The sequence below is a fragment of the Corylus avellana genome, chromosome ca5 (genome assembly GCF_901000735.1).
Source record: "Corylus avellana chromosome ca5, CavTom2PMs-1.0".
Classification (NCBI taxonomy): Eukaryota; Viridiplantae; Streptophyta; class Magnoliopsida; order Fagales; family Betulaceae; genus Corylus; species Corylus avellana.
In genome coordinates, this window is record NC_081545.1 from 12,170,271 (window position 1) to 12,242,359 (window position 72,089).

Sequence of the window (72,089 nt, forward strand, 5' to 3'; positions counted from 1 at the left end):
TGTTTTTTTTTAACTACCGTGGGTTTTATCCAAAAGATTTAAACTTCATTTATTTTATTTTTCTTAAAAAAAAAAAAAAAAAAACCGTGTCCTTCAACATGTCCTTTATTTTGGCACATGTAATCCATGCAATTTTCCTGTAAACCAATGAAAGCCACGTACTTTTTTCCTATAAAACAACGTGTCCTTCATTTTGGTACATGTAATCCATGCAATGTTCCTGTAAACCAATGAAAGCCACATACCCTTTTTCCTTTAAACCAACATGTCCTTGAAGCCACATACTAGTACCAAGTATCAGTATAAATAAACTCCAACCTCTCCTCATTTTCTCACATCCTCTTCTAAGCCAATAAGAACTGCCTCAAGCCTTCTCTCCCCTCAACTACGGTAATCCTTTCTCTCTTTTTAAATTCTGTAAGTAACTTTCGATTCGTTGCTGAGTTTCTGGTTCTGGTTTGGTTGACGAGATAGTTAGGAAACTATGGAAAGTTGACCCATTGTTTGGATGCTCTCATAGGACAGGAAATGGAACACTACCTTGAATACATTCGTTATGTTTGTTTCAGTATGACCGTGTACTTTCCATTTTCATGTCGAATTTCTGTTACCTGTTTGGTTGATGATAGTCTAGGAAATGATGGGAAATCAATCAATTGTTTAGCAGCTTGGGTAAAAGAAAGGAAATGGAAAACTTGACTTTGAATATTCTGTTGTTTAGTCTGACCATTTGTTTGCCTGCATATTATTATAGGAAGGTTTTATGAATCAAACTGTTGCTTTTACGACTCTTGAAAACTTAGCATGGCTGTTTGTTATGGCATGATTCCGTGCAAGTATTCATTATTTTCTTTGCTTTTAGTTGGTAGTTGTATATACTACCTTGAGAAACTCCCATTGCAGTATTGTTCTGTGCGTGTTTGTAAATGCGTTTGTTTCATTTGTGATTTTGTGTATATATATATAGTCATGTTGTTTTGTGTATATATATATATATATATATATATATATATATATATACACACGTGTACAACATAATTGGGAGGAAAAATTGGATATCATGAGAATTATATGTATATATATATACATACCTGTGCGTGCAAGTGCAATTACACATGGGGGACCGTACACACACACACACATATATATATATATATGAATTTTTTAATTAAAACTTTGATTAAAATTTTAAATACTCTTCTAAGTTCATCTTTACAATTTATTTAGGTGAAAGGACGTCTCGACCCAACCCAGCGTCAAATCCAAGTAAGGGGACACAACATCAAAAACCCCAACAAATTTTATTATAAATCCTTGAAATAAAATGTTGGGGATTTTATAAAGGATTCACTTACATGATTTTCAATTGCACTTCCTTTCATTTTTTTTTAATGCCAAGTTTTACTCAATCATATGTCATTGTTTAGAAACTTTACATGTTACAGTTACCATATTTCATGATTTATGCATGACTGCAATTATGAATGAAAAGAGCTCTCGAAGTTCATGGTATAGCATACAGTTACAAATGAGCTTATAGATCACATGAAATGTTATATGTGCATTCATGGTTTTAAATGTTTAACCCGAGACACGATTATAGTGATGATCGGTACCGCATAGGGTAGCAAGGCAAGCACACCGAAGGACGGTTATGAGAAGGTGTGTGCTACAGGCCAAGTGGCCTTCACCTAGGGAAGTTCCCAATCTGGTAGCTCTCCCCTGTGACGACAAGATGAGCATATAGGCCCTTCGGGACAATCCAACGTGCGCTGCTCACGGTAAAAATTGTGGCGTCGGGTCAAAAAGGTAAAACAGCAGTTTTGAAAGAAAGAAAAAGGAAGTGCTTGTACATCTCATAGTATTCTTGTATTAATTGTCATTTATTTTATTGTGCATAATTGATATTATAGCATAACATCTGCATTGCATATTTTGTAGCATTTGGTGTTGTGGCTACTTACTGAGTTGTCGAACTCACCCCTTCTCCTTTTAAATTTTTCAGATGCTGCTGTACATTATAATTTTGAGAATGGGTATTCCCGTGGGCGTCCTTGCTCTTGAGGACCCTATTATATGGCCCTATGCTTGGGATATCTGGACCTACTACTTTGCGGAGCCGTAGGAGTGTTAGAGCTTGGAAGTCCAATGGGTTGCAAAGATCAAGCCATTGTTGTGCAGGCTTTTGTTTTTTTTGTAGACTGCACAATTTTTGTTATGTATATATAGGAGAACACTTGACACATAGGGAGGCTATAACCCCCCTATAGTGGTCACTTTTGTTTATGCCTCCTGACATAGCTTGAAATGTTTGTTTTGGATTCCCAGCTCATGCAAACGAGATTTTGCAAATGTTCATAGTAAAACACTAATTCTATATAACTTTTTGACTTCCTATCTTTACTTGCTACTTAGTATTAATGTAATGATCTCTGATAATTGTTCCTTATTTGTTGTGATTTTCTTTTAAGTTCGCGTTTCCCCTATTCACCTTATTCGGGGGCGTGACAGTTGTATACTTTATAAAAATTAGAGTTCATTACAAAAACTGGCATGGGCATTATATGCATTAACATTCACTAAGTCTTTAGACTTACCAATTTATTTTATGTTTTCCCCCTTCTATTACGAATAATTGTGCGGTTTAGCTAGCTTAGATGAAGATACCTTCAGAGCAGACATGTGTTATTGCACAGGACCTGATTTGAGTCATCTTTGAGGATATGGATTATGTCTGGTTGAAGTCCATGTGGGATGATGGAGGAACCACTCGAGTAGATATGATGGAGATTCTTATCTCATTAGCCTTACTTAAACTTAGAATTTGATATGTTGATCTTTTGTTAAGACAATTATGTTATGGGTTGTAACCTTATTTGATGATGGCCTGATGACCGGAACATTTAATGATTATCTTTATATTATGAGATATTTTGTTTACTCTGATGTATGAATGTGTGGTTGTATATGTAATGCTCTTTATTCCTATAGTTTATAAAGTCTTTTGCTGAGGTCTTTCGTCTATGAGAAGTTAAAATTCCTGAGTCTTGTCTCGTGAGGAATATGGCTGGGAGACAAATCATAGGATCAATTACTAGTTAATTGACTTGCCCGGGTTGTTACATTATACAAAGCAATTGTAGATGCCAAACCCACCACTTGCATGTTGAATGTTTGAATTATTTGTCTCCGAATGGTTTGAGTATCTTTAGATTGTTTTGTTTATTCTTCAGATTTTTCTTTCCCTTTGTCCATAATTCCTGATGCTCTGATACCATTGTTGAAAAATAGTTATAAGGATCTAATGTAGAAGGATTTTGTCCCATTAGGATAGAAATCCAATGAAGGACCAAAGAGAAAGAAAAACAGAAAAGTCTATTATGTCAGAATGATTCTTAGGTTCTGCTTTTCCACACACACACACATATATATATAAACAAAAAAAAAACAAAACAAAAAGGGAAAACTCTAAAATTTTGGGGGCCTGACTTAGGTCCACCCCTGTTAGCAGCTAAGCTAAAATTCTCCCACTACTAAGAATAGTGTTTTGTATGTTACTGAGAAGAGGGAGACCTAACATATATATAGAAAATCATATGGAGTCCAGCTATCACATATTCCTAACTCACTTTAGGCTAAAGGACTGATGAAAAATGTATAGGACTATCAATGCCATAGTTGCTCTAATGAAAATCCATATGTACCCTTATAGGATTTCATCCCTGAGCTCTCTTTCCCTACCCCTTTTTTTTATTTTTTTTTATTTTTGGAAGACAATAGAAAAGGATTATTCTTGTTAAAATAATAAATAAAAGGAATAAATGCAAAATTGGTCCCTATGGTTGGCCTAATTTACAAATCAATTCATGTGGTTTAAAAAATAATTTTTAGGTCCCTAAAGTCAGCCAAAATAACATTTTACTCCCTGAACTTGTTTTTCGTTAAATGCCTTAACAGGAACTGTTACATTGCCACATCACACCCAATAAAAATAAGATATATGTTCTTTTTTATTTATGCTTTTAAAAAATGATAAATAAGTTTTTTCACGTCATTTTGATGCTCCAACACACACTCCACATCAAATTAAATAAACCTAATCCCTCTGTATCCCTTATGCCGCCGTCGTCTTCATCTTCCCCTACGATTCTTGCTGTCATCTTCATCTTCTCCAACAATTCTTGCCGTTGTCTTTATCTTCCCCACTGATTCTTGCCGTCGTCGTCCTCATCTTCCAAAAAAAAAAAAAAAAATGACACAGAGAGAGAGAGGAATAGATTGTTTTCGATGAGATAATTTTTGAAGATGCTTCGATGCCCAAAAACAAATAAGAATTTCCATAGAAAGATTGCCCAAAAATGCACTAATCAAAAAATGCAGTTGCCCAAAAATCTCAGAGTAACTCACAGATCGAAGATCACACCCATCAGAAGATGAAGACGACGGTGGCATAAGGGATATAGAGGGATTAGGTTTATTTAATTTGGTGTGGAGTGTGTGTTGGGGTTTCAAAATGACGTGGAAAAGCTTATTTGTCATTTTTTTAAAACTTAAATAAAAAAGAATATTTGTCTTATTTTTATTGGGTGTGATGTGACAATGTAGTAGTTTTTGTTAAGTCATTTAACAGAAAATGAGTTCATGGAGTAAAATGTTATTTTGGCCTACCTTAGGGACTTATAAATTATTTTTTTAAATCACAGGGAGTGATTTGTAAATTAGGTCAACCACAAGGACCAATTTTGCATTTATCCCTAAATAAAATATAGGGGTAATTACTTTTTTTCCTCCATCAACTATAATACATTGTTACTTTGCCCATATGAACTGACAACCCTACTGCCCGACCTTATTAAACTACCATTTTGTGCCCAAAACCCCTATTTCGTCAATCAAATGCGTTAAATCAGACGGTCAACCCATCACGTACATCCCACATGCCATCTTGAAATTTTCTTTCCCATTTTTGCCCATAGTAGGGTTGTCAGTTCATAGGAGCAAAGTGACAATGCATTGTAGTTGATGGGGCAAAGTGACAATGCGTTGTAGTTGCTAGGGGAAAAATGTAGGATAGAAAATTTCAAGATGGCATGTGGGGTGCACGTGATGGGTTGACTGTCTGAATTAACGCCTTTGATTGATGGAATGGGGGTTTTGGGCACAAAATGGTAGTTTGATAGGGTCTGACAGTATGGTTGTCAGTTCATGGAGATAAAGTGATAATGCGTTGTAGTTAATGGGGGAAAAATGGTAATTACCCCTAAAATATAGGAGAAAAAGAAAAAAAAACAAAAGTGGAGAAAGAAAATAGAGAATACATAAGTTTGTAATGGTTTTGTCTTAGAGGCCTGTTCATCACTAAAAAGGACCCGATAATACTACATTTTTTTTATTTTTTATTGAATGATACAATGGTCTATATAAGAAAAATATAGTAAATGAAATAGAGTAGAAAAGATAATCAAATCTTACACATATGACTATTAATATGGATATAAGCTATCATGGGTCCCATTCAAATAGCTCACTACATGGCAAATAATTAGATAACTCTTGCATAGGGGTGCAAAGGCGGTTACGGTTAGCGGTTAGTGGCAATAACCGCTAACCGTAACCGCCCTAGCGGTTAGTAAATTTCACTAACCGCAACCGCTAACTGCCTAACGGTTAGCGGTTAGCGGTTAACCGCCGGTTAGCGATTAGCGAAATAGATAACCGCCCGCTAACCGCTTTTTTAAAATTGGGCTTTTTTTTTTTGGCTTTCTTTAGGGTTTTTTGAGCTTTTTTTTACCCTCATTTTTTTTTTCTTGTATTTTTAATATCTTATTGGGCCCAATATAATCCAAAACCCATTCCGATCATACCCCAATAATCAACAAATACACAATAAATGACCCAAAATCATTGGAAATAATTGTAAAATAGTAGGAAATCAAAAATCAAAGTAGCTCGGAAAAAATTCCAAGAAAATGAACCCAAAATCACTGATCTTGGCTGTCTAATTTGAGAAAAAAACTACCCAGTATTTTCGTTGAGCCGATCATGAGCAGCGGGTGAGTTTGAGAGAGTTGAGACTTGAGAGAGGCTGCTCAGCAACTTTGAGTGATTTTGAGATTTCGTGAGATTTAGGGTTGGAAGAAAGAGATGAATATATACAGGTGCAAAACGATGTAGTTTTGCCTTCTATATAATTTTTTCTTTTTTAAAAAAAAAAGGTTGAAGGATAAAACTATTAACTATCAATGATTCAATTTTAAAAAAATTGTTACTAATGGTTCAAAAAATTCAAAATTGTTCAAAAAATGGTTAATTTTTTTTTTTTTTAAAAAAAAGGTTAAATTTCTTTTTCTAAAAAATGTTCAAAAAATACATTAATACTTCAATTGTAATTATAAGTGACACATTGTTGAATCTAATGTCAATTACTTAATTTGATATTATATAATCATATAGTCTCATTAAATTATATCATATGATTCACATGATTAATTATTTAAATTCTTATCATATTTACTTATAATCTTTTTTCTTTGAATTGAACTTAATATCTAATGGTAAATGGTAATGTTCAAACTCCTAAATTCTAAATTCCTAAAGTATCTAATAATGCTTTAATTAAATTGTAGACTTGTAGTTATAAATAATATATTGTTTAATTCAATTGAATCAATTGTGATTATCATTGTACATGAATCATATGATTAACTTGTAAACTTATGACTTATGAGTTATGTCATATTATATATGTATTATTTATTATTATATAATCATATGATTTAATGATCAAGTCATCATGTGATATAATCATATCAATTACAGTGATAATATATAAATTACTAAAATTGTAATGATAATACATTAATACTTAAATTGTGTTTATAAGTAACACATTGGTCATTGTTTAATCCAATGTCAATTACTTAATTTGATATTATACGAATCATATCATCATTGTACATTAATAATATAATTCATTTGAAGTCTTGAATAAAGTATTTGAATTGTCATCGAATCATATGATTAAGTATTGATATTATACATTTATATTATTCATATGCATATGTAGACTTATATAGACTTATAACATATATAGACTTATAAGTTTATAACATACATTGAAAATAAGTCTCTAGATATTTAATTGTTGTATTAGTATGAATTGGTATACGTATGAGTTATGTCATATTATATATGTACAATTTGTTATTATATAATCAAATGATTTAATGATCAATCTCATGTGATATAATCATATAAATGATAATATAATATATTAATACTCAAATTGTGATTTAATTATTTTTTAAAAAAAATTGTGATTTAATGATCAAGTGATTATGTTATATGTATAAATATTTTTATAATTATAATTATAAAAATATATTATATAAAAAGGCGGTTAGCGGTTACGGTTAGTAAACCTAATAACCGCTAACCGCTAGGCGGTTATAGCGGTTAGGCGGTTAGCGGTTAATACGGTTAAGCGGTTAGAGCGGTTAGCGGTTAGCAGTTAGAGCGGTTAACGGTTAGCGGGCGGTTTTTAACCGCCCGCCTTTGCACCCCTACTCTTGCATAGCTACAACCCCCGCCACATGGCATACAACGAGACATTCGAGGGTCACAATCATTATTTTTCAGGGTAATTACATTTTCTCCCATCAACTACAATGTATTGTCAATTTCTCGTCAGCCTTATTGCTCGATCCTATCAGACTACTATTTTCTTCCCAAAACCCCTTTCCCTCAGTCAAACTCGTTAAATTGGATGGAATATTATCTTTTAAATGTTAAATTTCATAAAAGATAGAAATACCCCCCAAATAAAAAATTTAAACAAAAATATAAAAATATAAAATATTTTATTTTTTATTCTTTTAAAAAATGACCATCGTAGTGACCCAACGGAGGGGTGGGTCACCAAGTGACCCAATGGAGGGTCACCAAATGTACCAAGTGACCCAACGGAGGGTCACTTGTGACCTGTCGTGGGTCACCATGGGTTATTTATTTATTTATTTTTTTAAATATAATAATGATAATGATAATTTTTTATTTATAAAGTTAGGGTATTAGGTTATTTCAAAGTTTTTAACAAGTTTGACTGACGGAATTGAGGTTTTTGGAAGAAAATGATAGTATGATAGGGTCGGGCAGTAAGGTTGACGATTCATATAGAGAAATTGACAATGCATTGTAGTTGATGGAAGAAAAGGTAATTACCCCTTATTTCTATTAACTTAAGCATTGCAGGCTGTCTAGTTTCTTGGGAGTTGACATTTTTCCATTGAGTTTCTTCTAATTTTGCAAGACCCCTTGTCTTGTCCGACCAAACAAAAATCTACTTCACCAACTATGATAAATATCTATTTGACAAAATATATCAATAAAACTAATATGAAAAATGTTACATGAGTTGTAAAATCAAAGAAAATAACAAGACAAGATAAAGAGATTACAATATGTGAAACTAGTTCTTCTGCAACTATGTATGATTCTTGTCTATTATTGTGTATTTTACATACTACTCAATATTCCCTTTTATAGATATAGAATCATAATGAGAAGTTAAGGAATATGAAATGGTAGTACATAAATTAAAATGTTACATCAATATATTACATGAATGTTATAGGAATTCTAAAAGATGATATGAATATGTAGATTTTCAAGATATGAAACTAAATGATCATCTATCAAATGCATGAATGCATATCAATGTATTATATGAATGTTATAAGAATTCTAAAAAATGACATGAATGTGTAGATTTTCAAGAGATGAAACTAAATGTTCATCCACCAAATGCATAAATGCATTCATAACAATATGTATTTTAACACTTTTTTTTTTTAACACATCTTTATTCATTAATCGCCCAGAAAAAAACAAGAAAGTTATGATGTTGATATGGTATTAAAAAAAAAATGTGAAAGCATGTTATTACAAACAAAATATTTACTTCTCGCATATCCCACTTTTAAAAATTGAATTTAAGAAAAAAAAATTAATTCAATTTGTAATTTGTAATTTGTAATTTTTGTCATTTCTAAACAAGGACAAGACCGTAAAATCAGAAGAGAAAATTGCTGAGTTTGCCCTTCAGCCATGACGCGCAGGGTTTCCTAAATAACCTGCTCCTCTGTATTGATTCCACGATAAGCAAAACGCGAGACGTCTTCACCTTCTTCTTCGAAGTTCTCTCTCACATCCAATTAGAAGGTAACTATTCCTTTTTTCCTCATCGTCTTCTAGGTTGTTCACCGGCTTTCCCATTATTTATTTATTTTTGTTTTTTGAATTTATTTTTGTAGTGGACTTGTTGTAGATCTGTTGTCAGCTTTTTGTTTTGGTATTTAGGTTTTTACTTTTTGATCTAAATGTCGACGATTGATTATTGTTCTCTGCTTGTTACGGATCTAAACTCTCGATTAATTGATTGATAAATAATATTGTAATAGTTATTAATTGTGATTAAATCTCCGTCTTGTTTGATTCCGCTGATTTGAACTTTTGGATTCACGGTTCGAGTTGGCTTTTTTAAAGGAAACTCCTCCTCCGATCTATGAAATTCGTTTTAGTGCTTGATGTTTATTATTTATGCATTTATATTTTGTCAAAGTTTTATTATTCTATGTTTGATTTTTTTTTTTTTTTTTTCAAACACTGGGTTCCAAGGTGATACCTGCTTTGATTCTTTGGTTATTTTTCAAACAGTGTGTGTAATGAAAAACGTTTGTATTACATGAGAAGTGTTTGACATGAAGTCATTAGAAAGATATTGCTTGATTATTGTAATTGGTTCATCATAAAATGTTGTGTGCGTTGATGTAATTATCAATCCATTTGTCTATATGGCATAAATCCTCATATTTTCTCCTTTCACCTAACCCGCGACCCCACTGTCTTCAATTCCAACGCCCTCCAATTCCCTATTTCCTCCTTTAAGTACTCCAAATCGGTTTCAAGTCGCACCAAGTTCTAGGTGATTTTTTGCCTGGGACTGAAGTCTGAGTTAGTGTGTATCGGTGTGGCTGTGCGCGTGGGTTCGGTTAGTTCTAGTGCTTTGATACCACTTGTAACAATTCTATAGATTGTATACGAATTGAAGTGTAGATGATGATGAATGAGAATGGAAAAGAAATGAAATTGATGAAGAAATTGTGATTGCTAAATTGAAAGGTGGACAATTCGAGGAGTCTTTTCCCTCCAAGAACAATTACATCAATAAGCCTATCTCTCCTCTCAGCCCTCGGGCTTCTTATACATGCCTACCCTCAATAGTGCATGTGCAATCCAACGATAAAGCTTCTACAACAAGCCACTAACCCTTTACAAAAGCCTACCGACTTATACATAAAACATAACATCCATCTACCCAAAATGACATGTGCCAATTATTAGCATCTAAAATCTTCACTTGCCTGTAGCTGTTCTCCTCGCTTACTAGTTGACTACCACGTAACTGGAGTTTCCTCCTCTTTGAAACAGCCTTGCTACTTTCCTCTTTCAGCTATAGCATTTGCCACACCAAGAACGTCATTTCTTCCTTTATAACATCCTACCGTTGCAGTGCTTGTGACATTACTCCCCCCCTTTTAGAACACCTTGCCCACAAGGTGTGGGTAAGATTGTTTCAAGCTATGGAACTCCTCCCATGTAGCATCGTCTGCTGATTGACCCGCCCATTGAACAAGCAATTCGCTGACTGAACGGTGGTTCTTTGGTCAGCATCTTCGAGCTAGCACCGCCACGGGTTCGGGCTGAATAACTCCATTGAAATCCACTGGAGGAAGCTTTAGAATGGCAGAACTATTCGATCCCAACTAGGGTTTATGTTGCGACACATGGAACACTGGATGGATTTGAGTTGCCACTAGTAAATCCAGCTCATATGCTACTTCACCCACCTTACGTATGATTGTGAAAGGCCCATAGAATCTTGGAGAGAGTTTTAATGCTTTGCGGGTGCCACTGCCCACTGATGTCTGCCTATAGGGTTGAAGACGAAGGTAAACTTGCTGATCAACCTCAAATTTCCTTTCACTTCTATGTAAATCAGCATACTTCATTATTTGCTGTGCTTGCTGCTAGGCCAAGATTTGTTCACGGTTGCGATCTACCACCACTAGAATCACTGAATGACCTTGAGAGAGGGGTAATCCTTCTACAAAATCAATGGTAGTGTCTGTCTAAACTCGTGTAGGAATTGGAAGAGTTTGAAGTAACCCAGCAGGAGAAATATTCTTGTGTTTATTCTGCTGACATACTTCAAATTCCCTTATAAACTTTTTGATGTCTTTCCGCATACCTTTCCAATAAAAATCTTTCTTAGCCCTATGTAAGGTTCTTTCATACCCTGAATGACCAGCCATATTGTCAATGTGCACAAGGTGCAATATCTGATTCTCAAGGAGTGGAGACCTATATTGATTTTATTCTTATAGAGGAGAAGACCATCCTTGAGGGAGAATTTATGAGTATCTAACTCATTATTGTACCACTTTTCAAGTATCTGTTTTAATTTTCTATCTTCCTTATAATGGTTTTTAAGTCTTCCACCCAACTTGAAGTAGGGACTAATAACAATGATAATTAAAGATATTTCAGAGTCCCAACCTTCTCTTCTAGACAAGGCATCCGCAACTCTATTGTCCACCCCTTTCTTGTATTCAATTGTAAAATCATAGTCGAGAGTGATCCATTTCTATTGGAAAGGAGTTCCAACCTATTGTTCCAACAAGAATTTCAGGCTTTGTTGGTTTGTCTTGACAATAAACGATTGATCCAAAAGATAAGGCCTCCATTTTTGGATAGCCGTGACTAGAGCAAACATTTCTTTCTCATGTGTGGACATGTGAATAGCTTTCCCTTTTAGTGTTTTACTCATGTAAGCAATAGGCCTCTTGGCCTGCATCAACACTGCAACAATTCCCAACCCATTGGCATCACACTCAATAAGAAAGGGTTGAGAGAAATTTGGCAAGGCTAGGACAGGGGCTCGAGTCATAGCAGTCTTGAGGTCATGAAATGCTTGCCTTGCTGAATCATCCCAACAAAAAGAATTTTTCTTTAACATTGCTATCAAGGGTGCAACAATAGAACCATACCCCTTTATAAATTTGCTGTAGTACCCTCTCGAACCCAAAATACCTCTTAAGGACTTTAAGGTTTTAGGGAATGGCCAATCCACCATAGCTTGAATCTTGTCTGGATTAGCACACACTCCTTGTTCAGAAACTGTGTCCAAATAATCCACTTCAGCACACCCAAAAGGACACTTTAGCAAACAACTGGTTTTGTCTTTAAATGTTCAAAGTTATCTGCAAATGTTAGAAAGGTGGTTAGAAAGAGATTTTGAAAGAGATCTTGAGGAGCTTTTGAGGAAAAGGAGGTATGGGAGGTGGTAAAAGGCATGGATGGTGATAAGGCACCAGGTTCAGATGGCTTCTCCATGGCTTTTTTTCAAGCTTGTTGGGGTGTAGTTAAACATGATGTTATGGCGGTTTTTGTTGAGTTCCATCGTAGACGTCAATTGGTGAAGAGCTTGAATGCAACTTTTATTTCCTTAGTACAGAAAAGGCGGATGCGGTGGAAATGAAGGACTTTCGGCCCATTAGCTTGGTGGGAGGGGTGTACAAAATTGTTTATAAGGCTCTTGCCAATAGGATGAGAACTGTTTTGGGTAAGATCATATCCTACTCTCAAAATGCTTTCATCGGGGGTTGTCAAATCCTAGATTCGGTTCTCATTGCAAATGAATGTGTGGATAGTCGCATGAAATCAGGGGTGCTAGGTGTTCTTTGTAAATTGGACTTGGAAAAGGCTTATGACCATGTAAATTGGGACTTTGTTTTGTATTTGCTGCATAGCTGCAGATTTGGTGAGAGGTGGAGGGCTTGGATAGAGTGGTGTATTACGTCGGTAAGATTTTTCATTCTTGTGAATGGTTCTCCAGAAGATTTCTTTAACAGTTCGAGGAGAATTCGGCAAGGCTCTCTCTCCGTTACTTTTTGTGCTTGTTATGGAGGCCTTGAGTAAGATGGTGAATGCGATGGTTGACCAAGGTCTTTTGACTAGTTTCTTGGTGGGAGATAGGGTCTTCTCGGAGTTGGTGGTTTCTCACTCTTTATTTGCTGATGATACTTTAATTTTTTGTAAAGCTTCTCTCGAGCAAATCCGGTATGTGCGTCTCATTCTCTTATGTTTTAAAGCTGTTTCGGGTTTGAGAGTTAATCTTGGAAAGTAAAAAATTGTGGCTATTGGTGAGGTGGAGAACGTTGGGGTTTTAGCTAATATCCTTGGGTGTAGTGTTGCCGATTTGCCTACAAAGTATTTGGGTCTCCCTCTTGGGGTGCCGTATAATGATACGGTTATGTGGAATGATGTGATCGAAAAGATGGAGCGTTAGATGGCAGGTTGGAAGAGAATGTATCTCTCTAAAGGAGGTCGTTTAACTCTCATTAAGAGTACGTTGACTAATTTTTCGACTTACTTTTTGTCTGTACTTCCGATTCCTATAAGTGTAGCTAAAAAGCTTGAGAAAGTCCAAAGAGATTTCTTGTGGGGTGGGATGGGAGATGAGCCTAAGTTGTATCTTGTAAATTGGAACCAAGTCTATCGTCCCCTGCGCTATGGTGGTCTTGCCATTCGAAAGTTGCATCAGTTTAATCAAGCTCTCTTGGGGAAATGGCTTTGGAGATATGCGAATGAGAGTGAGGCTCTTTGGTGCAAGGTTATCAAAGCTAAGTATGAAGACTAGGAAGGTGGGTGGTGCTTGAAGGAGGCTTCGGGTTCTCATGGTGTGGGCTTATGGAAGCATATTCGACAAGGTTGGAACTTCTTTGCCAAAGGTATTCGGTTTGAGGTGGGGGTGGGTTCGAAAGTTCGTTTCTGGCATGATATTTGGTGTGGGGAAATTCTTTGAAGCATGCCTTCCCGTCCTTGTTCAGTATCGCTAGAAACAAAGAGGCTTGGGTGAAGGATAACTTTACTTGGAGGAATGGGGTTGTTGAGTGGAATGTCATTTTTGTGGTCCGTCCAGGATTGGGAGATGGATTTGGTTTTTCCTTTCTTTGACCGGTTGTACTCTTGCAAGATTTCCATAGGTACTGTGGATCGTATTCGCTGGTCTTCATCCAAGAAAGGCAAGTTCGAGGTAAAGTCGCTCTTCAAGGCCTTGTCCAATTTTGACCTAGAGGTGTTTCCTTGGAAGAGCATTTGGCGTACTAAGGTACCTCTGCGTGTGGCTTTTTTCGGGTAGACCGCGGCCCTTGGCAAAATTTTGACTCACGATAATTTGCGTAAGAGGAACCTTGTGGTAGTGGAGTGGTGTTGTATGTGCAAGAAGACCGGAGAGTCAGTCGATCATCTTCTTCTCCATTGTGAGATCGCAAGTGCGCTTTGGCATACTATGTTTAGTCAGTTTGGGTTGCGTTGGGTCATGCCTTGCAGGGTGAGGGACTTGTTCGATTGCTGGTGGTTGGGAGGACGTTCTCGAAGCGAGGTAGTGTGGAAGATGATTCCTTTGTGTCTTATGTGGTGTATATGGAACGAAAGAAATGCTAGATGTTTTGAGAACTCCACTAGGACTATAGAGGAGCTGACTCATCTTTTCTTCTTTACTCTTTACTCTTGGACGGCCGCTTGGCTAGCTCCTTTGGTGATTAGTTTTTCTGACTTCCTATTTCATTTTTCTCCCTTTTAGGCGCTCTCTTTTTATACTTCCCGTGTATGTGGGTTGCGCCCCTCTGCGCTTTTGATATATATCATTATTACTTATAAAAAAAAAAGTTATCTGCAAATGTTTCTTGTGGGTTTCCAAATCCCTACTATACACTAGTATATCATCAAAAAGCACTAGTATAAACTTCCCGAGATAGGGATTAAAAATGTGGTTCATAATAAGGCTTTGAAAAGTGGAGAGGGTAGTAGTAAGCCCGAAAGGAATTACTCATAGTGGCCCTCATGAGTGCGAAATGCAGTGTTAGGAATATCCTCCTTTACTATAATTTGATGATAACATATCTTAAATCCCAAAGTTCATCTAGAAGCTCATCTACAACAGGTATAGGAAATTTGTCCTTAATTGTTACTTGATTCAGCGATTTGTAGTCCATACACATCCTCTAGGTACCATCTCCCTTCCTTACTAACAAGACTGGAGGTGAGAAAGGACTATGGGTATGTTTGATTAGTCCAGAATCCAGCAGCTCTTTCACAATCTTTTCTATCTCTTCCTTTTGATAGAAAGGACAATGGTAAGGCCTCATAGAAATATGCTGCACTCCTTTGAGAGGGATGGAGTGGTCATGAGACCGAGTTGGTGGTAGCCCCTTTGGCTCATAGAACACATCCTCATAAGTTTTCAAGATTTGTGCCGAAGGACCCTGCAATGAGGTATTCTCTTTGCTACCAATTAATTGTAAAAACACTCCTTTCCTCTCCTTCTTTGAGAGTTTAAAGGATTCTCCATCTTCTAAGCTAACACTAGGCCCTTTTTCTAAGCCTTGTAGTAAACAACTCTTTCCGTTTTGGGTTTGGTTAGTTCAAATCTCATTGTTGTAAACAATGCCAACCCAAATAGCAGTTGCAAAAGTATTTCACGCAAAGCCATTGCTTTAATTTCTGGCTCTACTCTTTGTACGTGCCCTAACAACGATGAGTGACCTCTTTATGGAAGAGGAGAGCTTTAGCTGGACCATTGTTGATTGAGAAACTTTTAGATAGAAGTTTTAGAGAAAGACAGATTGGGAGATTTGAACGCACCGAACCCACGAGGACAGGAACCGCGCCACCCCGACACACTGACTTAGAACCGAACGAACCGAACCCCGATACACGGTCATATCTAGTGATTACAATATCGGATGAAAGCAATCTTTGTGGCATTGGAAAGTTTATTCAAAGGGCTACAAAGTCATTTTTTGAAGATTTTCCAATGTCAACATTTACCAGGTCAAAACCGGTCACCAATAGAAGTTTATCAATCTGGTTTGGGAAGCTCGATGGATGTCTTGGTCGAACCTAGATCACTTGAGGTGATGCAAGCAGCTCCATGCAAAAACCCGAGAATGGTTTATTAGATTTTATTCGCATTTAAAAATTAGAGTTTTGTCGTACTAACCCACGATTCGATCGACTGAGTTGCAGCAGAGTAATTTTGTTGTCTTCTATTTTTAGGGCCTAAGATCCAATTTTCTAGTTAAGCTTGATAAGGATGACCTGACCGTCCGGCATGTTGTTTTATCAGTTTTCTATCAATGAGAATACTCCAAGGAGGGTTTTTCTTTAGTTTTCCTACAAATCCTTGATTCTCGGTTTGTGAAAGAGTTGTACGTTGTGTGATATTTTTAAATCTGCGAACCAATATGCCTTGCTATATGTGTTTGTTTCAGCAATGCTAAAAGTGAGATCCGTGAAAGTAAGCTCAGTTTGGATCCATTATCTAATTTAGTTTGGATCAAATTCCCTCATTGTGCTTACTTTCATGGATCTCATTTTTAGCATTACTGAAACAAACACAATTGATGTAGTGCGACATAGTGGTTCGCAGATTTAACAATATCACACAACATAGCCAAGAAGAATCAATGATTTGTAGGAAAACTAAAGAAAAACTCTCCTTGGAGTATTGTTATTGATAGAAAACTGATAAAACAACATACTGGACAGTAAGGCCATCCTTATCAAGCTTAATTAGAAAATAGGATCTCAGGCCCTGAAAATGGAAGTCAACACAATTACTCTGCTGCAACTCGGTCGATCGAATTTGGGTTAATATGACAAAACTCTAATTTTTAAATGCGAAAAAATCCTAAAACCCTAATGAACCGAGCTTCCCAAGCCAAATTGATGAACTTCTATTGATGACCGGTTTTGACCTAGTAAAGGTTGAAATTGAAAAATCTTCATAAAAAATGACTTTGTAGTAGCCCCTTGAATAAACTTTCCAATGCTACCAAGATTGTTTTCATCCAATATTGTAGTCACAAGATATGACGTTTGAGTAGAACTGGTCTGCATCAATAGTGAATTAGCTCATGAATAAGAATCTCTATAATTCTGCAATCCCTAGAAACTTATCATAGTTGAAAGCAGAGTATGTATGCCTGTTTATGTGTAACTGTGTTGTGTGCGCGGTTTCAATTAGCATATTAATCTCTTGTTTCTAAAATTTTGACCTTTGTTTTCCTATGAACTTTATTTATTTTGTTGTCAGTGCTTGACTCCATTTTTGTTCCTTTAAATATATGGAGAATTTAGTTGACAGGACTGATAATCTGTTTCTGTATAATTAATCATGTCAATCCTTATGTTGATAACCTTTTAGCAGTTTATGGGGAGCTTAGTTTAATTTTTTAGCAGATTAAATGTAAAATCTTGGGAAAGACGGGATTGTTTGTTGTTTTGGGAGATTGTTAAATGTATTTATTTAAGACTTAAGAGGCACCTATATGAATGAAGCTGTTGGTTGAGCAGGCAATTAAGAAGCAAGAGCTTAATCATTTCCTACAACCATGTCCCTCAACACTGGAATGAGGTCGTGTGCCAAGTTATTGAGGTCTTCAGGAGCAATTCTGCCAAACTCAGGTTCGTTTGATGCCATTTATTGGTTCTTAATGCATCTGCAATGTCAATTTTTGTAATGGAAAATACTGTACATGAACCTGTAGTTTTCTATTTCTTTTGTGTCTTATGTTATAATTAAGCACATAGACAGTATTATATCATTTGATATTTGAAAAAGAAAAAGAAACTTGAATTCATGCAGATTTTTATTTGCCTTGAGGCTCATGTATGTATGTATTAGCCAATGAATTAATCATATTCTGAAATAACTTCCCTTAAAATCCTGTATGCTAAGACTCTTTGGACAAATGTTGTGTGCAAACCTAGCTAATCATATTGCAAAAACTGTTTGAATGATATATCACTCACTAATTTTTATGGTTTCTTGTTGTGAAGCAAAATATTTGATTTTGGATTCCATCAAACTAAGATTTAAAAGAAGCATGCTTTGCAGTTCTCAGTTGAATTTTGACACAACCATAAAATTGGGTAGCATAGAGTGCCTACAGTTTACAGATACTAGCGAATACTCCAGAAATATATGTTTTTATTCCTACCTATTCAGGATGCATTCAAATCTTTGAACCAAGACTGTTGTAGATTAGCTGACTACTTTATAATTCTTTAGAGGCTAGTATTTGTAGGTTTCTTGAAAGGATGTGAGACCATGACGTTAACTTGTAATCTGTTGTGGTTTGTTATGGGTGTCTAGTTTGTCAAAATCCCAGATCTTTGGACATAGAGGGCTCATTTGGCATTGCCTTTAGGGGCTAAAAAGCAAAAGCATTAACAAACAACTCAAAAACACAAAATATTCAAAACTACTACTTTCACTTTTATGTCACATCACAGCCAAAAAGCAAAAAACACATTTTAAAAAGCATCGTCAAACGAACTAAGATGTGGAAAATTGTCAAAATGCCAAATTCTTTAATGCTTGTCCATGTTACTAAACTAGAACAATGACCTTTTTTCTTTTTAAAATTTTTTTTTATAAATTTCTGCCAGCAAATAGGGGTTTCCACTCGACCGGGGTGAAGAGAATGGGAGGAGGACATGGTCATGATGAACCATACTACCTGCATGCCAAACACATGTATAACTTGGACAGGATGAAATACCAGGCTTTGAAAATGAGCCTTGGAGTGTTTACTGCGTTCAGCATTGGTGTGGGTGTTCCAGTCTTTGCTGTCGTATTCCAGCAAAAGAAAACGGCTTCTGGCTGAGAATCCTGCCTTCTGATAGCAATAAGAGATGCAGCATCCCCCACAATTGTTTGGGTTTTTATCTGAAATTTGTCACATTGCCTCCTGTAAGGACGTATTTCGAATGTCAAATACATGGGACAGCCTCCTTTTCATAAATGTGTGGTGAGACTATTCATCGCTTGGTGTGGATGTGATGTGTTGCATCACCAATCACTTCTCTTTTGCTTTATAGTTCAGTTGTACCTCTCTTTATGCTTAGTGCAACATTAATTTGCTTTTTGATTCAAAAGAAGAAAAAGTATTTTATATTTTAATTAGCTTCGGACTATGATCATATTGATATATTCCAACTTACTATGATCACGAGGCACTTGGGAGGAAAATCATATTCCAACTTACTATAATCATGAGGCACTTGGGGGGAGTTTTCTAATGAATTAATTTACCTAAGTTTCTTGGTAGAGTTGGGCCAGAAGCAGCTGGCTCCAGTGGCGCAATTTCTCCCACATACCTTTCTTAGGGGAGGCAACAAATATTAAACATGAAGTTCATCATCAATCTTGTCCCCATTACCATCCTCAGGATTTCATATGCTCGGTTCAGAGATAAACTTCACCAAGTAAAATTGTTGTGTTTGTAAAGGATTAACCAGAGAGAGATGGCATTGAAAAAAAACAAAACAGAGAGAGATGGGTGGTAGGTTGGAGGAACAGTTGCTTTGAAAAGTTCCGAATTTCGACATTGAAAATCTATCTGATAATTTATTGCTTCGCTTCAAGTGTGGTGACTGTAATACGATGTCGTTTACCTTTTATTGAATTTGGACCACAAGTTATTTTAACTGCAGCTGTGCATGTAAGCCGGATCCTTTCCCTAAAGTTACATTGTCCCTCCAACCATGAAAATATCCTTAATAAAAGAAAAAAATTCAAAAATCAAAAATCAAGGTATGAAATTTAAAAATCGAATTTATTTGAGTATTTTTGTTTTATTAAAAAAAAAAATTAAGATAATTTTTCTCTTTTTGATGGCCTTGGGGATATTGTCATTTTTTTGGTAGTTTAGAAGAAATTATCGTAATTGAAAGTTTGGGGGAGAGAGACATTGTCAATTGAATAGTAATTTGAGGGAAGTGGGGTATGTGGACTTTTTCCTTTTTATTATATTTATTATATTAATGAGAAAAACTGATGATACATGTACAAATAAATAGAAGCTGCTCGTGATTGTACAATAAATGTGCAGCAAATCAATTCCAAATAAAATGGAATTGATTTATTACAGAATCACTCAATAATAATGGGCTATCCTTAAGTAATACATTTGTGAATCAGTGTGTATCCTTGAGGAAATGCATTTCATTTTCTGTTTTGGTAGTAGTGGGAGAGGAGAGTGCAATTATGTTATATGTGTTCTGGTACTGTAGCTGTTGGATTTGGATTGCCATTCTTATTCGTAATTGACAAATGAGCTGGTGATTGACCATGACTTGTGCATGACAGAGTAGCTGCTATATTGGCATTGTCTTCAAGTATGGCAACTGCTGGGTTGGTTTGAGTAGATAGCTTAACAAGCCGGACGGCAAGGCCGAAATTAGGGGCTGGACGGGTCATGTCAAAGTTAGGATTTGACCCTTTATTCATGTTTTGGCCCTTCCAATAACAAATTGTTTTTAGTTCAAATGGTACTTTCTTCTCTTGCATTTGTAATAAGATGGATTGTAACACCTCAACTTTAAGCTCATAATAGATTTACATGTTAGATTTGAGGATGGGTTAGAGGTGCAGGCTTGACTTGTCGGGTCCAAGACAGCTTAGTAAAAATGGATTAAAAGCCCAAGAATGAGTCAATAAAATTTAATTGTATTTATAAGTTTCAAATATTTTATTTGAATATTTAAATATTAGATAATTACAAAATTTAAAAGATTTCACAATATCATGTAAATATATGGTAATGCAATTTGTTGACAATTTCTGTTTTAAAATTTGAGTTTAAAATCTAAAGCAATAAGATAAAGACTGGGAATTCAAATTTTATTAAATCTACACGTTAGTTTATGAAAGCATATGTAATTTTTGAAAATATCTTATCCTCATTATCTTGTAACTACAAACTTTTAAATTTAAATTCCTAGAAGCTATCTAAATGGATTAAACCACCTGCTACAACTCACCCACGTTCTCTCATTAACTCACAAATACGTTTCTCCATTTCTTCTGTTCTCTTTTGTTATTTAGATCAATATATCTTCATCTACTAATGAAATATGGATTAAACCACCTGCTACAACTCACCTACTAATGAAATATCTTCATCAATATATTTTTTTAGATATTTTTGTGGTTTGTAAACTTACATAATTAGATTTATAGAAATTGTTATTCGGATTTTAGAAATAAAAGATATAAATATATATAGATATATGGAATATGAAGCATTCGGTTGTGTACAGATTATTAACATTTCTTGTAAGAAAAAAACATGTGAGGACCGAATTGGGTATAGAGGAAATACGTGCTGTTTTGTCATTAAGGAACCACATATATATATATATATATATATATATATATATATAGCATGTAAATTTCAATAAGGGTATAGATATGCTGAAAGGATATATATATATATATATATACATATATATATATATATAGCATACGTAAATGCACAAGGGTATAGATATACTGAAAAAGGATGTTACTTGTTATCAGATTTTATTCTTTTAGAACCATGAAGTTTCGGTTAAGTAGTCTTGATTCATAATACTTTACTGCAAAAGGTGTAAGTATGATAAACTATACAAAAATATTTCTTAAATTATTTAACTATAAGCATACTATACGTTACTGCAATGGGTTTAAATGAATTAAAGAAATATGAGTCACTACAAAAAACATGCAGTTTATTGATGCGGCAAACAATAATTTATATTTCCACGTCAATAAATTTGAAGGTGTCATTTTAACACATCAAAAATTTTTGACGTGTCATTTTAGCACGTCAAAATTTACAATTAATTATAATTATAATTAGGTATTAACTCATAGCAAAAATATGTATTAAAAAAAAAAATAATGTAGTGATTTAATTTTAATGGGCAGGAAAAATTAATTTTAATTGGATAGAAAAATTTATTTTATCATATTAGTATAAATTAATTGGTATATATGTATACATATATATCACATGCGTGCCAATTAATATCACATGTATATATATATATATGTTTGTTATATATATATATATATATATATATATATATATATATATAATTAATTAATATAATCAATTAGTCTAGTAATATTAATATCTAGAATATTAAATTATTTATTATTTTAATTAGTTTTAAGTATATTGTATGGATAATGTGTTATATAAGATGAAAAAAATGATATAATAGAATAAATAAATGATATATATTAAAATTTAAAACTTTAAAAATTTAAGTTGGTATTTTTGCCGTGTCACATGTCATTATTAGACACATCAAAAAATTTAATTAACTATAATTAAAATTAATTAGGTTGTAAAAAATTAAGATTTGAATTGGTATGAAAAATTAATTTTATCATATTAGTATAAATTAATTGGTATATACGTATATATCACATGCATGCCAATTAGCTAGTATCATAATCATACTATTGTACCATTAATATTATTACATGCATGCATATGAATCAAACATTTCATTAATATGATATGATATGAAATTATCATGCATAAATCATTCTAGTAATATTAATTAATGTCATAAACAAATTAATTTTTACAAAATATATAGGACATACATAATGCATTTATTTTATAAGACTCGCAAACCCCACATCAACTTGGCTAACATAGAATACAATGTTCACTGAGTAGATTATTGAGCCCTCACGAAAAAATGAATTTTATTATCTGTACATCTAGAATATTAATTTATTTATTCTCTAATTAGTTTTAAGTATATTGTATGGATAATGTGCTATATAAGAGAAAAAAATGATATAAATTAAGTAAATAAATGATATAAATTTAAATTTTAAAGTTTTAAAATTTGAAAGTACTAAAAAATGAAAAAATGGTCTTGACGTGTCACATGTGGACACATCAAGAAGTTTTGACATGCCACATGTGCACGTCAAGAGCTTCTTGACGTGTCTGTTTTGACAAGTCAAGAAGCTCCCTCGGGAAGGCGCATCCAGCTGCCTTCCCGAGCTTTTCCTTTTTTTTTTTTTTTTTTTTTCTTCTTCCCTCTCTTTCTTTCTCTCCCCCGCGCAACTCAACCTGCAAACCCAAATCATCCGCCATTTTTTTTTCTCGATCAGCCCTCTACAACATTTCTCTCACCCGCATCCTCTCTCTCAGCCCGGCCGTTCTCCCTCTTTTTCACGTTGTCTCTCTCTCTCTCGGTGGTTCTCTCTCTCACCGGTGCCCATCACCGCCGCTGCTCACTTCGGTGACCATGCGTTCTCCGATCGACTCTCGAAAATCAGGTATATATATACCTGATTTAATCTATATATATATACACACACACAGTGGGTTAAGAGAGCAGGGATAGATTATATATATATAAATAAAAAAATTATATAAATATGCAATTTACAGTGTATATTATTATATATTGTTGATGTAGTTATATTAGCAAATTCTTTCTACATGTTAGCTAATTAACTTATTTGCTTAAGATATATGTTTTGTATTGCTTGTTTGACATATATGTTTTGTATATGATGAAAATATTGTTTAATGTATTTGCATGCATGTATGCAAAATTACGTACCCTCATAGCTTGAAATTAGTTTTTTATGGTTAATTTATGTTTAGATTTTGTAAATTTAATTTATGTTGAGATTTTGTAAATTTAGAATAAGTATGTAAATGCTAAGAACGAAAAAAGAGAGTAAAAAACAACTAACATAGGTGGCTAGATTTATTTTATTTACACTTCCCATACAAATGCATAAATGTTATAATAAACGGGAAAAAGAAAACCAACATTTAACCTAGCTAGCTATATCTAATTTATCTAGGGTCTTCATATATAAAAAATTAATTTAGGTCTTACAAATTTTGATTATGTAAATGTCATAAAAAACGAAAACAAAAAAATTACAACAAATAAGATAGCCACATATATTGTATCTAGGGCCCCCATGTGTAACTAATGTATTTAAATTTGGACCTTAATTTTGTTTAGGTTTTGCAAATTTAGATTATGTAGATGTTATAATTAAAATACAATGTATATGTTTATTTGTTAAACACGTCAAAAATTTGAAACGATGTACTTAAAGAAATACACTAAAAAAAAAATAATATCTAACTAACTAACTTAGATTTATTTTATTGAACTAGGATTCCAGTAACTAAAGATATGGACAAGAGTTAGATGACAAAGTCTAGGGGTACGAGGGAATACAGAGACGGGTGTAGATCATTTGTGGACTTCGCAGTTAGGAACTGTACAATCCCTAATGGAAAAATTCACTGCCCCTGTAAGGCGTGTCGTAATAAGCAGCGCCACCCGCCGGGTTTCGTATTTGACCACTTGACAGGGGGTAAAGGAATAATGACTGCATACAGAACCTGGTATTATCCCAGGGAGAAGCCTGTCTGGTCTCCTGTTACAGTCTCTACTTCGACTACTACAATCACAAATCAGGGTATAGGCACAGCACAAGGTGAAAACATGCAGTCAATGTTGCGTGATCTATTCGGCATGCACGGTGTCATGGAAGACAATTGTGAGCCTGAAGTGGCGGTGCAGGGGAATGAAAAAGCTGACGATGGTGACGTACTAAAGTGCTACAACTTGCTTAAGAAGGCAGAGAAGCCACTTAATGATGGGACCAAACATAGCAAGCTTAGTGCTACTGCACATCTGTACAATTTGAAGTGTGTTGGCGGACTTAGTAACACAATATTTTAATCTTTTCTTGAGTTCATCAATCAGTTGCTACCTCCTAGTGATGAAGCTTTGCCCGTTAATACATATGAGGCGAAAAAGTTTCGAAGGGACATGGGCCTCGGGTATGAGAAGATCCCGGCGTGTCGTAATGATTGTATGTTATTTTGGAAGAACAATAAGGATTTGGATACATGTATTGTATGTGGAGTATTTAAGTGGAAGGATGAAATTCAGTTAGATGAGGATGGTCAACCCATATCATCGAGTAAGAAACGCCCGGTCAAGGTGTTGAGGTGGTTTCCACTTATACCACGACTACAGAGACTGTTTATGTTAGAGCATACTGCCCCCTATATGAGGTGGCATGCAGAAGGCCGGACTAAGGACGGTGTATTGAGGCATCCGGCCGATGGTGAAGCCTGGAGGGCATTCGATAATTTGCATCCAGACTTCTCAACGGACAGTAGGAACGTCAGGCTTGGACTAACCTCAGATGGATTTAATCCATTCGGGAACATGAGCACATCCCACATCACTTGGCCTATAATGCTTCCGTACAACTTGCCTCCTTGGACGTGCATGAAATAAACGTCATTTATACTATCCCTGATAATCCCGGGTCCAAAGTCACCTGGATTAGATCTAGATGTCTACCTTCGACCCTTAATTGAGGAGTTACAGGAACTATGGACTGTAGGTGTACGCACATTTGACGTGTCCAAGAAAAGGAACTTTGTGTTGCGAGCGCAGTTGATCTGGACAATTAATGACTTCCCGGCATACGCAGATTTGTTCAGGTGGCCTAACAGGGGTGAGAAGGCATGTCCCTGTTGTATGTACTCGACCAGGTCCATGAGGTTAAAACATGGCAAGAAATTTTGTTATATGGGGCACAGGCGATACTTGCCCATGGGTCATCCATGGAGGAGGAACAAAAGAACATTTGACAGCAAGTAAGAATTAGAATGTGCCCCCGATGTGCCAAGTGGAGATGAAATCCTTAAACAATTAGAAGATATGGCAATTGGGGATGAGAATGCCGGTAAGGCAAGGATGGATAATAAGAAAAAAGACAAGAAACGAAAGAAAAGTGGGCCTACAGAAAGAGAAGGCGAGACTGCTAACGTATTGTGGAAGAAGAAAAGTGTTTTCTTTAGGTTGCCGTATTGGAAAGATAATCTATTGCGGCACAACCTTGATGTCATGCATATTGAGAAAAATGTAATGGATAACATACTTAGCACAATACTGGACATTCTAGGGAAAACGAAGGACAACATCCAAGCCCGCACAGACTTGCAAGAAATGGGGTTGAGACATACACTTCATCCGTACACTGGTGAGGATGGTCAAACATATATGCCCGCAGCTTGCCACACGATATCTAAGGACGAGAAAACAAATTATTTGAAAGTGTTTTGAAATGTAAGGGTGCCAGACGGATATGCCTCAAATATATCCCGATGTCTACGACTTAGTGATCGTACGATATCCGGTTTGAAGAGCCATGACAGTCAGGTCACTATGCAACAATTTCTCCTTATTGCCTTGTGTGGATTACTGTCAGGAAACGTGATTAGACCACTTGTCCGGATGTCTACATTCTTCAGGGGCCTATGTTCAACGTCATTGACACAAGATGATATGGACCGACTAGAGGGTGACATTTGTATCACTTTGTGCCAGATGGAACGGGTCTTCCCCCCAAGTTTTTTTACCGTGATGGTTCACTTGGTCGTGCATCTTGTCCGTGAATGCCAAATCGGTGGATCGGTACAGTATAAGTGGATGTATCCGGTAGAGAGGTAAAATAACTTTACCAATATTCATCAATTTATTTTCCCCCCGTTAGAAAACCATCACTAACTGTAATGAATGAATTATGATCATATGTAGGAGCCTTGGGGGGTTCAAATCTAATATTCGCAATAAAGCGGCTCCCGAGGGTTGCATTACGGAGGGCTACATAGCAACGGAGTTGGTGGCGTTCTACTCGAGGTATTTAGACAATGCACCAACATTTCACAATAGGCCTCAAAGAAACCCGGATGGTGCAAAGGGGGCGGGAACACGAGTCATTCTCGAGCGTGTCACATTGACACAAATTCACCGATATATTATGTTTAACTCGGACGAGTTCCTTCATCTACGAACGTAAGTCGTGTTAGTAGTCTATGCAACTTCAATATAACCTTGCACCCTTAGTTGTGAATTATAATAGAATTTAAACTTCATATTGTAGGGTGCACATGGATATATTTAGGCGATCATGCGATAGGGGGCGAACGACGGAGGATCAGTTGGAAACCCAACATCATGCGCTGTTCTGCGATTGGTACCGTGACTACGTAAGACTACCGTAATGTTTAACTGTTACAGTCCGAATATATTTACTTATTGGTTCATAACAACTAACAAAACTAACTTCTTTATGGTCAATTGTACGTAATATACTCGCAGGTAGATCGACGAAGGAAGGAAATAGGTGACAAACTAGTAATGCATTGTAAAGGGTCGACGGTCACAATTACCAGATATAACAAACATGAGGTTAACGAGAAGTTGTTTTGCACTATTGCATTCGATGCTGAAAAGAGGACGCAGAACAGCGGGGTGTGCGTGCCAGCTGTTGATGGCGAAAAATACTATGGGAAGTTGACGAAAATAATGGAGGTGGAGTACTTCGATAGGACTAAGTATATTTTATTCAAGTGCGATTGGGCGGACAATACGAAGGACAGGGGATACAAGGTAGACGAGTATGGCATGATGCTTGTCAGGTTCAAAAACCTTGTCCACCGGGGCCAAAAAATTACTGATGTGTCGTATGTGCTAACGTCATAAGTTGACCAAGTCTTTTACGTCCAAGATGAAAGAGACCCTGATTAGGCTTGTGTTCTAAGGACTAAACCTAGAAACGTATATGACGTTGGTCAAGGTGAAGGTCCTGATGATGAATGTGCCAACTACCACGAGTGTGACCCGCTCCTATTGACCAGCAATAATAAAGTGGATCCGCAGGATGACATTGACTACATCTGAGAAGACTTAGATCCGTATGTGGTTAAAAAAAATTTGCTGTAATAATATATATAGTTCACATTAGTTGACGTGTTTTATGTTATTTCTTTCTACATTGATTGGTTATTGTGGTGCATATTTTATCTATTATATACATAAATAATTGGGTGTGTTATGTGTTTCACAGGTTGACATGAGCATGAGGGGGAAGAGTAGACGACGAGGGTCCCTACATATAGACGACCAGGGGTATAGACCATTACTTCTTGAGCATGGGGAAGGGTCTCAGCAGGTTCCGTATGACACTAGCACATCATATAATCTTGGTACTACCCCGCCTACGATGAGCAAGATGGGGATATGTGCACATGGCGAGGTAGAGCGGTTGTTCCCCCCCCCCCCTCGAGTTAAACAGTAATGTCCCATACAGTGAGCCATCGCATCCAGATGACAGCGAGACACAGTACTATGGGGAGGATGCGAATGTTGGCTCAGGTGACTCGGAGCCCGATGGTCCTACAGAAGTGTTAGGCATTCGCCACCTCCGGACAATAAGTAAGTATATATGCTTCAAATACCAATATTAAATACGTATAAAATTTATGTAGTTACTATTGAATTCCAAATAATTAACATTTGCAATTATTAATGTGTTAGGTATCGGGCGAGACGGGGGCGCCCAAACTCAGGTTGTGACCATCCTACAATCGAACAAGACGTGGGAGGTCCCCCCTGGGCAAAAGGTCGTGTGTGAGTACAATAAGGCGTGGCAGTCTATAGGATTTAGCGGGATGAAATTCAGAAGGTCGACCGGCAACGTCATAAGGGCAGGGAATTATATTAGATTACGGGATGAATGGGCGGATGTACCTCCCCTTGTGAAGGAGGATGTATAGGATGCCTTGATGGTTTGGTTAAACTCTTTATTCTATTTTTCGCACGTGTATTTCAATATTTTAATCATTGTTAATGTGTGAAATTATACGCCTAACTTTTTCAACTTGTGCAGACTGAGTTCTACATCCCGCTTGAGTACAATCTCGAGGCAATTAAAAGGGATGCGTTCAGAGACATGGGCGTGAAGCTGAAAAGTTGGAGACACTCTGTAAAAAAAGCGTTAAAAATCAAGCCGGGCGATACTCCAGATGCAGTGAAGGCGAGAATAGGTGAGAATGCCGTTAGGGCATACAATGCCAAGGACTTTAATGTCTTGTTGACTAAATGGTGCAACCCGAAGAATCAGGTACATCACGAGTGTAGTTGAATTAGTTGTAATTGTGTAGTTTCGTTAATTGTAATTGTGTTAGGCTTGACATTTTAAGGGTGGTATTCATGTAGGAGTATGCTGCCTACATGAAGGCATTGCGAAAAAAAAACAACACACCTCACTGCACCGAGTCGATGAGCTTCGCTAGAGCGACACATCAAGAGGTATTTGTCTTATATATATATAAAATCGGTTGTTTAGGTCTTTTTTTTTTTTTTTTTTTTTTTTTCGATTTTTGATTGATTTTTTTTCTATGCAAACCTTATCTTTGGGCACTACTCTGACTCGAGCGTAAAATTACATCACGACACACACGAAGAAGGATGGTGGCTATCCAAATGAAGTGGTCAGGGAGAGATGCGTAAGTATTCACCGATATATATTTTGATAAATTATTTATGATTAACGTTCCTTATATGAGATACTAACTTGTTTTTTAATGTACAGGAAAGGATGAAGGAATTGATGCCCATCGACCCGGCATTGACGTCAACCATGACTAAAGGGACGGTACAGTGGACACCTAATGACGCGTATGCTCAAGCGCACGGAAATAAGCCTGAGTATGCTGGCATGGTCCGACAGGTGGGTTCGAATGTGTTGCCGGTGTGGGGCAGTATACATTCGTACTATACACCGTCTCAGGCATGGTCTCAGAATTCTTCAAACTCCTCGTTCTCACAGATGATGGATAGGATTAGAGAACTTGAAGAGGAGCGGGAAAAACAACAACGTTCGATGGATGAGATGGCGAAGCACATTGAAGTACAAAAAGCTTGGGAAGCAGAGAAAGATGCCATGTTTGAGGCCCGTTTCTGCCAGCTTGAGGCCATGTTCGCGTCGACCTCTGGATTTGCGCTCCACAAAGGTAATGATATATTTTGTGTTATTTTTCTAATAGTTAGAAACCCCTAGTTTTCACAAAAGTCTCATTTATCAACGCTTTGTTATAGCGGTCCATTTTAGAACTAACGTATATTTGCATTACTGTATAGATTAATTTTCAATTTGTGTATTGATTATTACTGGTTCACAACCCATTTGCAGGTAATGCAGATTAAGCGTTGGGGGATGACTCTGTTGAGTTGGGCTGAGCACGTCGTTTATCATCATCACTTTTTGTTAAGTTATATATATTTACTATTGTTTATTGCTTTGTATATAGTTAGATCAAACTATATGTTTGTTGAGACTAATTGGAACTTATTTTTGCCTTGTGTTTGAACGTGTTTTCGATGTATATATATGTTTCATTATGTATTGTGTTGGAACGTAGTATGTGTGCTGGAATTTTGTTTAATGAAGTTGTGTTGGAATTTCGTACGTATTGAATGTATGAGAAATTGGATATGTATTAGATATTGAATATGTATTATTGGATATATATTGGATATTGGATATATATTATTGGAAATATATCGTATATTGGATATATGTATTGGATATTGTATAAATATTGTATATGTATTTGATATTGGATATTGTATGGATATATGATATTGTATATTGTATATTGGATATTGTATATTGGATATTGGATATTGGATATTGGATTGGATATTGGATTCTGTATTGGATATTGGATTATGTATTGGATATGGATTATGTATTGGATATTGGATTATGTATTGGATATGGATATCGGATATGGATTATGTATTAGATATTGGATTATGTATTGGATATTGGAATTGGAATTGGATTATGTATTGAATATTGAAATTGGATTATGTATTGTATATTGGAATTGTGTTTGTGTTGTATATTGGAATTGTAATTGTAATTGTATTTGGATATTAGAATTGTAATTGTATTTGGATATCAGGTTAATATTGGAATTATAATATTATATTGAAAAAAAAGTATATTTTTGACGTGTCAAACGGAGTGACACGTCAAAAAAGCACGTCAAAAATTTTTGACGTGTCCTCTCCAACACGTCAAAAATTTTTGACGTAGCACTGTAGACACGTAAAAAATCTGGAATTTTTGACATCCCCCGTTTTAACTGTTGAGAAACGTCAAAAGTCGCACGTTAAAAGGGGTTTTTGACGTGTCACTACCATTGACACGTCAAAAACTCCACGTTAAAAATTCACAGCATTTTTGTAATGAGTTTTGGTTAAACTAGCCTTTAGTAAATTATACATACAACATCCATTAATGAAAGAGAAGTTAGCAATCTAATGGCCATGAAACTTGAAATTTCGTAGAAAACTCTTGGAAGGTTTAGTTGTTTATTTGTTTTAATAATAATAAATAATAATGGGTCTAATTGATCCAATTTTATTAAGGGGTCGGGCATAGTTAAGATAGACTTATAGATAGGGCTTATGTGTTTAGCCTAAGGCTAATATAGCTAAATTCTATCAGTTTAGGTGATTAATGGTACAAATTAGTCTTAATAGCTGCAGTATTAGGTAAAGGGAAGTCCTTAACTCTTTTCAAAGTATTATCCCTTTGCATAATTTTTATGTAAAACTTATTACTTGTTTTATTTAAATGTTTATATTATGTTATTAAATGCTTATGTTATATACTTATAAGCTTACAAAGATTTATATGTCACTTTTAATATTGACATAAGAAGTTTTCAAATTAGAAAAATGATTATTTATTGTCACTTGAAATTTTAAGGGTAATTCGTTAAAGTAAAGATAAGTAAACCCTCCGACATTGATGAGTGCCAAATATTGTATATTTGGGCCCCTTTACTTATGTTTGTTAAGCTCTTAGCTATGTTAATTTCTGATGTTTTTTGTTAGTTTTGGTGTTTTGGTGTGTTGCAGGTCATTAAGAGAAAATTGCGGTTTGAGGGTGGAAATAAGCAAAATAATTGAAGATTCCTGGAAGTACGATCGAGCGCACAGAGAGACGATCGAGCGCACCTGCGCTCAAGCACAAGAACAGAACACTCGAGCGCACGACACGTCCCTAGCATGCATCGCTTAATTGCTGCGTCGCAGGAGCCTTGAAAAAAAATCGAGTGCGCTCGAGCGCACCTTGGGTGCGATCGAGTGTTCTTATGCTGACTTGGCAGCGCTGAACCCTAGTTTTTATTATTTATATACAACGTTTTTCTCTTGTAAACACACATTGGGAGGCGCCATTTTAAGCTAAAATACGACGTTTTGTCATGCGGAAGCTTGTGCTTCGTTTTTCATTGTAAGTTTTATTTTTCTCATGATGTCAATTCAATTTTTTGTTGTTTTTGTTATCATGAGAGGCTAAAACGTTCAACTAAGGTTGAAGATGAAGCCTCGTCATTGATAAACATACATGTCTTGTTGTTTTATACATACAATGAGATTATATTATGAAAGTGTGGTTCAAAAGCCAATTCAACAGTTTAATTAAGCTTAATTGATTAAATGTTGGTAATATAGTGTTGTTCAAAAGCCAATTCAATAGTTTAATTAAGTTTAATTGATTAAATGTTGGTAGTATACTCATGTTCAATTAAATATTCGTTGTGATTCTTTGAACGGATGGATTCATCAAATGATTTAATTTGCATGTTTACAACTTTTGAACAGTATATTTGGATTGAATACTGTATGCATAAAACGCAAGATATGTTGTTTGATTTGACGAGGGGGATTCGGAAACCTTAGTAATTTACCATTACTTATTTTTAATTTGTTTAGTTTTAGTTTATGATTTTGCACGACACAGTTACAAAAATTGGAACTAGGTTAAGATAAAATTAGGTTAAACTAGAAAATTGATTCTTGCAAACACGTCTTCCTGTGGATTCGACCTCGCACTTGCACACACTTTACTGCACACGACTCATGCGCTTGCGAGTGCAATTAAATTTGTACATCAAATTTTGGCACCGTTGCAGGGGAGACGTTTGATTTTGTAAAAATTGATTTTTTTTGTTTGAATTAATTTTATCTTTCTACTAGTTTAGGTAGATTTTTTTTATTTATTTTTTTATTTTGTTTTCTGCAATGATCTAACAAAAAAAAAAAAAAGTGCTTTGTGTTTCTGTGTTTTGTGAAGTTTGGCGAAATTTAGTCACTACCAGAGCAATCAAGCGCAGCTTATCTACGCTCGATCGCACTCGGGCCTATTGCAGCGAGCAAGCATATCTACGCTTGCCCTTTTGTGCCTACACTCGAAGTGCGTAAACGCTCAATCGCACCCCTGTGATGATCGAGCGCACATACGCTCGATCACAAATTCTTGTGCTCGAGCGCATCTCCCCTGGCAGCATCAGCATACCAGAAGCAGCTTAGTGAAATTTTGTTCTGCAAATTCTTTGGGTTATTCTTGTTAAAATTTTGTTTCTGTTTTATTATCTTTTGTTTGTTTGTTCTTTCTTTTGTGAATATTTCGTTATTTTTTAGCTAGTTTATTTGAGCATTTGTGTTTGGTGCATGCTTGGTCAGAGATCCTTGAACCTAGAATTAATACCCTTAGACCCCGACATTGATAGAATTCTTAGGAGAACTCGAAGAGCGCCTATTGAGAGTGGGGATAGAGGCGAAATGGGAGACCAACAAGATAACATAGAGGAACCTAGGGTTGAGCATGAGGATGCTAGAGATGGAAATCCCGAGCAATCTAGAGCTTGGAATGTGGACTTCACTACGTCACTTAGGGAGTTGTTCGCACCTGTGGACTTCACTACATCCCATTCGTGTATAGTGTTGCCACCAACCAATGCTACTCATTTTGATTTGAAACCTCATGTCATCCAACTCCTACCATCGTTCCATGGCCTAGAACTTGAAAATCCTTACAGTCATGTAAAGAAATTCAAGGACATATGCGCCACTTTCAAATTTCAAAATTTCTCCGAAGAGTCTGTCCATCTCAGACTATTTCCTTTCTTTCTGCAAGACAAAGCCAAGGCATGGTTGGACTCCAACACACCCGGATCCATTACATCTTGGGAAAGCTTGTTAAGCAAGTTCTATAACAAATATTTCCCAATGTCAAAGGTCAATGAATGCAGAAAGGAAATAAGTTCATTCACTCAGGTGGAGGACGAGAAATTTTCGGAGTGTTGGGAAAGATTTAAGGAGTTGTTGATAAGATGCCCTCCACATGGTTATGAGAAGTGGAGACTCATTCAGTTTTTCTACCAAGGATTGACCCAATCCAATTGTAGTATGATTGAGTCAATGAATGGAGGAGCATTCTTAAGTCTGACAGGGGATGCAGCATATAAGGCACTAGATAAGTTGTCCGACAGCTCACACCAGTGGGATTTTTCGAGTTGTCGGGATAAATCTGCCCGTATCCCCAAGAAAGGTGGCATCTATGAGGTTAAGGAGGACACTGATTTGAGGATTAAGATAGATGCTCTGTCCAAGAAGGTTGAAGCCCTTGCAGTGGGTCAATCCGTAAATGCTACCAACACATTCAATGTTGATGGCTGTTCAATCTGTGCTAATCCTATGCACTTAGCATAGAATTGTCCATTTTCACCGGCTTTTGCCGAGTGCTCCATGGAACAAGTGAACGCCTTCAATGACTTTAGGAAGCAAGCGAGCGGACCATACTCGAAGACACACAATCCAGGGTGGCGGAACCACTCTAATTTCTCATGGAAGCAGAGCCAACCAATGAATCAAGGATTTCCCTCACATGCTCAGAATCATGGTCGTTCAACTCAACCAGCGCAACATCCTGCATCTTTGTCACAATCATTCGCTGGAAGAAACAATGAAGGCATTCATACAATCGAATAGCCAGACCATACAAGAGCTCAAAAACTCTACCATGGCAAACACCCAAGCAATAGATGAAGTGAAGAACGCCACCATGGTTAACACCCAAGCAATTGCGAAGATGGAGAGTCAGATTGGACAGATAGCCAATCACTTGGGTGAGAGAGAAAAAGGGAAATTGCCCAGTCAGTCCATACCCAACCCAAAAGGTCAATATATGGTTGGGAATTCCTCAAGTTCTGCACACGGGCAAGAACATATGCAGGCAATTGTGACACTGAGGTCAGGGAGACAAGTGGACAATCGAGTGGTTGAGCAAGAAGAAGACCCCGCAGGGCAAGAAAAAGAACAGAGTGGCAACAAAGAGAAGAAAGATGTCGAGCCATCTACAGCCACACCCATTATTGAGGACCCTCCAAGGTCATTTGTGCCAAAAGCACCTTACCCTGAAAGGTTGCAAGCTCCCATGAAAGGAAGGAAATTTGAGGACATTCTGGAGGTGTTCAAGCAAGTTCAAATCAATATTCCTTTTTTGGACGCCATCCAACAAGTACCTTCATATGCCAAGTTCTTGAAGGATTTGATTACAGTGAAGAGGAAGACAAATGTTCCGAAGAAGGCATTCCTAACCGAGTAGGTTTCTTCAATCCTGAAATGCAAGTTGCCCCTCAAGCACAAGGACCCTGGATGTCCTACTATTTCTTGCATGATTGGAGTCAGCCAAATTGAGAGGGCATTATTGGATCTTGGAGCAAGTGTCAATTTGTTGCCTTACTCAGTTTATGTGCAGTTGGGGCTAGGAGAGTTGAGGCCCACATCCATGACACTGCAATTAGCTGACAAGTCAGTGAAGGTTCCATGGGGAATAGTAGAGGATGTCCTGATTAAGGTGGATAAGTTTTATTTCCCCGTGGATTTTATTGTGCTTGACATAGAGCCGGTTCCGGATGTGGGGAGTCAAATACCGGTGATCTTAGGGCGGCCATTTCTAGCTATAGCTAACGCCCTAATCAATTGTAGGACGGGGGTGATGAAGATTTCCTTTGGAAATATGACAGTGGAGCTGAATATTTTCCATATTAGAAAGCAACCATTGGAATATTAGGAAATGCAACAGTTATGCTTGATAGAGGAAATCATTGAGGAGGTTGTTGAAGAATCAAGCATAGAGGACCTCCTGGAGGCATGCTTTGCTTAGTTCAGAGAAGATTTGGACTTGGACAAGTTGCTTGAGCAAGCAGATGCAATCTTGGAGACTGCTCCTCTGGTGAGCAGTGAGAAGGAGGAGACAGTAGTACCTGATCCTCCCAAGAAGGAACTTAAACCTCTACCGGACACTCTCAAGTATAAGTTCCTAGGTCCAGCAGATTCTTTGCCTGTGATTATAGCTTCAGATTTGATCGATGCTCAAGAGGAGAAATTATTAGAGGTTTTAAGAGAACACAAAGAAGCTATTGGCTGAACTATTGAGGATATCAAGGGGATCAGTCCCTCGGTGGTGATGCACAAGATACATTTGGAGGAGAATGCCAAGCCATCAAGGGAGCCAAAGAGGAGGCTTAACCCAGCTATGCAAGAGGTGGTGAGGACTGAAGTGATTAAGTTGTTGGATGCAAGGATCATTTATCCCATCTCTGACAGCAAGTGGGTGAGCCTGATTCATGTTGTGCCCAAGCAAGCTGGATTGACGGTAGTGAAGAACAAGGATGATGAGTTGGTCCCAACTCGTTTTCAATCAGGATGGAGAGTATGCATAGACTACCGGAAGTTGAATGCTGCCACCAGAAAGGATCACTTCCTGCTTCCATTTATTGATCAAATGGTGGAGCGCTTGGCAACGCATGAGTACTATTTTTTTTTTTGGATGGTTATTCTGGATATAACCAGGTCCCTGTGGACCCTGAAGATCAGGAGAAGACGACGTTTACCTGTCCTTTTGGGACTTTCGCCTACCGTCGCATGCCCTTTGGGTTATGGAACGCACCCTCTACTTTTCAGCGGTGCATGATCAGTATTTTTTCTGACATGGTAGAGCATTTTTTAGAGATTCTCATGGACGACTTCTCTATCTTCGGTTCATCCTTTGATGAGTGTTTGCACCGCCTGACTTTGGTATTAGTACGGTGCAAGGAGAAGAACCTGGTGCTCAATTGGGAGAAGTGCCACTTTATGGTCAAGCAAGGTATTGTATTAGGGCACGTCATATCTTAGAGGGGGATAGAGGTTGATAAAGCAAAGGTGGATCTGATTTCCAACCTTCCACCCCCTCGTACAGTGAAGAAGGTTCGTTCTTTTTTGGGCCATACAGGATTCTATAGGCGGTTTATCTAGGACTTTAGCAAGATTGCCAGGCCCTTGTGTAAGTTGTTGGTGAAGGATTCCTCATTTGTATTCGATGAGGATTGCAAGAGAGCATTTGGGGACCTTAAGAGCATTCTGACGTCCACACCGATTATTTAGCCACCCAATTGGGGTGCACCTTTTGAGATCATGTGTGACGCATCGGATTATGCAGTTGGAGCTGTTTTGGGGCAGCGTGTTGATAGGCTCCCCTATGTCATTTACTATGTGAGCAGAACTCTGAACGATGCACAACTCAACTACTCCACCACGGAGACGGAGTTGTTGGCAGTCGTTTTTGCACTAGACAAGTTTAGATCCTATTTGCTAGGATCTAAAGTCATCATCTTTTCGGATCACGCAGCGTTGAAGTATCTTTTTTCCAAAAAAGATGCTAAATCTCGTCTGATCCAATGGATTTTGCTACTTCAGGAGTTTGACATAGAAATTCGGGACAAGAAGGGTTCCAAAAATGTGGTGGCGGATCATTTGTCTAAATTGATTGTGGATTACACCGAGGACGCCAGCCCCATTTTGGAGACTTTCCCTGATGAGCACTTGATGTACATTGCTCATGAGCCCACACCATGGTTTGCTGATATAGTGAACTACCTCGTCACCGGCCAACTGCCTCAGCAGTAGGGGCGACAAGATAGGTCTAAATTTTTGTCCATGGTGAAGTACTTTTTTTGGGACGATCCTTACCTGTTCAAGTATTGTCTCGATCAGATCATTAGGAGGTGTATACCTGAGCATGACCAATCCAATGTCATCTCCTTTTGTCATGATCGTGCTTGTGGAGGCCATTTCAGCGCTATGAAGACCGCTGCCAAGATTTTGCAGTGTGGATTCTATTGGCCTACCCTTTTTAGAGACGCCCATGCTTATTCCATTTCTTGTGAGCGTTGTCAGAAGCTCGGGAGTATCTCCAGGAGGAATATGATGCCCCTCAGTCCCATTTTGATCGTTGAGATTTTTGATGTATGGGGCATTGATTTCATTGGACCCTTCCCAAACTCATTTGGCTATCTGTACATCTTGGTTGCTGTGGACTATGTGTCGAAATGGGTGGAGGCGGTTGCATGCAAGACTAATGACCACAAAGTAGTGGTCCAGTTTTTGCATTCGGATTTTTGAGCAGTTGATGAAGAAGTATTTCATCACACATAAGGTTGCCACCCCGAATCACCCACAGACGAGTGGACAGGTGGAAGTTTCCAATCGAGAGATCAAGCATATTTTGGAAAAGACAGTAAACCCAAATAAAAAAGATTGGTCTATGCGATTGAGTGATGCACTGTAGGCATATAGGATAGCTTTCAAGACCCCGATTGGGATGTCACCCTATCGGCTTGTGTATGGGAAGGCATGTCATCTTCCCGTGGAGTTGGAGCATAGAGCATATTGGGCCATCAAGCAGCTGAACTTCAATCTTTTGAAGGCTGGCTCACAAAGGAAGCTCCAACTCAATGAATTAGAGGAGCTGAGGAATGATGCTTATGATTCTGTGCGGTTGTACAAGGAACAAATGAAGAAGGCTCATGACCAGAGCATTTTGAGACGATCTTTTGAGCCTGGTGAGAAAGTCCTTCTTTACAATTCTCGGCTGAATCTTTTCCCAGGCAAGTTGAAATCTTGGTGGACAGGCCCATTTATCATTCGGTCTGTTTTTCCTCATAGGGTTATCAAGATTGAGGATCCTAAGAATGGTAACACCTTCAAGGCGAATGGACAGAGATTAAAACCATTCTTAGAGTTAAGAAGTAAGGAGATCGAGACGACATTGTTGGAGGATCCGAGTTATTCTGAGTGATTGTCATCTTTTGTGGAGAATCTGGCTGAAGACTTAAAACTTAGCGCTTGTGGGAGGCAACCCTCATTCTTTCCCTTACCATTTTATCTTGTTTGTTTGTTTCTGTTTTTTTTTTTCAGGGCAAGTGTTTGCCATTCCAGTTTGGGGGAGCGTTCTCCTACGTTAAACCCGACTTGCGCCGCTCACCTGGTATTGTATCTCTGGACCCATTGAGGACAATGTGTCATTTCAGTTTGGGGGTGGAGTAGACATTTCTCTATCTTTTTCCTTGATTATTCGTGTTAAAAAAAAAAACAAAATAAAAAAACAAAAACAAATTTTTGCTATGTTTTTTATTGGTCTGTTTAGCATTTTGAACACATCATGTCATTAGGAATCTGAGTCTTTTGACTCATTGTTGGATTAGAGAGATTTCACATGTTTGAGTTTATCACCACGAGCACACTAGCATAGAATCGGTGAGGTATAAGATTTGACTTGACTAGGGTGTATTTCGAGATTGGTAGGATGAAGTGTGATGAAACCTTGGCTTGAAAAAAAAAAAAAAAATCAGTTTGAGTTCTCATTGAGTAACCGGACCTCATGCCTCACAAAGCATTGAGTGTTTGCGTAAAAAGATGAGAAACCTAACATGGTTGGTTGTATGGCTAGTTTGGCTTCGTAGCCTAGTTGACTTGAGTAATTAAGCCCTTAGGGATGTTTCTACATCTAGTGCCCTAAAGCCATTTGGTTTGGGAGTCTCTGGCCCAACACTCGTTACATAGGTCAATTAGAAAGCTTAAGGAAGCTAAGCATTGCACAACCTACCAAAAAAATAAAATTAAATTAAATTAAATTTTAAGCCTTTGTTGTTTTATCTGTGCGAATTCCTATCACTTTTAAGGTACACCCAAGTTCGAGAATAAATTGAAGCCTCATGATCATATGTTAGTCTCACATTGCACTTATTGGAACATGTGTTGACTCAAATTTCCATCTTTGAGTTGAATGATTTGTGGTTGTTTTGATGATGTGATTGTAGTGTTCATTGTGTTAAACTTGCTCACGATGTTAAAAAACATGTGTTTGTGTGGAACTCCTTGGTTGTCAAATAACATAATGCATAAATGTTTGTGGGTATCATTACTGTTAAACCCTCACGAGACTTCACTCGTCCTCTAGGGATGCCTAGGGGTTTAAAAGGCTTGTTGCATATGCTAAATGCAATCGTTTCTCCCACGACAACGGATTTTGTTTTGCTAAGGGACTAGCAAAATGTAAGTTTGGGTGTATTTGATGAGTGCCAAATATTGTATATTTGGGCCCCTTTACTTATGTTTGTTAAGCTCTTAGCTGTGTTAATTTCTGATGTTTTTTTGTTAGTTTTGGTGTGTTGTAGGTCATTAAGAGAAAACTGCGGTTTGAGGGTGGAAATAAGCAAAATAATTGAAGATTCTTGGAAGTGCGATCGAACACACAGACAGACGATCGAGCGCACCTGCGCTTGAGTGCAAGAACGGCATGCTCTAGCACACGACCACGTCAGCCCTAGCATGCATCGCTTAATTGCTGCGCCACAGGAGCCTTGAAAAAAAACCGAGTGCGCTCGAGCGCATTCACGCTGACCTGGCAGCGCTGAACCCTAGTTTTTATTATTTATATACAACGTTTTTCTCTTGTAAACACACATTGGGAGGCACCGTTTTAAGCTAAAATACGACGTTTTGTCGTATGGAAGCTTGTGCTTCGTTTTTCATTGTAAGTTTTATTTTTCTCATGATGTCAATTCAATTTTTTGTTGTTTTTATTATCATGAGAGGCTAAAACCTTCAACTAAGGTTGAAGATGAAGCCTCGTCATTGATAAACATACATGTCTTGTCGTTTTATACATACAATGAGATTATATTATGATGTGTGCTTCAAAAGCCAATTCAACAGTTTAATTAAGTTTAATTGATTAAATGTTGGTAATATAGTGTTGTTCAAAAGCCAATTCAACAGTTTAATTAAGTTTAATTGATTAAATGTTGGTAGTATACTCATGTTCAATTAAATATTCGTTGTGATTCTTTGAACGGATGGATTCATCGAATGATTTAATTTGCATGTTTACAACTTTTGAACAGTATATTTGGATTGAATATTGTATGCATAAAATGCAAGATATGTTGTTTGATTTGACGAGGGGGATTCGAAAACCTTAGTAATTTACCATTACTTATTTTTAATTTGTTTAGTTTTAGTTTATGATTTTGCATGACACAGTTACAAAAATTGGAACTAGGTTAAGATAGAATTAGGTTAAACTAGAAAATTGATTCTTGCAAACACGTCTCCCTTTGGATTGGACCTCGCACTTGCACACACTTTACTGCACACGACTCGTGCGCTTGCGAGTACAATTAAATTCGTACATCAGACACCTTACACAAGGTTGAGTTAAGAGAAAAGAAGTAAAGGAAAAGAAAATAGTTTTATTATATGGGGCAAGAGTGTGGAGAAGATAATTTTGGCCCAAGAACTCAGAGAAACGCTGCACGGTACTGATGCTAGAGATGGAAGCACAACCCACTGAAGGACGTTTAAAAGGTGGGATCAATCAGGTTTTGCCAAGCTAAGTGCACCTTAGTTAATTGGCTGGCACCAGAAGGCACATTTGTGGCCACAGGCGCTGCCACGGTCATAAAGACCGCGCAACCCTATTTCACAGGGGTAACATTGTACATGGCCCTATTATGAGAACAACTTTATTAAAAATGACTTTTGTTCATTAGATGAGTATTTATTGTTGTTCTTTTCAAAGAAAAATATCTTTGTCTTGGAGGTGTCATAAAAGAAAACCAGTATTTTAGAAAACGATTTTTAACTCAACTGTTTTATGGTTGAGGATATAGTTACTAAGCATTTTTTTCTCTCACCCTTATTATATTTTTGTTTTCAGGGAATAAGCATGAAGGAATAGACAGCCGGAATGGGGAGTTAGGAGAACCATAGGTTTATGTCATGAAATATGCTTTCTTTTATATTAAGTGCACTAGCATAGAGTTTGGCTATTTGGAATTTTTAGAACTATGATGTTAGTTTTATTGTTTAGACCAAATGTTTCCGCATTCAATAAATTTTTATAATGCATTTATTTCCACATTTAGTTAATTGCTCTGGAAAGCCTTATAATAGTTTGCACCTTTGAGAGATCAAGTTAGCAAACTTAACCCTAACAGGTCAGGGGCATTACAGTTGGTACCAGAGCAAAAGGTTATAAGGTTCTGTAGACTCTTAGGAACGAGAGAATTAAGTTAAGATTTAGTGGGGAAAAAGGGGAAACCACATTCTAGCTTAGTGGAGTCTATTTGTTTTCCAATGTATTAGGAAATGAGGAAAGTATTTGTTAGAGAGTCCTAACTTGTTAACTTTGTTTTTAGAGATGGCAACCAGGCGTAACTGTAATGGAAACAGGCCAAAAATGAGAATGCTAATCGTAAGGAGAACATAAACCAGAATCAGAACCTAGAAGCCTTGACTGCTTTGGCTACTAAACTAGTGGATCTTTTGGTGAGGGGTGCGAATGGCAATTGAGGAGGGGGACATAACGAGAATGAACAACGTGGATGTACCTTTGAACAGTTTAATAAACAACACCCCCCAACTTTTGATGGACAGTTAAATGCAGTAGCTGCGGAGGACTGGATTACACAGATTGAGAAATTGATGGAAGTTATGCGCTATTTGGATGACCTGATGGTTCTCTTTGCCACTTTCAAACTGACTGCGGAGGGAGAACGCTGGTGGACGGCAAAGAAGGAACATGTGCAGCAACAAGTGGGCAAAGGAGTATCCATTACTTGGAAGAACTTTGAGGTTGCATTTCTGGAACGTTTCTTTTCCCAGTCAGTTTGACAAGCTAAGGCTTAGGAGTTCACTAATCTTAACTAGGGATCATTGACGGTGGAACAGTACGCCGCCAAATTTATAGAACACTCACGATTTGCTCCGTATTTGGTAGCCACAGAAGAATTGAAGGCGAGAAAGTTCGAGAAAGGATTGCAACTGAAAATCATGAATCAGGTGGTTGGCTTTGAGATTGGTAATCTGACGGACCTAGTAAACAAAGTGATGAGTGCCAAATATTGCATATTTGAGCCCCTTAATTTACATTAATTAATCCCTTAGCCGTGTTGTAATCTAATGTTTTGCGTTAGATTTGTGTTTTTAGTGTTTTGTAGGTTGTTGAAGATAAACTGCAGCTTTAAGAGAAAAATGTAAAGTTTGGAAGAAAGCTGGAAAATCAGCCATCCAAGGTTTCAGACTTCTATTTAGACTATGAAATAGACCTCCGAATTATTTAGGTTTACTAGGGTTTCTAGGACTCTCCTAAGCCCTATAAATAGACCTCTATGCATTCAAGAAAATTAGGCAAGTTTGGAGAACAAAATTCCACAGCTTTGCTCTCTTTAGTTTAGTTTTAGTTTTTCTTTAGGGTTAGGTTTAGGTTTTATTTTCTATAATGTGGAGCTAAATTCTCAACTTAGGTTGGGGATGAAGCCTTATCAATGAAGAACAACAGTACTTTCATGTAATCTTTATTGTCCAATTTTATGGTTTAATATTTCAATTGTTTTACTTCTTTTCAATGTGTGGAATGATTCTTGAATATCTTTTGTGATTTAAGGATATATTTGATGATTTTGGATAATTTCACATAATTGATTGCTTGGTTTTAATTGAATAAATAATTGGATATCCCTTGTGATTTGTTCTACGGATACATATGGTGTTTCAATTGAAATTTGATATCTTTTGTGATTTACGAATATATCTGATGATTTAATTGATATTGGATTCCTTTTGTGATTTGTGCAATTAATGGATACATGTGATGGTTTTGATTAACTGTTTGAAGCATAACAAAACATATCTAAGATTTTAATTGTGAGAACTTCAGATTAATATTGATGAACATGGAGTATCTTGTTATGATTCAGTGAGTGTAAATTCTCAAACCTTAGTGTTTTATTTTATTTAGTTTATGTTTTGTCTTTTAATTTTCAAAAACCCAAAATTCAACTTTTATTAGAGCTAGGTTAGGGTTTAATTAGTTTAGATTTAAATTTGCTTTAAAGAGCACAATTTCCTGTGAGTTTGACCTCGCACTTGCAAAACATTGTATTGCAAACGATTCGTGCACTTGCGAGTATAATAAAATTTTCACAACAAGTTTTTGGCGCCGTTGCTAGGGAATTGTTCGCCTTTTGAAACCAATTTATTTCTAAATTAGTTTAATCTTTCTACTAGTTATAATTAGGATTTTAATTTTCTGCACAATTTTTATTCCTGTTACTAATAAAAAAAATAAAAAAAATAAAGATTTTCTTTTTTGTTTTGTTTTTTGGCTTGTTTTGCAGTTCCTACCAGACCAGATTTGCAGCAGCCGCTCGAGTGCACTCATGCCGCAAGGAGCACCAGTCAATAGACCAGTGCGTAGCAGACCTTCTACTTCTGTGCAGCTCTCTCCGCACACCAACGTAAGTGCGATCGAGCCCAGTCCTACTACGCTCGAGCGCACTCGGGGCCAAGGCTGTAGCCGGTTCAGTTGTGCGCGCTTGCGCTCGACAACTCCCTACGTCAGCTCGAGTGCACGCACGCAGCCGTAGCATCACTGACGGATCAGCGCACCTACGCTCGATCCCATCTAGCCTGCGCTTGAGCATGCCTCCACATGCAGCACCAACAGACTGGCAGTAGCTGAAAAATTTTTGCCAAATTTATTTTTGGTCCTTTTTCTAAGTTTTTATTTATTTATTTTTTATTGTGTTAGTCATTTTTTGTGTTAGTTAATTTTCTTTTAAAAAGATTTAAAAAAAAAATAGTTAATGTTTTATGTGGGATAGTTGCATACTAAAAAGTGACTTAAGTGAGAGTGATCATATATCCTTGGGTATAATATGGTTCGACTAGCGGCAGGGCACATTCTCCAAATGCTCAAAGGAATGAAGGTCTTTTTGGTGAAAGTAGGTTCGGAAATCTGCAAGCTAAGATTGATGCCTTATTTGACAGATTAGACCAACTCATAGCAGCTAAATTTATCTCAACCCATTTTTCTCACACCTACACATCACATAAACCATGTTCATACTACTTCAATCCTTATTATAGTGATAATAATTGTCCATCATGGGGACAACTTTCTAATTTTTTATATGAGCAAATGAACACTAATTTCTCCAGCCCAGGGTTTGATTCATATTCCAATTATTATAACCCGGACTAGAGCAACCATTCTGATTTCTCTTGGCAAACTCAAATTACGGGAAATTATGCTCCCCAATATCGTGAACTGCACCATCCGGAATATCCGCAGTTCGATAACCAATCTTATCATGAGCATGTCCGAGCCACCACCAACCTTGAAAGAGAGGAAATTGCTGCAGAAAATTATGCTCATCAAGAATCATTAGTACAACAATCTTCCATGCCTTCATCCTGCAATTATCCTCCACAAGAATTATCCTTGGAAGACATGATGAAAGAAACCATACAAGAACTGCAACAATTCAGGTGAGAACTGAAAGAAGCCATGCAAGAGATCAAAAATCAATGTCTTTGGGAGCCCACTAAACACGAGATTCTCTTGCAGTTTTACATTTTATTTTTGAAATTTCTCTCGCTCCTACCCCTAAATTATACATCATTTAATTTGGAATAGATAGGAACACTAGCATTGAAAGCTAGCAGTTAATCTATCATATTCTTCTGATACAGCATTGGTAGCTTCAGACAACAAGTCATCCTCCAGTACGACAATGTCATCTATTTTCAATAACCATCCAACAGAGCATCTAATGTTTGAAACCAGAAGAAGATATGATAGCACATCAAACTAAACAATCTCATCTATTGAAGCTTGATCGAGATATCTGAACCACATTTGACAAGAACACACTTGGATGTGAGCTAAAGAGTCCTCATATTTTAAGTTGAAGTTAAGTGGGTGTAAATGGGTGTTTTAATTGAAAGGGTATTCATATATAAAAGGATGTCTTGGATAACAAGTGACATTTCATGAAAAATTATAACGGTTGGTTTCTATAAAAAATAGTATACACTACAAAAATAAAATAAAGGGTTTTAGTGATGGTTTAGGGCCTTAAATCATTGACGGTTTAATGGTGACACATATGAAGAGTAGTGAATTTAGGGTAGGGAAAATAGAAAAAAGTGTTGGTTTAAGCAAATCCAATACCGAAAGATGTGGGCTTTGCAAAATCGACACCTTTTAAAAGGTGATAGTTTTTCAAAAAACCATCACCAATTTATTAAATTTCGAAATATTCATAGATATTTTTCATTTATTTATTAATTTCCTTTTTCACTTTTTTTCATTATTTACATTTTATTTGTATTTATTTTTTTATTTTTTTCATTTTAAGATATCATATCGATCTAACTTTTCTTTTTTTCTTTTTTTCCTCTCCCTCGATCTCTCTTTGCTCTCCTTTTTTTCAAGGTCGATCAGATCCAGGCCTGGATCTCCTTCTTCTCACTTTTCTTCGTTGCAGAGATCTTCATATCCGAAGAAGAAGCCCAACAGGTCGAGATTGATCTCTCTGTTGGGCTCTTCGTTGCAGAGATCGATCTCTCTGCTCTGTTGGGTTACTTCTTCGTCTGATCCAGTCAGAGAAAGGAAAGGGGAAAAAAATGCAGAAAAAAAAAAAAAAAGAAGAAGAAACGTGAAATGGGATGATAGTGGGTTATTCTTTTAAACCCAAAAAAAATTCAAATTAGAAAAGAGGGCGTGTTCAACCGACACCCTTTTTAGGAAAGAAAGATGTGAGATCCAATAGCAAATTTTAAAATTTTAATATTTAAAATTTTAAAATTCAAAATTTTGAAATTAGTGATGGTCACTGTTCAACCGTCATTAATAACAGTTTACTATTCAACCGACACTATTTTTAAATAGTGTTGGTTGAACAGTAAACAAATGTTTTTTTAGTAATTTTTTTTTTTTTAACCGTCATTAAATGTGGATTTTTTTTTGTAGTGATATATATGCTTAGCTAAGAGATTTCATCTCTTATTCCTGCATGCTTAAAGAATTCTCTTTCACAGCATTGGTTGTCTTCTTACACTCAATGAAATGAACCATCTTAAAAAATTAATAAACTACCATAAACATGAAATCATTACCTTTTTGTGCTTGAGGTAAACCCAAGACAAAATCCATGCTTATGTTGGTCCATGGGCCCTCCAGAATGGAAAGCGGCATATATAACCCGGCGTTAGTAGCCGTCCCTTTGGACACTTGGCACACCTTGAAACATCGCACAAACTTCTCTACCTCCTTCCTCATGCTCAACCAATAAAATTGTTCTGCCACCAGTTGAATCATTTTGTCTCGCCCCACGTGTCCCTCATTTTGGCATTCTTGAATAATCTTCAACCGTAGGCTGTAGGGATGCATAGTTGAGTGCCCTTGAAGAGGAACCCGCGCAAAGTCTCCTCACACTCCTGTGAATACATCACCAACAACAGGACCAAAGAGAGGATTAGTAGACAAATAATCTAGAGGCGGCGCGTGGAGGCACAGGTAGAAACTGGACGTGACGCGTGGCAGTGCGTTGGAGGGCCGATGGCGGTGGATCTTTCACAAATTTGTAGATCTATGCCTCGCAAGCTAGAATCTGGGATTAATTTTCTCAGATGAGGCTGCAATGAAGGCGTGGAAGAGATTTTGAGAAGATGACCGCTTGGCGGCGTGCGGACAACCAGAAAAGAGAGGTCGCCGAAGGGAGCGCCGGAAAACGTCAAAGACGTTTATTGGAGGACATAAAAAGTGGCTCTGATATCATGTTAAATAGCTTCGATACCATGTTAAATATATTGTTGAATATATTGGAGCGGAAGCATGAAAGAGAGAAGAGAGAAAGCGAAAGGAAACAATGGACTACATTGTATTAATAATGATTAATATATTGAGAATGATTATAGAGGCCTCTATATATAGAGATGATATGAGTGATACGTAAGAAATCCTAGACTAATTAAGATAAGGAATAAACCCTAGAGAATAATATAAAATATTCTAACACTAAAAATGGACGATAAATCAATCAAACTAATCAAACATGCGAAACCCAGGTCAAATTTATTTAAAATTTAACACAAGACAACTACCACAGAGACTCCATCATTTGTCCATGGAAGAGAGAGAGAGAGTAGAAGAAGGAAGAAATTACCCTAAATTCTTCTTCTGATTTTTGGAATCCTTGTTATAATTGAAGCTTCGAGATGAAAACGAGGAAGTGGGAGTTGGGCGGGAGATGAAAATGAGAGGGGGAAAATAGGGAAGTTTAGGGTGCCATAGTGACCATGCCACAGTTGCACGTCACCAATAGGGTGATGTGTCACTCTTACACGTCATTAACTACTAACGTGCTACCGTGGCACGTCTCCAATCGGTGATGTGTTACTGTTCACACGTCACCAATTGGTGACGTGTAAACAATAACACGTCGCTGTTAGATAATATTATGTTATTATTATTTACTTTCTTTGGTATTCTAGGGTTACTAGGTTTACCTTTCCTTATTCTACTAGGTCTGTATTATTCACCTATATATAGGCCTCTTCCGTACATTATATTTTGTGATTCAATATACAACTTTATTCTCAACATGGTATCAGAGCACAGGTTCTGAATCACCCCAAAATTTTTTTTTTTCGCGTCTAAATATTTTTCCGCTGGCGCCGCCAGTGTTCTCTGGCGAATCCTTCTCTCTGATCCTCACGGTTCTTTATCTTCTCCTCGAGTTTTTTTTTTTTCAGCGTATCACTATACCGCTTGAAAGCCCGGAAGACAACCGTCCCAGAGCCGCCGCACACAGCCATATCGGAGCCGTCATGCGCCGCCCCAAGGTTCGGCAATTCTGCCACTACCGTCCAGCCACCGGCCGCCACGGTGGTCCGATTGCTTCTCTCAGGCCACCGATTTATAGATCTGCTCCAAAGGATTCCAGAACAGGCCTCAGATTCTCTATACGACCCCGCACGCGCCTTCACGCGCCCATAGAAGATCCACGCGCCAGCACCACGCCTCCTCCGTTCGCGCGTGCACCACACGCGCCTTCGCACCTACGTGCCACGTCAGCCCTAATTGCCACGTCATCATTGCCACGCCACCTTTGTGGCACGTCAGCTTTGTGACACATCATTAGTGCCACGCCAGCGTAGCCACGTCAGCAAGTCAGAACTTGCCACGTCAGTGTTGACTTTGGCCGTTGACTTTTTGTTGACTTCCGGAGTTGACCAGGTGCTTTCTTACCTATTTTTTCGTCCTGATTTCATATTTGTAGTCTGTTTTTGCATTTGAGCCTTCCAGATGGCACAAAACGAGATTTTTCATCATGTTCAGACTGTATTGGATGGAACAAACTATATGTTGTGGTCTCAATCTATGCGCAGCTTTCTTAAAGGCCGCAAGCTTTGGCTTTATGTCACTGGCGAGATCCAAAAGCCAGTTAAAAAGGATTCTGAGGCAGATGAGGCTTTTACCACTCGTCTTATTGATTGGGATAGCAAACATCATCAGATTCTTACATGGTTCCGTAATACCACAATCCCATCTATTTCTACACTCTTTGGTAGCTTTGATGAAGCAAAGGGTGCTTGGGATATGCTTGCTTCTCGTTATTCTTCTGTAGATGGTGCTCATGAGTATCAGCTTTTGTTTGAACTTTTCCATCTCAGGCAGGAATCTGGTCAGAGTATCAATGATTTTCTTGCCCGCATGCAATTCTTGTGGAACCAAATTGATGTTTCTGATCCTATTTGGAAGGATCCCACTGATGCTTAGATGTATGTTACCTGTAGAGATCAACATCGCCTTCACCAATTTTTTATGGCTTTGCGTGATGATTTTGAGCCTGTTCATGTGCAACTATTACATCGTTCTCCTCTTCCCACTTTGGACACTGCCATCTTCGAACTTGTCTGTGCCGAGACTAGATCGCAGACTATGCGCTCTCAGCCTAGTCATATAGTGTTGGCTGCACCATCCTCTGGCTCCTCGTCATTCCAGCGAGAGTATTATGACAGGTCAGGTACTTCTCGACTCCCTCCTAAGTCTCGTGATAATAATTACTGTCGCTATTGTCGACGTCAAGGGCACACTATTGACAAGTGTTGGCGTAAGGGAAGATCTAATGCACCCACAGCAGCAGTTGCTCATACTGAGAGTGGTTCATCTCCAGCTGCTTCATCTCCAGCTGCTCCCTCTTCAGTTGCCCCCTCTGGCCACGCATCAGGATCCAGTGTCACCTTATCTGCACCTGACTTCGAGACAATAGTCAACCAGGTCGTCCTATCTCGTTTTGGTAATGCATCTTCCTCTGTCCTCTCGGTTTTGCCAGGTACCTCTTCCTCTTGGCTCTTTGACTCTGCTTGTTGCAATCACATGACACCTCACCCTACTTCCTCTACCACATCTGTACCTTCACCTCATTCTTCATTCATTCGCACAGCTGATGGCTCCATTATGACTGTTAAAAATATAGGCACTATCAATACACCTTCCCTTTCTGTTCTTGAAGTTTTTCATGTGCCTGGATTATCCTTCAATCTTCTTTCTGTTGGCCAACTGTGTGAACTTGGATATAGACTTGTTTTTGACTTTTCTGGTGTGCATGTACAGGATCCTCGTACGAATCAGACCATTGGGACCGGGCGTAGAATTAGGCGTATGTTCGAACTATCATCCTTACATCTCCCCGCCACAGGCATCTCTGCTGCAGCTTCCTCATCATCACCATCTCTTGCACTTTGGCATTCGCGTCTTGGTCATGCATCTGCCTCTCGCGCTCAATTTTTAGCTTCCAAAGGTTTGTTAGGTTCAGTTTCCAATAATTCTTTTGATTGTAGTTCATGTCAACTTGGTAAACAACCGGCTTTGCCATTTAATAATAGTGACTCTCATGCTACTGCTTCCTTTGATTTAATTCATTCTGATGTTTGGGGACCTTCTCCTGTTGCTAGTATGAGTGGCTCACGTTATTTTGTTATTTTTGTTGATGATTTCTCTCGTTACACTTGGGTGTTTCTAATGAAATCTCGTTCTGAATTATTGGATATTTATCGTACTTTTGCCAAAATGGTTGAAACCCAATTTTCAAAACCCATTAAGGCTTTTCGTTCTGATAATGCTTTAGAATATACTCAACATGATTTTCAAGCCATTCTAAAACATTATGGCACTGTTCCTCACTTGTCGTGTCCAGGCACCTCACAACAAAATGGTCGAGCTGAACGTAAACTTAGGCACATTTTAGACACTGTCCGTGCTCTTCTCATTTCCACATCTGTTCCTACCCTGTTTTGGGGTGAAGCCACTCTCATGGCTGTCTACACAATCAATAGGTTGCCTACCCCTATCCTTGATAATTGCACTCCTCATGAGCGGTTGTTTGGCTCTATCCCTTCATATCATCATCTCCGTGTCTTTGGTTCTGCCTGTTTTATTTTACTCCAGCCTCATGAGCGCACCAAACTTGAGCCTCGTTCTCGGTTGTGTTGTTTTCTTGGATATGGAGTGGAACACAAGGGCTACCGGTGTTATGATCCTGTGTCTCGTCGTCTTCGCATCTCCAGTCATGTAGTTTTTTGGGAGCATCGACTATTCCACGACGTCGGCAAATTCAGCATGCCATCATCCCCTCCCTTTACTACCCTTTTTGAGTTTCCTCTTTCTCCTACTCCCACCACCAATGTCTTGCCTGAGTCTCTCTCGCTAGAACTGCCGTCATCTGATGCCCTCGAAGCTGCTTCGCCTGTGTCCCCAAGTTCTTTGCCTGCGTCCCCAAGTTCTTCGCCTGCCTCCCCAGGTTCTGTTCCATCTGAGGATCCAGTCTGCACTCCATCACCTGACATTCGTCGATCCACCCGAGTAAGATCTCTTCCTTCCCATTTACAGGACTTTCATTGCTTTCATGCCTTAGCTACCTTGCACGAGCCTCACTCTTTTCGTGAGGCCTCCACTAACCCTCTTTGGCAGGGTGCGATGAAAGAGGAACTTGATGCTTTACACAAGAACAATACATGGGATCTGGTTGACTTACCTCTTGGAAAATCTGCGGTCGGGTGTAAGTGGGTTTACAAAATCAAGACTTGTTCCGATGGTACTGTTGACAGGTACAAGGCTTGACTTGTGGCCAGAGGTTTTACTCAGGAATATGGTGTGGATTATGAGGAGACTTTTGCTCCAGTTGCTCGCCTCTCTTCTGTGCGTGCTCTGTTGGCTGTTGCAACCTCTCGGCATTGGTCACTTTGTCAAATGGATGTCAAAAATGCCTTCCTTAATGGTGATTTAAGTGAAGAAGTTTATATGCAGTCACCTCCTGGATTATCTCATCCTACAAACAAGGTTTGTCGTCTTCGTCGAGCACTATATGGGCTTAAGCAAGCACCTCGAGCATGGTTTGCTAAGTTTAGCGCCACTATCTCTCGCCTTGGCTACTCCATCAGTTCTTATGATTCAGCCTTGTTTATTTGCCGCACAGACCGGGGTACCATACTTCTTCTACTATATGTTGATGACATGATTATCACTGGCGATGATATGACTGGTATTCAGGAACTTAAACAGTTTCTTAGTCAACACTTTGAGATGAAAGATCTTGGCCCTCTCAACTATTTTCTTGGTCTTGAGATCTCATCTTCTTCAGATGGTTATTATTTAACACAAGCCAAGTATATATCTGATCTACTTTCTCGGGCCAATCTTACAGACAGTAAGATTGTCGACACACCGACTGAGCTTAATACTCGTCTCACTCCTCATGATGGCGAGCCTCTTCATGATTTTACCTTATATCGGCATTTAGTTGGCAGTCTTGTCTACCTTACTGTCACTCGACCTGATATCTCATATGCTGTCCATCAGGTGAGTCAATTTATGGCTGCTCCTCGCTCCACTCATTTTTCAGCTGTTCTACGCATTCTTCGGTATCTGAAGGGGACATTATTTCATGGGCTTTATTTCTCCTCTCAGTCTCCTATACAGCTGCATGCTTATACTGATGCTGATTGGGCGGGTGATCCAATAGATCGTCGCTCTACCACTGGTTATTGTTTTCTACTTGGCACCTCGCTTATTTCTTGGCGACGTAAGAAACAGATTGTTGTTGCTCGATCTAGCACAGATGTAGAATATCGTGCTCTAGCTGACACTACCGCGGAGCTTCTTTGGTTGCGATGGTTGTTACAAGATATGGGTGTCTCTCTTTTTTCTGCTACTCCTGTATACTGTGACAACAAGAGTGCTATTCAGATTGCTTATAATGATGTTTTTCATGAACGGACAAAACATATTGAGATTGATTGTCATTTTGTTCGTCATCATCTTCTTCAGGGCTCACTACAGCTTCATTCTGTCACGTCCCGTGATCAGCTCACAGACATCTTTACAAAGTCACATCCTCCAGGACGTTTTCGTGATCTTGTGTCCAACCTTAAGTTGGTCTCTCGCACTCCACCTTGAGCTTGTGGGGGGCTGTTAGATAATATTATGTTATTATTATTTACTTTCTTTGGTATTCTAGGGTTACTAGGTTTACCTTTCCTTATTCTACTAAGTCTGTATTATTCGCCTATATATAGGCCTCTTCTGTACATTATATTTTGTGATTCAATATACAACTTTATTCTCAACACAATTTATTTTTATTTTATTTTCTCATTTCCCGAAAATTTGTTTAATGATTTTTTTTATTTCATTTTTTTGTGTTATTTTCTCATTTCCCGAAAATTTGTTTAATGATTTTTACACGTCATCATTTGATACTAACACGTCACTATTTAGCGATGTGTGAATTTTGATACATTTTTTGAGTGATGTGTTAAGAATTAACACGTCACCAATTGGTGAACTTTTTTTTTTTGAAAAAAAAAAAAAAAAAAAAAAACCTACGCCGTAGACACGTTACTAAATCCCTAATTTCTTGTATCGGTCACTTTTCTTATATATTCGCTAAAACTTTTAAGAAAAATGATAAATTTAATCATTATTTAAGTAACTTATGAGAAAGAAGACCTTCTTACAATCACAGTCGATCGAGCAAGTTCTTTCAAACATCGAACTGTAGTACTCTTACATCATAATATAAGCAAACCACGAGTGAAAAACCCAAGTCCTCGTGCAACTTTTAGCCGTGGCGGCGAAGGAGGTCTCCATGCACCTCAAGTGAAAGGTGTCAACCAACACGACCATTTCTTCATGCAAGCTTGACACACCTACCTTATACCTGTCAACGAACAAAGCTCATTGAGCCTGCCGTGCAACACCTCAATAGCTAGGTGTCTTGTACTTAAGCTTCACTCTATTACAAAAGCTAATTAGGTGTCACCCCCAAAGGAACGGACCACATGCTACAAAGGCCAATTTTTAGACTCTAACAAGTAAATTTGGGGGAAATTTTCCTTTCCTATGAACTACCATGCGATGACTATTTTTTTCCTTCAATTATTAATTTTACATTACGATCCTATCAAACTACCATTTCAAAATTTTTCTTCCGTCAGTCAAGGCCGTTAAGTCGGACGGTCAACCGTATTGTTCACGACACTGTTCATGACATTGTTCATGGCGTTAGTACTGTGAACAGTGTTCACAGGTACTGTTAGACTTAACGACCTTAACTAACGGAAGGGGGTTTTGGTAACGAAATGGTAGTTTGATGGAGTCGTAATGTAAAGTTGGTAATTAATAGGATATATGGTAATCGAGTGGTAGTTTACTGGAGAGATAAGTTAACTCTGTTTAGAATCTGTTTTTTCAAAAGTATTCCCATAATTAATGGGTTTAGAATCTGTTTTTTCAAAAGTATTCCCATAATTAATGGGAAACGTTTTTCTTAAAAGTCTTTTATGTTATGTAAAGTATTTTATACTTTAAATTTCTTGTTAATAATTTTAAGAAAATTGTGATTTTATATTTAAATTTATTTAAAATGAAATGGTATTTATTTCACGGTCATGATTTAAAGTTATTATATCCAACGATATATATGAAGTTATTGATGACACACCTTCTTAAAAGTTTAAATAATGTGAAATCATGTACACAATTAAATGGAGATGATATTATTCCCCACCAAACAAATCGCACCAAGCCCCACACTAACAATACAAGAAAAACTCATTTAATGTACGGACAATTAATAGTGTAGACAATAAAAGACATAAATTTCTTAGTATAAATCTTACAAACTGGCTTCTAAAAAGTGACATGTCTTTTAAGTATACGAGATACGGATGATGCATGCTAGACTAGCGAAAAATTCTCTACAATAGTGTTTCAGTTGCTGGCCTGGATCGTTGAACAATAGCTTTCCTCAGCGAATATGGGTTCAACATCGCTACACATCGCAATGTACCCTTGGTTTGCTATTGGCCACCTTCGCCCATTTCTCTACCTTTCAAACAAACTAGCCCAGAAAGGAAATAAAATCTCCTTCTTCATCCCCACCAACACACAACCGAAGATGAAGCCTCTCAATCTCTACCCGGATCGCATAACCTTTTTACCCATCACTGTTCCTCCTGCTGATGGCCTCCCTCCCGACGCTGAGACCACTTCAGATGTTCCACCCACTTTATACCCAAACCTTATGACTGCCATGGACCGGACTGAGAATCATATTGATCTTCTCCTCCGTGACCTTAAACCAGACATTGTCTTCTTTGATTTTGCTTATTGGGTTCCAAAATTGACACGAAAATTAGGTATCAAGTCAATTACAGCTGCAATTGGTTACACTCTGGTCCCTGTAAGGCAACGCAGTGGTTACCATTCCGAGGCTGAGCTTATGCAGCCCCCATCTGGTTTCCCAGACTCATCCATCACGCTCCATCCCCACGAAGCTCGATTCCTTGCTGCATTTGCAAAGGTGAAGTTTGGCAGCGATGTCCTTTTTCTTGACCGCATATTTACAAGCTTTGCTCAGGCTGACGCGCTAGGATTCTGGGCCTGTAGAGAAATTGAGGGGCCTTGTATCGACTATCTTGTGAGCCAGTTTGAGAAGCCTGTGCTTGTTTCAGGACCAATTCTAGTAGACCCACCAGCTTCTACTTTTGAAGAAAAATGGGTTGAATGGCTAGGAAGTTTCAAGGCGGGTTCAGTAATTTACTGTGCATTGGGTAGTGAGTGCAAGTTAACGAAAGACCAATTCCAGGAATTGGTATTGGGTCTTGAGCTTTGCGGTTGGCCATTTCTTGCAGCACTTAAACCACCCTTTGGGGATGAGTCTATTGAAGAAGCACTGCCGGAAGGGTTCGAAGAAAGGATTAAAGGAAAAGGAATGGTACATGGTGGATGGGTTCAACAACGATTGATTTTAGGCCACCCATCAATTGGGTGCTTTGTCACACACTGTGGTTCAAGTTCTTTGCTGGAAGCACTGAGGAGTGAGTGTCAGTTTGTAATGTTACCACAATTGATTGATCAAATTATCACTGCAAAGATGATGGCCAAGAGTTTGAAGGTTGGGGTAGAAGTGGAGAGAGGCGAAGATGCTGGCTTGTTCACCAAGGAAAGCGTATGCAAAGCTGTGAGGGCTGTGATGGAGGTTGATAGTGAGGTTGGGAGGCTGGTCAGAGCCAATCACGCTAAACTAAGAGACGTCTTGGTTAGCGAAGATTTACAGTCCTCATATATTGATAGTTTCTCTCAGAAGCTTAAACATTTGGTTGGATAATTTCTCAGTACATATGTCTGGATATGTAGAGGCAAATGTCATTATTTGCTGCAATAAGCCTCTTTAGTGTCCTTTAGCCTTTTTTTTTTTTTTTTTTTCTAATTAAAAAGGTGGGAAGGGGCGACCAGTGTAGTTTCCCCCCTTGGGCGCTACCATCAGGGTTCCCACCCGCTGTGGAATGTCCGGTTTGAGCCATAGCTATTGCCTGGGAAGGCGAGCCCGTCACCACAACCCCACAAAGGTGTGAGCCAGTAGAGCCCCTTCAAAGTAGCATCTGGTTCACGCATCTACTACCGCAAGCAGATTCGAACACGCGACCACTAGGATGAAAGAAATTCTTCTACCAACTCAACCACCACCCTTGTGGTGTCCTTTAGCCTTGTTTAATGTAGTGCTATTGTAATTGCAATGAACCTTCAGCTCCGCTCAAAGTTGAATTAGGGTTTAAAGTTGGTTGTAGGAAGCCATCAAAACTCTATGCTGCTTCAGCATATTAAATAAGAGTTGAGATTGCTTTCTTGCCATTATTAGATTTGGCCATCAGTAAATGTAATAATGTATTTTATCATGTTTTGATTAAGTAGACTTTATCATTAAGAAATTTCACTATTCGTTTGGTTCGCAAAATGTCTATTCCATTGGACAAGTGATGCAGCGTGACTTAGTGGGCTGCAGGAAAGAACATCAATAAGCAGCGGATAGGTATTTCTAGATCTTGATTTTATCAATGATCTAAAAAATCTTTTTGACAAAAGTTAGATACTCTCTAGGTTTTGAAGGAAAATAAAGGAATAAACTTAACTATATGTATTCTCATTAATCAAAATCAATAACAAACAACAACTGATTTCCTATAGAGGCTATAAGCATATATTTATAGCTCAAAACCCTAAACCTAATAAAATATGACATAAATACTCCCAAAATCCTAAACCTAATAAAATAACGAAATAAAGACTCCCAAAACCCTAACCCTAATAAAGTAATAACATAAAGTCGGTTTAAGATAATAAAAAACGCAGAAATTAACATAATGCCCCGCATACGCTCGATCGTAGCACGCAGGCGCTCGATGGCAGTTCCAGAGAGTAGGTGCGCTCGATAGTGTGATCGATCGCAGTCACAAGGCGTAACGAGCGCAGGTGTGCTCAATCGTGCATTAGTGCGCTCGAGTGCACTACCATAAACCATTATCCGAGCTGCATCATTCTCCCCTGGTTGAGAGAATTCGTCCTAGAATTCGGCCGGTTCTTTCCACGGTCCTTCAAAACAAGACAACACCCCACAATAAGCGTGGCGTTTTTCATCATTGAAATACTTTGATGTTTGTCTGGCAAGCCCCACACACCACTTAACAATTCTTCTGATTTGCCTTACTTCTCTCATTCCTTTTCCCTTCCACGTGCCATGAAAATACTCAAGAATAGGTCAGCCATTATTTCCCTTGTGAACATATAATTTTCCTTATCCGCATGAAATTCACCAAAATCATTGTTAGGAGAATTTAAAATATCTTCAACACCAAGGAAATCAACATAATCACACTCTTCACCATTAAAATTAGGCACTTCACCTGAAAAGTCTTCATCACCCTCTTCATGATCGGTAGTGTCATCCTCTTCATAATTGGCGATGTCATCCGTGGGCTCTTCATCGTCCAATTGGTCAACTTCGTCGGGGTAAAGGTCGCCAAACATGGGAAAAAACCCATCTTCTTCATACTCTTCCTCTTGGTCATCTTCTTCGGGGTAGAGGCTGTCAAACATGGGAGAAAACCCATCCTCTTCGTACTTGTCTTCTAGGTCAAATGCCAAAGGTCCTTCAATCTGCTCTTCCTCATGGACATCGGCATCATAGGTTGGTGGGAAATCCTAATCCACGAATCCTTGCGAAGGAACTACAACATCTTCATGTCTGAACTCTTCATCAATGAATTCGGATTCCTGAAACTCTTCATCCACAGATTCTTTTTCCTCCTCCACAGAATATGAATTCGGGTTATGGATTTGTGGTTGGCAAGTAGGGGTCCAATTGGCCTGTCATGGACTTTTCGCCTCACTCCATGTTTCCCTAAATACCTATTTTTTTTAGGAATTTTCTATTTTATTTGTCATAGCCATAGACCCTTATCTTCAATTTTGTGACTTCTCACCCATGGTATAACTATGGGGAAAGAAAGCGACCCGCATATATTTCAATAGTTTCTCCCAACTATTGATCTTCAATTTGCCTTCCCGCTTCCTAGTTTTCTTCAGTTGTTGCCACCACACACCAACTCTTCCTCGGAATGTGTGTACCACCAAAGAGACTCGTTGTTCATCGGGCATCCCGTTGAATTTAAAAACCTCTTCACCAGCCAACACCCAATCCAAAAATTTGTCAGGTTCTAGATCCCCGTCGAATTTCGGAATTTTGAGTTCAAACCTAGTCACCCGCCGATTGGCATGAGCTTGCGCCAGGTACTAACGTCCGTGCATTCGGTGCTCCGCAAACAGGTTTTTAGATTCATTCCCATGTTGACCACACAAGTTGGATAATTGGGTAGTGAGGTATTCAATTTGATCCCTCATAGCCCTAAATCGATCCTCTGTGTGTTGCCAATGTTCAGCAATAGTTTTGCCTTCTGCCTCCGCGAATCGCGGTCTTGGTTAGCAACAACAACCGTTCGGCCCACCACTCATGTGCCGCAAGCGAATTGTTGGTTGCTCCTTACATGCTGTCTCCGTGTGCACGTGCACCTCTTTCATATCTGTAAAGCGGTTGCTCCTCCCCATTCATGGAAAGTAATTGACCTTTGATACCACCTGATGCAGCGTGACTTAATTAGCTACAATGAAGAACATCAATAAGCAGCGGATAGATATTTCTAGAACTTGACTCTATCAATGATCTAAAAAATCTTCTTGACAAAAGCAAGATACTCTCTAAGTTTTGAAGGAAAATAGAGGAATAAACTCAACTCTGAGTATTCTAATTAATCAAAATCAATAATAAAAAATAATTGATTTCCTATGGAGGCATAAGCATATATTTATAGCCCAAAACCCTAAACCTAATAAAATATGACATAAATACACCCAAAACCCTAAACCTAATAAAATATCGAAATAAAGACTCCCAAAACCCTAACTCTAATAAAGTAATAACATAAAGTCGATTTAAGATAATAAAAAACGCAGAAAATTAACATAATGCCCCGCGTGCACTCGATCGCAACACAGAGGCGCTTGATCGCAGTTCCAGAGAGCAGGTACGCTCGATAGTGTGATCGATCGCAGTCACAAGGCGTAACGAGCTCAGGTGCGCTCGATTGTGCTTTAGTGCGCTCATGCGCACTACCAGAAACCACTATCCGAGCTGCATCAAAAAGGAATAGCTACTACTAGGAATAGAAGAGTGTTGAATAGAATAGCTATTCATATTCTTTAGTTTGGTAACAACACATATGCAAAAATTGAAACTGAATTAGTCCTAGGGGTGTCTCTACACCTAATAGCCTAAAACCATCTAATTTGGGAGTCATTGACTTAACACTCGTTACATGGGTCAATTAGAAAACTAAAGGGAACCAAACATTGCACAACCTGACGAAGAAGAAAATGAAAAAAAAAAAATGCCATTTTTGTTCATTCTAATAGCGATTTCAGTGAACTTTGAGATATTGAGACATTGCACATTGGAAATAATTGGAAGCTTCATATTTATGTGCTGGTTCACTTTACACTGTTTCGAACTTGTGATGCCTTAGCATGTCTTTTGTAAGTGATTAAATTTTAAAATTCCAATTCATTGAGAAGGTGGAGTTTTAAGCTTGCTAATGAATGAGAATCATGGTTTTTGAGTGACACTTGAATTTTTGAATAACATGATTTTTGTATAATGTTTGTGGGTAACATTTCTGGAAAACCCTCACGAGACTTCACTCATCCTCTAGGGAATTCCTAGGGTTTTAAAAGGCTTGTTGCATACGCTAAATCCAATCGTATATCCCACGAAAGATGGATTTATCTTTTTGTTTTCTATTTTTCATTTTGCTTTTAGTTTTGTATTGCTAAGGGACTAGCAATATGTAAGTTTGGGGGTGTGTTAAATGCCAAAATATCCATATTTTAGCCCTTAAATTTATGTGTGTTAATTCCTTAAGTATTGTTAATTTGTGCTATTTTAATTCTTTTATGTGTTTTCCATGCTTTGTAGGCTTTTGGAAGAGAAGGGAGTAAATCTGGAAGATTTGGGCTCAAAGAGAGAAATTGGGAAAAGTTGGAGTTCCTAACAGTGTGATCGAGCGCAGGGAACCTGCGATCGAGCGTACTACCAGAGAAGACAAGCAGCGAGTGCAGCCATGTATGATCGTGCGCACACCAGAAGAATCTCAATCGCAGACACGCGATCGAGCGCACACGGGTTGCGATCGATCGCACCCGTGCACTGGTGACACATCAGAGGCGGCCAGACTGTTGTTCTTTCCATATTAGGGTTTTCCAAGTCCCACTTGTAATAGGAATAAAACTCTAAAAATTTTCTAGGTTTACTAGTATGACAAGGACTTCTAAAAGCCTATAAATAGACCTCTTAGGTTCTAGGAATAAGTGCGGTGAAAGAGGCACAAGCTCTAGAAAGGAACTGAAGGCTAGATCAAGAGGAGTTTAGGTTTTTCTTCTCTTCCACCTTTTATTTTTGTTATGTAGTTTATATTTTTTATTAGGGCTAGATTGAAGCTCTAATCATGTCTATTTATGATATCAATATTGGTGCCTTTGCTACAATTATATTTTGGTGTATTTAACTTGAGTAATTCATGTTATCTTGAATTCCTCATATGTGTTTGTCTGACCAACATATGCATGTGGTATAGACTAGTTAATTAAATCAATTTGGATAATCGAGTCCTAGGTTTAATAAGAGTAACAAAAGAAATCCACACTGGGTTCTTGGGTTAATCAACATGGGGACAGGGAGTAGACACCCATGCCCTAGGCCTCATGTGTTTGTCGAATTCTACAAATTTATACTTTCTTAAAGAACAACTTAGTATACACCATGCTAAATCATTTAAGAAAGAAAAGAATTAGAGTAGACACCCATGCCTAATTCCTTGCTTAGGGAGATCAATAACTTAAGGAGTAGACACCATACCGTTAGGTTGGCCAACATTAAATATACCAGTATAATTGGTGCATTGGCATATTGTTATCTTAATTAGTCTGATTAGTGGTGGATATCAAAACCCTAATCCTTTTTAGTTTTAGTTTATCTTTTATTTTATTTCTTTATATTAAATTCAATCGTGACAATTAAATTTTATATCTGTAATTAAATAGGAAATTACTTCTAAACATAATTTACCAATCCTCGTGGGAATGATCTCGTATTTGCCTGTTATACTATCGTTTGATCTTTTGTACTTGCGAGTAAAATGTACAATTATTTGCCTATTAATTTAGGTAGATATTTGCACAATAGCAGTTCCAACTTAGGATCATCATTGCGGTCGGCGAGGTTGCTTTCCAGCCTTAGCCAATCCCGATCCATTGGTATGTTTGAGTTTGCCATTGAATTTTTGCTCCTTTATGTCCACCTGATCATCACCACTGGTGCCCCGTTTTATCTTGTTCCTTGCATGGTTGCATGTATCTCAGCCTCCTTAAAAAATTTTCTTTTCCACATGGTTAGTGCCTTCTCTGGACCAATTACATCTTGGGCCGCCTAATTAAGTAGACTTTATGATTAAGAAATTTCACTATTCGTTTGGTTCGCGAAATGTCTAATCCATTGGAAAATGAATAGTTACTATTAGGAATAGAAAAGTGTGGAATACAGCTATTCATATTCTTTAGTTTGGTAACAACAGACGTGCAAAAATTGAAACAGAATTAAAATTACTCAAAACCCCCGTATTGTTTTTTTTTTTTTTTCAAACTCATATTAAAAAAAAAAAAAAAAAGAACTGAAATAAAATTGGTAGCCGACAGCCCTCAAGGTGGCCTCGGCCATCCCTGGAGCAAATCTGGGGTGGCCGTAGCCACCTCAAAATGCGATGGGGGTGGTGCGACCACCCCCGACCTCTTCTGTGGGTGGCCGACCACCCCAATGGGTGGTCAAGCCACCCACTTTGTTTTTCATTTTTATTTTTTATTTTTTATTTTTTTTAAGTTTAAAATAAAATAAAAAATATTATATAGGTATTTTTGAAAAGTGTATTCTATTCCTTAAGGATTAGCTAAGCCACTCATTTTTGAGTGACTTAGCTAATCTTGTGTGTATGAGATTAGTAGCCTCATGAGAATAAACTATTCCAAGGAACATTATGTTAACAAACAAAGCAATAGCTATACAAAGGATTAGCTGGTCCATTCTAAGGGTCTATTCCACAAACCAAACGGGGCCTAAATATTTGTATTGAAGCATATTTGGGGGCACTTTTCCCATGAAAGGTACATGCCTATATTAGGTGTCGTGTAAACAATGAAACATGTCTCATGAAAAGTGACGTTTCACTATTCAAATGTCACTTTTCATGTAGTAACATGTGCATAGAAATGACACCACTGATGAGGTGTTGTTTGAGCTAAAAATACCTTAAATAGTGCCGTTTGAATAGTAAACGACACTATCATTCATTCTCAACCCCATATTTTATGCTGTTTAATTAGCAATTGTCAATAAACGAATAGTGTCATTTTTTAGAACTAAAACATGATTATTCAAGTGTCACTAAAAGGGTGTTTTTCTGTAGTGAGGACAACGGTTGCTGAGGCTTTGAGTTGAGGTGTTGCTGAGCTGGAGGGTTAATGGAGATTTTCCTAGAAATGGGAGAAGACATCAGAGGGTCTCTGGTTAGAGCGGAAGACACTCTAATACCTAAGTTTGCATGGATATGCTTCTTTTGAGTTCAAATAAGTTAGCATGGATGTGCTTCTTTTGAGTGCAAAGACATTTTTTGCTAATAGAAGAGCTCACTTGATGATTTTCTTCCTGGTGATCATATATAGGATGATAGTCCTCTCTACGAGTACTCTAATGCTAGAATTTTTGGGACTATTCGGCTTTGTCTAGGAGATAACGTGATGTATCATGTCATGGACGAAGAATCTCCGGCGGCAGTTTGGTTAAAACTAGAAAGTCGGTATATGTCAAAGTCATTGACAAACAAGCTCTATCTAAAGTAGCTGTTATATGGCTTGAAGATGGTGGAGGGCTCGGATCTGAGCCAACACATAAACGTGTTCAACTAGATAATCAGAGATATGAAGAGGGTTGATGTGAAGTTCAAAGACGAACAAAAGGCGTTGATGCTATTGAATTCACTCCTAACTTCTTCTATGTATCAGAATTTGGTTACAACCATCACATAGGAGAAGGAGTCCTTGGAGTTAGAGGACGTTACAGGAGCCATGTTGGCTTTTCATCAAAGGAAGAAAATCAGTGATGAAAGTTCTCAAGGAGAATGGCTAGTTGTAAAGGGTAACCAGGAGCGTGGAAGAAGCTGTAACAATGGTAGTTCGAATGGCAAGAATTCTCGGTCAAAGACTAGGAGAAGGAAGGACATCAACTATTATAACTGCGAAAAGAAAGGGCACATGAAGTGAGACTGTCGAGATTGGAAGAAGAACAAGGATGATGAGAAAGAAGGTTCCTCAAAATTTGCGAACGTAGTGGAAGACAATTCAGACGATGATGATGGTAATATGCTTTCTGTTGCATCAAATTTAGAGCATCTTGTGGATTCTTGGATTTTGGACTCAGCATCTTCGTTTCACATGACGTCCAACAGAGATTGGTTTGGCACCTACAGGTTCTTTAATTCTGGCATAGTTACTATGGGTAATGGTGCATATTGTAAAATTACTGTCATATTTAATATTATAATTAAGATGTGTGATGGTGTGGTTAGAATGTTATGTGATGTTAGGCATGTACTAGAGGTGGAAAAGAATCTTATTTCATTGGGCACTTTAGACTCAAACGGTTATTGTTATAAGTCTGAAGGAGGAGTAATAAAGGTGACTAAGGGTGCGATGATAGTGATGAAGAGGCAAAAAAGCTTAAAGAATATCTATAAACTGTTAGTAAATACAATTGTAAGTGGAATCGCCTTTGTGGAGTATGAACGCATTCTGTACTATTTTCAAGATAGTCACAAACAAGACAGAGGGCATTCTGGACTATATTCATTCTGATATTTGGGGACTAGTGAGGATAGCGTCACGAGGAGGACATATGTATTTTGTGATCTTTATTGATGATCTCTCTAGAAAGGTTTGATTGTACTTTATGCGGCACAAATCAAAGATGTTTGCCAAGTTCAAGTTTTGGAAAGCTGAAGTAGAGAACCAGACTGGAAAAAAAAGGTTAAGTGCCTCAAGACAGATAATGAGATTGAGTACACAATCGACAAGTTCAGGGATTTCTGTGAGTAATGTTGTTCAAATTTATTTAACTCGCAAGTGCACGAATCGATTGTAGTTTAATGGACTGCAAGTGCGAAGTCGAACCCGCAAAGAATTGTATTTTTGAAAGAGCAATTTAAATCTAAACTAATTAAATCCTAATCTAGTTCCAAAAGGTTTTTGATTTTGAATTTGGCTTTGAAATTAAAAGACAAACATAAACTAATTAAAATAAACTAAGAGATAAAATACTAAGGTTTGAGAATTCACACTCACTGAATCATAACAAGATACTTCCATGTTTACCAATATTAATCTGAAGTTCTCACAATTAAAATCTTAGATATGTTTCACTATGCTTCAACAGTTAATCAAAACCATCCCATGTATCCATTCATTGCCCAAATCACAAGAGGAATCCAATATCAATTAAATCATCAGATGTATCCGTAAATCACAAAAAATATCCAATCTATCTTTAATCCAATCTGATCTTTAATCCGATTTAACCTTTTTCTTGGATTCGGTTGATCTTAACCACATCATCTAGGTCTTCTCAAAGTATGCAAGACACCATAGCAAAATGGTGTGACAGAAATGATGAATAGGTCTATTGCAGAGAGAGCATCATCTAGGTCTTCCAAACTTTGCATTTTTCCCTTTAAAGCTGTAGTTTTTCTTCAACGACGTACAAAACACTAAAAACACAAAACATTAAATAACGACACAACTAAACGATTAACTAATGTAAATAAAGGGGTCTGATAAGTGCCGAATGTTGCACATTCAAGCCCCTTAATTTGCATATGTTAATTCCTTAGCATTGTTATTTGTTTAATTTTATTTTGTTTTTGTGTTTTCAGGTTATAAATAAAGATGCAATTAATTCCATTGATTTTAGGCTTAAAAGCACACTTTGAGATGATTAAGCTTAGCCAATCATAACAGAGGACTTATATGTTGTGGTTAAGTTTAATCAAATAAAGGAAGGGATTAATTCGGAATTTCTTAAATTTGAGTCAAAATCGGATTGGATTCAAATTTGGATTCTGCATATGTCTCGATATTTTGGCCATAACTTTCAGTTCAAATATCCGATTGAGGTGATTCAAGTGGCGTTGGAAATCTACCTCAAATTGCTACAAATTATTGTGAAATAAAATTTTCCTAATTCGGAGGGCCGCAATGCCAAAATCGCCCTGCAATATAGGAACGCAATTTTGGGCGAATCCTATTCCGATTTGGACTTAGGTTTTCTTTATCCTAATTGGACTTGGACTTAAATCTCCGAAATTTTTAGGGTTTTTAGGGTTCTCCTAATCCCTATAAATAGGCCTCTAAGCATTGAGAAAAAAGACACACTGCTTCCTAGAGCTGAAAATCATAAAATTGTCTTTGGAGCTTAGAAGATCATGAGCGGCTAAACCCCTTCGTGGGGTGTTGATTTAACCCTATCCAAGCACAATGGTTTGATTGTATTTAATTTCTAAATTTTCAATTTATGCATGTTGACTGTATAACTATGAGGATTGCTACAATTGATTTATGTTCTTAATTATTAAATGCAATTGTTCTTAAATTCCAATATCAATGTTTGTGAAATTCTTCTCTTGTCTTAGAAAGTATTTTACTTTTGTTGATCACAAATCATTCTTGTTTTCTATGATTATGAGAATGTTGTTATACAATGGGTTTAATTGACATATGATCAATAGGATTTGATAGGCCATGCCTAGGAAAGACGGATTGTACTACACCCTAGTTTAGTGTAATTTAGGTAGACAGTCCGTGCCAACCGAAGATAAGTTACACTTATTCATTGATTGTATATATCCTGTTAAAGAATTTGATAATTTATACCTAGGGAAGACGGGTCGTACCGCATCTTAGTGGTTAGGTAGACGATCCGTGCCAATCGAAGATAGATTATGCTTATTCTTTAATAAAGTAGTTTCTTGTTTATTTATAACATGCATAGAATGAATTTTTGGGATTAATTATGATTAACCATTGTTGTGCGAATAGAGGTGAAGTCAATACCATACACTCTCTCTCTTATTTTAAATCTCTTTTATTTTCCTGCACCTTAGTTTTAAATAAAATTAAATCAAATATCTTTTTAATTAAGTTAATTTTAATTTTTCGAATTTTGATAATAAAAACCCTACAGTCCTTGAGGTTCAACACCCTCAATATAGCCATATCCTACAGGATTCGTACTATTGCGAGTGGTAATTTTTATTATTGATATTTTTGGACACAAAAATACCACATCAATTTTTGGCGCCGTTGCCGGGGACTGCTTAACGGTTTTATTGTCAAATTTTAAGGATTAATTTTAGCTTAATGATTTATTTTTCTGTTTTAAGTTGCTAATTTTAATTCTGTTGTGTTTGGTTTTTTTTTTTTTTTTTTTAGAATTTGCAAACAGGTCTGTAAGCTGCCTTTTCTGTGATTGCGATCAAGCACAGGTCGCGTGCGATCGAGCGCACGGACGTAATTCTACAGGAATCAAGCAAGTAGCGCTCGAGCCTTCCCCTCCTACGCTCGCACCCATCTGCTGCAGTACGCTCAAGCGTACCCTGCCGTGCGATTGAGCGCACTTGCGACAGCTTGCATCCAGAACCCTCAGTGCATCTAAGGCTATTTGTGAGCTTGTTTGTTTTCTGTTTTTAGCTTATTTTCTTTCTGTTTTTTTTTTTTTTTTAATTTCTGTTTAGTTTATGAGAGGTCATCGTTCTTTGTCTTTTCTATTAATTTCATGCAACCTTGAAATTGAATGCACCCTTCGACAAATTAGATCCCAAAAAAACTCTAATTTGCTAGAAGAGCGTTCCACTGAGACCATGGGGGACGGTAACCACGTAGCATTGCAAGATCACTATCTTCCTACCACTTACACTACTCCCACATGTCTCAGGTTGCCGGAAATTACGGCAACTCATTATGAAATTAAGTCCAGCACTATACGAAGTTTACCTTCTTTCCTAGGGCTTAGCACTGAAAATCCTTATGACTTCCTCAGTGATTTCGAAGCAATTTGTGATACCACTAAAATGAACGGATTCACTGAGGATGCCCTAAGGATGCGTCTTTTTCCTTTCTCCCTCAAAGAAAAAGCCAAACATTGGTTCCAGTCCTTAACACCCAATTCTATCACTTCTTGGGCTCAATTGCAACAAGAATTTCTTAAGAAGTATTACCCAATAGGAATGACCAATGACACTAGGAGAGCCATTACTACCTTCTCCCAATATGAGGGAGAAGATTTCCATGAGACTTGGGATAGGTTACAGAGCTTGCTTGGATCATGTCCACACCACGCTGTCCCAAAATGGCAGCTAGTGCAGTGTTTTTATGATGGCCTAATCGAGTCCAATAGAAAAATGGTAGATGCATCATGTGGGGGAACTTTCATGTTAAAAAATGAAGATGAAGCATGGGTTCTCTTCAACAGGTCTCCACCAGACGAAAGGCACCAGCACCTAAAGCACTCAAGACAGAGAGTTTGTATGAAGCAGGCCATTCCCCAAACATGGCTAACCAAGTAGTTGAGGCTATCACCAAGAAGCTAGACCAAAGGATGACTGCTGGTTTTGCTCCTCATACTACCCACATGCACACACCACATGAATCTTGCTCATTTTGTTCAAGTTCTATGCACCATGTGAATAACCGCCATCTTGCTGGAAATTTTACTAATGTTGGTAATGAGCAGGTTAATGCAGCTTTCTCCCGACCGGGTAATGATCCATATTCCAATACTTACAACCCTGGGTGGAGAAATCATCCAAATTTCTCGTGGAAGAATTCAAATTCGGGCAAGGCCACACAATCAAGCTCAATCCAATGGGCAGCCCTACCAACCTCATTCCACTTACCGACCTCCACAGCAGCACTACCAGTCTCCCACAGAGTCTAATTTTGAGGATCGGATGCTAAAAGCAATGAGTGAGCTAACTAGCGAGATAAAGCAGTCAGTCAAGGCTCAAGAGGAGATAGTAAACTCACATACCCAATCCATTGCCAAGCTGGAAGCTCAAGTCGAACAACTTGCCAACACCCTCAACAAAAGGGACGAAGGAAAGCTTACAAGTCAACCAGTGGTAAATCCTAAGGGGCACTACATGGTAGATGAGGGCACTTCATACTATCAGCAAGTTCAAGCCATCACCACATTGCGAAGCGGAAGAATAGTTGACAATCATGTGGAGGAGAAGAAGGATGAGCAAAATGAGACCCCACAGAATCTGCATTAGGACAAGGGTAAACAAGTAAGCATCGAGGCATCTTCATCATTTGCCCCCACTCCTGAGGTACCGTATGAGCCTAAGGCCCCCTTCCCAGAACATCTCAAGGCACCCTCCCACTTCGGGAAACAAGGAGAGAAGATACAAGATATGATGGAAACCTTCAAGCAGGTTCAAATCAACATCCCACTCCTTGATGCCATCAAGCAAATTCCAGCTTATGCAAAATTTCTCATGGACTTGTGCACTCAAAAGAGGAAGAATCAGAAGCACATTCCCAAGAAGGTCATTCTCACCGAGCAAGTAAGCTCTCTGATTCAACATAACACTCCTCCAAAGTTCAAAGACCCTGGAGCACCTACAATTTCATGCGTCATCGGAAACACTGAGATTGAGAGAGCTCTCCTCGACTTAGGAGCTGGTGTTAATTTTCGTCCATACTCGGTATATCAGAAACTGGGCCTAGGGGAATTGAAACCAACAAGTACTATCTTGCAATTGGCTGACCGCTCGATCAAGAAACCCCGCGGGATTGTGGAAGATGTCATTATCATGGTGGACAAGTTCTATTATCCAGTTGTCTTTATAGTTCTGGACACAGAACCGGTCCCAAATCCAGAGAAGCATATTCCTGTCATCCTTGGGCGTCCTTTCCTCGCCACAGCCAATGCATGCATCAATTGCCGGACCAGAGTAATGAAGATCTCTTTTGGGAATATGAAGATCAGATTGAACATCTTCAATGCCTTCCAGAATGCGCCTGATCAGAATGCATGTTTCTTCTTGGATGACATTGGAGAAACTGTTGAAGACCCACCTCCTGATCCTCTATTTGAAGTTCCATCATGGAGCAACCCACCGGAGCCTATGCCTCTCACTTCAAGTATTCCACCACCTGATGACAACCCCACATGGGACATATTTCATTCAGAGGTTGCTAAAGTGGATTTCATTGGGGTGAAATTTTTTTTGGCAAATTCCTTGGCTACCTCAGTTTTTGAGAACTTCCATAGAGACAAGAGATTGATCATGAAACCAGTTCGTGACAAACACCCTGAACATCGTCATGGGGAGCATCAAGACCTATTAGCTTGGAGAAGCGGTTTCGGGATGTTAAAAAGAATCCTCTTCCTTGTGGAGTGCTACATGATCATAAAGAAGAAGAGATGGAAGAGCTTGATTGGACTTCTGAAGGATCGTGGTAAGATCCTTCGGGACTCGGACTTACATTGAGAAATACCTCATAGGATCAAGCGCAAGCCCTGTGCGCTTGACTCTTCACTCCACCTGGGCATATGATCTCCATCCAGGTTTATTTTATCCATTGTTGCTTCATTCTTTGTGTATCTTTTTACAACAATGTGTGCACTTGATTGGTATTTGGTTGGAGTATCACTTTATTTTTAGGACATGTGTTTTTGCATTCAAGTTTGGGGGTATGATATGCCCACATCTGCTCATTCAAGTATGTCTGTACTCTTGATCTTATTCTTTAGTTCTATACATACATTGGGGACAATGTATGATTCAAGTTGGGGGGTATGGAAAAACAAAACACAGTCCTTTATTATTGTTATGTCATTCTTAAGCATATGGTTGAACTTTGATTTTGGTTTGAAATTCATTGGTAGGCTTAAAGTTGTGAACACATGGTCATATGACTTAGGAATTTTGAGTCTTGTTACTTACTTTTGGCAACATGAGATGCTTCTTGTTTAAATTTAAATCTATCTTGAGCACACTAGCACATGTTTGTGAGGTATAAATTTTGAGACCAAACCCTGCTTGGTTAACAAAGCCATGTTAATACACTCCAAATCAAGATATCCCAAGCCACCTCTTTCCTTAGCTCTCTCCATTTTTTTCCAACTCATCCATGCCACCCTCTTCTCATTCTCCTTATGCCCCCAACAAAACCACGATATCATGGAGTTTATATCATTGCATAATATTTTTGGCAATTGGAGTACACTCATAGTGTACGTAGGGATAGCCTGAATAACCGCCTTAAGAAGTATCTCCTTCCTTGCTTGGAAAAGAAATTTATCTTTCCATCCATTTATGTGCTCTCATATCTTGCCTTTAATTCCTGTGAAAGAGCTAACCCGAGACCTTCCAAAAAGAGAAAGCAAGCCCAAATATTTCTCGAACAAAGTTTTCCTCCAAACTGGGTTGGAGGAATTTCCTTCAACCTACTCTATAAAAGTGACATGTGTCTATTTTTTTAATAACATGTGAGATGCACATGAGTTTTTTATAAAATTTATTCCAACTTTGTCCTTGCTATTAAAAAAACATGTGCATCTTACATGTTTAAGGAACACCTGTCACTTTTATAAATTAGATTGAAGAAAATTTCTCCAACCCAGTTTGGAGGAAAACTTTGTCCATATTTCTCATACCTTTGTGTCGAGCTAACTCACTACAAAAAACTTGCCCTTTATTGACGTGGCAAACAGTAACTGATGTTTACCACATCAAAAAAAATATTTTTGACGTGTTAGATTTTAACACGTCAAAAATTTTGACGTGTCATACTGGCACGTCAAAATTTTTTGACGTGTTAATGTAACACGTCAACTTTTTGGCGTGCCATTTTAACACGTCAAAACTTTTTGACGTGTTAGTATGGCACATCAAAAAATTTTGATGTGTTCTTTTGACACGTCAAAAATTACAATTAATTATAATTATAATTATGTATTAATTGGTATAAAAAATATGTATTAAAAAAAATAATGTAGTGAATTAATTTTAATTGCCATGAAAAATTAATTTTAATTGGATAGAAAAATTAATTTTATCATATTAGTATAAATTAATTGGTATATACATATATATCAAATGCACGCCAATTAGCTAGTATCATAATCATACTATTGTACAATTAATATTATCACATGCATATGAATTAAACATCT

At 37.7% G+C, this 72,089-nt stretch overlaps 2 protein-coding genes and 1 pseudogene across 2 annotated transcripts; all 3 read left to right on the plus strand.

Moving 5' to 3' along the window:
- The first annotated feature begins 9,110 nt into the window (after nt 1-9,110).
- On the plus strand, nt 9,111-19,093 carry LOC132181482 (uncharacterized). Its single transcript, XM_059594727.1, has 3 exons — nt 9,111-9,219; nt 17,479-17,589; nt 18,577-19,093. Exons 2-3 carry the CDS (start codon nt 17,517-17,519, stop codon nt 18,792-18,794), a joined length of 291 nt encoding a protein of 96 aa, XP_059450710.1. The 5' UTR covers nt 9,111-9,219; nt 17,479-17,516; the 3' UTR covers nt 18,795-19,093.
- Nucleotides 19,094-25,695: 6,602 nt separating this feature from the next.
- On the plus strand, nt 25,696-38,293 carry LOC132181782 (uncharacterized; annotated as a pseudogene).
- A 16,727-nt stretch (nt 38,294-55,020) lies between these two features.
- LOC132182931 (cyanidin 3-O-galactoside 2''-O-xylosyltransferase FGGT1-like) lies at nt 55,021-57,126 on the plus strand. The gene has a single exon (XM_059596298.1). The coding sequence runs from the start codon at nt 55,176-55,178 to the stop codon at nt 56,526-56,528; it is 1,353 nt and encodes a 450-aa protein (XP_059452281.1). The 5' UTR covers nt 55,021-55,175; the 3' UTR covers nt 56,529-57,126.
- The last annotated feature ends 14,963 nt before the right edge of the window (nt 57,127-72,089 follow it).

Coding starts and splice junctions, on each gene's coding strand:
- LOC132181482 (XM_059594727.1), top strand. CDS start 17,517: ATGTCCCTCAACACTGGAATGAGGTCGTGTGCCAAGTTATTGAGGTCT. Junction 17,590..18,576: donor AGCAATTCTGCCAAACTCAG/GTTCGTTTGATG, acceptor AATTTCTGCCAG/CAAATAGGGGTTTCCACTCG.
- LOC132182931 (XM_059596298.1), top strand. CDS start 55,176: ATGGGTTCAACATCGCTACACATCGCAATGTACCCTTGGTTTGCTATT.